Below are 72,089 nucleotides of genomic sequence, written 5' to 3'. Positions count from 1 at the left end.
TTAAAATAGTCCGGGACCAGGCCCGATACTGTAGAAGAGACTCATTCACAATGCTAAGAAGCCAAGGGGCAATGACTCCAAAAACTTCTTTGAACAACTTAGAAGGAATAATATCAAATTTACAGGTAGTGAGATCAGTATTGGACTCAATGTTGACCAAATCCCTAAGGATAATGGGGGTAAACTCATCTAACAGCGTGGTGGATGGTTTGGGCTCGGGTGACGGTATTGGGTAGGTGTAGGTATGCTAGTTCTGCCCTGAGCACCTGGTCAACGGGGGCACCAAATGGCTGAGTTCATGACTGAGATTGTTTTGGACTGTGACATGGAACAAATAAAATACTAGAATAATAATATTGGGTCACTGCTGTTATTTGGCTTTTCCTATTTTTATTTTTTTTAGCGAATGTTGGTGCCTCCCTCTTTAATTAAATTGATAACACTTTGGTAGTTCTTTAGATTTCTTATAACACCAGTATCCTTGTGAGTTGCAATTTGATCCACCCCAGCTAGATGGCTAGGGGATATTATTTAATTTGTGTCTTTCCCAATCAAAAGCCCTGGGTTTATACAGATGTTCGTCTGAACATCAGGAAACGGTGTGCAGCTTTTAAGTCAGGGGACACTGTGGAGTATAAAATTGCCCGATATGAGCTACAAAAATCCATAAAAGCTGCAAAGAGGGCGTACTCCCAAAAACTTGAGAGCTGTTACCTGGATAACAACACACATGTGGCAGGGAATCCAATCCGCCACTAACTACAGGAGAAGCACGGAGAGGACAGAAGATCCGGGACACCACCCTTCCAGACAACCTCAACAGCTTCTACACTAGATTTGACAGACTGAATGGATACACCCCCTCAAAAGTCCCCCATCACCCTGATGAGACTGCATTACAGGTGACACACACACACAGTTTCTGAGGGTTCTGAAGCATTTGAATCCACGCAAGGCAGCTAAACCTGATGGAGTGTCAACGAGAGTCTTGAGGGCAAGTGCTGATCAGTTGGCAGGGGTGTACATAGACATCTTCAACACCTCTCTCACACAGGAAACAGTCCCAAGGTGTTTTAAGTCATCTGTCATCATACCGGTCCCAAAGAAACCAGATACACATACACTGAACGACTTCAGGCCAGTGGCACTCACCTCAGTGGCCATGAAGTGCCTGGAAAAGCTGGTTCTTCAATCAATTAAGGCAGTGATTCCTGAAGATTCCTGGACCCCCTACAGTTTGCTTACCGCTCAAACAGGTCAGTGGATGACGCAGTGGCACTGGCACTTCACTCCACACTCAAACACTTGGACAGTAACAGGACATACGCACGCATACTTTTCTTGGATTACAGCTCCGCCTTCAATACGATCCGGCCGATGAAGCTGACTGTGAAGTTAGCAAACCTCGGGTCTCAACAGCAACCTGCAACTGGATTTTGGACTTTCTGATTGACAGACCACAGGTGATGAGGATGGGAGATAAGATCTCTGCTGAGCTCACAGTCAGCACGGGAACCCCTCAGGGCTGCTGCCTCAGCCCAAAACTGTTTGCACTATACACCCATGACAATGTTTCCACTGAGAAGAACAACATTATTAAGTATGCAGACGACACAACCATCCTCGGCCTCATCCAAGGTGGGGACGAGTCCGCATACAGGGAACAGGTCAAAAAAAATCATCAGCTATGGAGAGGACAACGACCTTGTTCTCAACATAGAAAAAACAAAAGAACTCATCGTGGACACACCGATCCTGGGACAGCAAAGGATAGGGCGTCCTCCTTCTGCACTTTTATCATTATAATGATTAAAACTATTGGAGTTCTCAAAAATCAGGTTCAAAAAATTGGTCGAGAAAAGTCAACAGATGTTGATGCAAAGGTGTTTATTTCTGTCACCGAAAACAAACATGAGTTGTCAGTTTCAACGGAGGACTGGCTTACATGACAAACCACCCCTCTTTATATATCGTGAACTTCTTCACAATATCTTTCATGTTTTTTCACCTTCTGTGGGCACATTGCCCACATGTCATTATTTTCCTGCAAACTCAGCGATTCCAACTTATTTTGGTCCTACTTCTGACAGATTTACGATTCTGACCTTTTTACACCGAATCTGGGGCTAACCCTCCCATACATACAGTCTCGTTACATGCTCTAAGCCTCGTCTGTAAAGCCTCAACAGTCTGGTCACCGAACCGCTCCCCCCTCACACTTGTCGACAAGCCTGGAGGTAACGCTGCAGCTGATGTTGCTGGCTCGCTGGAGTTCGCTGAATTGGTATTGTTATCACTTTGTGAGTCTGTGTGGGAGTCATCGTGGCAAACATGTTCCTGGAGACACCTACTGTAGCGGGAACTACCACAGAAGCGGTTTTGAGCACTTTGTCAGGTGTTTATATTTCTGTCTGTCAGTGGGCTAGTGATGCACTGGTCAGTGTTTTTCATTACCCATACCCACCCAACCTGCTTTGAGAGCCAATCCGCACCACCTGACCCGCAAAAATATGCATTTAATCAACCACCCGAACCCGACCCACAAATTGCCAACTTTTTCGCATTATAGTAGCACAATTGATGTCGGGACTAAGGTTTGAGACAAGGACAGAGACAAGTGGACCCGAGCTCCGTGGCTCGTGGTGTGTGACCTTTTGACAATGCGTGCATTACGTGGTGGTGGCACGAAATGTGTTAAAAATTAACTGCCGTCACTACCGTTGGTGTGTGTGTTTGAGAGAATGACAGAGACAGACAGAGGGGAAGAGAAGGTGGACTATTGCATACAGTTTTTCTGTAAGTTATTAATAATCTACTCGGAATGCTGCTTTGTCACTCTTTGACCCGCCCGCCTGAACCTGTGATATTCAGAAAAATATAAGTGCCGGTACTCCCCTCATTTGCATGTTGCCGTGTGTATCGGCCGGTATCAGCAATCTCTTGCCATTTATTCATTATTTCTTTAGGCAAGTTATACTGTGTCAGTCATAATCAGCTGTGATTTTATTGCTATATTATTATACTCGGGCTATACATCTTCTATAGTAGGCCTATAATACTCCAATAATATTCACACTTGAACATTATAGGGTTAAGGAGCTGGTGTGTGTTTGCATAGTGTTAATAGTTAAAGCACTTCCCCGTGTTATTTGTGGTATCACATAATTATAGGATGCCAATATGCCTAGAATCAACAGCAGTCAGCCAGACAGACAGGTATGCAGGCAGAGCTGAGGTGTGTCAACTCTTCATTCAGGTTTTAGGAGCAGTGATCCAGTCAGGAGGCTCCTACATATTATACAGAGACACATTCTGAATTTCTACAGTGAATAAATGGTATTAGGAGATATTGGGTTTGGGGGTCCTCCCTCAAGGACATTTTACTTTAAACTATGCAATTTTACGTCACTTCGGATCATCATTATTACTAGTTAAATGATTATTTTTATTATTTATCACAGCCTTCATCTGAACATTTAATTCTTCTGGAAATATTTGCCCAGAAAGAGCAGATTCAGAAAACTTTTAAATAATGGTTCATTAATTATATTTGTTCACAAATAAAACAGGTTATGAGGAACAGTTCACTAGACTAATTATTTTACAAAAAGGACAAGAACATTGAATTGATAAATTACAGCACCTTCGTTCTCACCCCCGCTCCCCCGCTCCCCCGCACCCTGCGTTGGCTTGTCCAGGTGCTCCCCACATAGTTTTTTTTATGTTCATACGGTTTAGCGAATCTGGCAAGAAAACACACAGACAAAACCTGCGGCCACTCCATACAGCACAACCTCCTATCGATATGATATTAATACATTCTCAAGTGTGAAAGAGTTTGATGTTAGTCTACTAAAAAAATTTTTTAGTAATTTAATAAATAGAGGTAGTTTCAGAAATCAATATTATTAGATGATAGAGGTGAGACTAATAGAGAAATTCATCAATTAGTTTGAGACCTAAATTAGATTACATCTAAATTTAGAATGAATATGAAACTGCTTCACAAACTTCCATGGTGCTTCAAACAACTAATTTAATTGATAGATATCAATCACTGAATTGACCTGGTCACATTTGGTTTGTTTCTATTCAGAAATGTTCATTGTTGTATTCAGTCTATTCCTTCATTCATCCTTTATTCATTCTATTCCTTTTTTTCTTTTGTTTTATTATTTATTCCATTATTTTCTGTTAGTAGTTTAGTTATGTAGTTAGTTAAAAAAACATTTAATGTATACAAACTTGCTTATTTGATTTGCATGTATATAAAACAACATGAATCACTGTACACTATGCGCAAGAACTCTGTAGCATCTCTGAGAATATGAGGCTCAATTTATTAATATCAAATATGGAAGTTTTCACTGGTTTTACAAAATTAGGTGGCACCTAGTTGAATTCTGATATTAAAACTAATTTTGTATGATAGCTAAAGCCGAATGCCATCAATCTCCTTCACGTTTTACGATAATTCGTGGGTTTATGATTCATAATTTTGAGTTATTGATTATATATACATGTTTTGATATTAATTAATGATTGATTATTAATTATGCTACAAGAAGTAATGTTTTAAAAAAAAAAAAATCGCTCCTCAATAGAAAGGTTAAAATATGAATCGCTGTACTTACAGTGTTAGAGTAGATTTTGTTCCCATGTGGCTATGATGTCTGGTGACGTTTTCCCAGGGGCTGTGAAAGTCAAATGTCAAATGTGTGAAACCCAAAGTGTTTCCATACTTTACTGTGTGTGTTGTGTTAACCACTTTGGATTTAACATTTGAGGCGCAGGTCGTATCCACGTGGAACCTACCCCGTTTTTCACATTTTTGTTTTGGCTCACGGCGGCCAGCTGGTTTGTTTTGAGTGACGGATACGGAACGGATATGACGGATACGGAATGGATATGACAGATACGGAACGGATATGACGGATACGGAATGGATATGACAGATACGGAACGGATATGACGTCACGTTACTCAGACTACAACAATGAAAGTGGTAACTTCCTTCTATCTCCGCATAGACTCAAATGGAGCAAATATATCAATTCTGGCATTAAAAATTGATTTCAAAATCGTAACAAAAAAATTGCGATACATAGGTGAATCGATATTTTTCCCACCCCTAATAGAAAGAGTTGCAATAGTTTAGACAAGATGAAATAAAACCGGGAGAGGGCAATGAAAAACGGGTATCTCCGGGGAAAATCGGGAGGGTTGGCAATTATGAAAACAATTCATGTTGGCTTGTTTTTTTTAACAATGGCTGAAGAAAGTCTGAGTTTCGCTCAATATGTACAGTCACTCTTTCTCCGGGACTGCGAATGTTAGTTGAGAAAGTTAACATTAACCAATGGGACAAGATTAGCTGACCCCCCACGTGGCTGGCTAGCTAGCTAGCAAGCCCGTCTACGGTAACGGCCGCAACAAAACCACAACCAAGGAAAAACGCCATGGTTGGGTTTAATATAACTACGTAAACTAAGTAAAATATGTACGTGAACAATGTAACATAACTACAAAAAAACTCAACAACACTTTGTGACACAAACACCGGTCTCAAATACCGGTCTCGTGGTTGAAAGTCCTGTGTTGGACCCATCCAACTCCCTTCCTGCCCAACATAAGAAGTCTCTCTTAATTTTTATTCTATGTCACTAACTCTCTGTACACTGTACACTCTGTCTCTGGCGTACACATGACACAGCAACAAAGGTTGTTATTGCACGCAAAATGACCTACAAATTACAGTGTCATTCATAGGTCATTTGGTGAGACTGGGCAGAGTTTGGAATGAGAATGAGGTTATCTAGAAGGTGGTAGCTAGGTGTGTCTAACCCAATTAGGTGTGCTATTAACATTGCTTTTGATGATACTGCTGGTCTTTAAGCTATAATTGGTGGTCAATAATTACCTTCTTTGTCATTGAAGCTAACCATTGGTGTGGGTGTGTTCTTGTCTGTACATTTTAAACACTTTGTAATTAGATGGGCCTTTACTGTACATGACACTACTATGGAGTCAGATCAGTCTCAATTTCAGTACTATCAATAACAACAGTTATTTTTCAGACACAATCAGTTAAAAGGCTAATTTCACCTTTAGTTCCCGGCCAGTTGCTAATAGACTCCCTGAAATCAACAAATATGTTTAAAACAACGTCATGATATGACGTAATGTTTGTCAGATTATGGTATTTGTTAAAGACACAGTGACAATACATGCACAGAACAAGTTTGTAGAAATGATTGACATGACAGTATGAATGACAGTATTGTATGGAGTCAGATCAGTATCAATATTAACCCTAAGAGACCCGCAGGACTTTACTGTCTTTCAGAGGCTCTAGTAGGTTCAGTTTTAGGGCTAGAGTGAAGCTACAGACATCATATGAAACTAGAAAACCATTGCTACCAACCATGTCATGCTGCCATGGAGGGAAGGAGGCTAAATAAAACTACTGGGGTCCCTAAACAATCCGTGCATTACATAAATTGGGTATCAATGTAAAGCTGAGACTCTTGTGGATCGAATGCGCCCAATGGCAATCATGTGTGATGATGTTAGTCCCCATAGTAGCCATTTCCTTGTAGTGAGACCATTTTTTGAAACTTGATCTCACTTTATAAAATGACCTGTGGTGAACTCTAGGATAATCACAGCCTCATTAAACTTTACAGCCACAAACTAAAGACCTAAGGCATTCATAGGAGGGATGGCTTTTCTATTGACAATAAAGGGGTTTCTGAGCAGTTTTCAGAACAGAAGTGTATATACAAGAAGTATATATACAACTATATGTATTTAAAAGTATTTTCAAGTTTCATCAAAAACATATTTGGGTGTCTCCCTCCTTTTCAGCCAATCACATGAGCGAGCCCCCACGAGGGTATGATTTACGTTAGCGTTAGCCAACGTTAGCTAGCATTAACCAGCCATCCAATAGCAACACGCCGGGTGCCGGAGGTCTCCCTCATGGATGAAACCTTCAATCCAGTTGCTGTATCCCTTTGTTTAGATTCTTTTGTGGATCTTTATAGACATATCTGCCCAAGTTTGATTGTTTCAACACTTAGATGGGTGCACAAGTTGAACACACTCTCATATGATTGGCTGAGAAGGAGGGAGACATCTGATTGGCTACAGATAATTACCCTGTTGAAAAAAATGCATTTGTGGATCGAGCAACGTCATGGGAGTCTCAAAAAACCCACACACAAATGCAGTGAAGTTCACAAATGACAAGCAGTTATTAAAGGTTCAACAGTTTGTATTTAAATGTAACAATATGCAAATGTATTTTTGATGAAAATTGCAAATGCTTTTAAATACATATATTTAAGGCTTTCTATTACATTTATTTAAAAGAAGAAATATTTGTGTGTGCATCAGAATTACATCTGTGGACCTTATTTTTTTATATGTTGATTTTTTTTCATTTATATACAACGGTAACTATTTTTGTGTGCATTGAAAAATATTTTTGTGGAGAGAGTCATTTATATACAAATCACAAAATACATTTGCGGATCCTTCTGTGTGCATTCATTAATATTGAGACTGATTTGACCCTATCGATACTGCTGTTAATCATTTCTACAAACTTGTTCTGAGCATGTATTGTCACAGAGTTTTTAACAAATACCGTAATCTGACAAACATTACGTCATATCATGACGTTGTTTTAAAAATATTTGTTGATTTCAGGGAGTCTATTAGCAACTGGCTGGGAACTAAAGGTGAAATTATCCTTTTAACTGATTGTGCCTGAAAAATAACTGTTGTTATTGATAGTATTAATGCAGGGGCATGGCCGTACCGAGTGCGTGCTCATATGGAGCACGTGCTCGTTTGGACCGGGCCAATTGGTTGGCTTCCGGTACTGCTGCTTGTTGCGTTGTCGGGGGGCTTGCCCTGTTACGAGCGCATGGCCGTTCATAATGCGTACCCATTCAGAGCGGGCCAACTCAATGCTTGCATTGCTCATTGCTTGTTGACTTCAGGGAAGTGAAGAAGAGTTTGGTTTTAATGTTATATCCATCCTTCAGCAGTATACTGCAGACAATAAGCCACGACCTGTAAAGGTGTAACCAATCACACGGTCACAAACACACTCTGATTGGCTGTCACCTGGAATCTCTTTCAATGGCGCTGGTTTTGGTGTGTCTTTGAAAACTCTCCATCACAGTAACATGGCTACGGCCATCCACAGTATTGCACAGCCGCGGTCAGTCGCGCTATCTCAATGTCTGCTTTGTATGGTGAAGCCTGTGGGCACCATCAGACTGGTGTAAACTCTGAAAGCTGGAATGGCCTCAAAGTTTGTTTAAAACATGAAAGTTTCTTCTTTTTCCCATTGTTGAAATACATACATTTGTCATTATGTTCTTGTTCTTGTCAATCCAGCACTTTTAATGATTATATCCTAAAATCAAAATAATATTACGTATTAATATTAACTAGTTTAACAAGCTATTAACAAGCATACTCATTTTACGTTACAGACAAACCTGGTTTAACCTAAACCACAATCTTTTCCTAAGTCTAACCAAGTACTTTTGTTGCCTAAACCTAACCAAGTTTAATTCAGTAAGTAAATCTAAAAAGTAAGTAAATCTATGTTAAAAGTTTATTTTGAAAAGAGACTGTAGGCCTAGAATTGAAATGAGCGGACCCTGGACATTTCCTTTAAGTTTATTTGGAAAAAACACTTAATCGCCGTCCCTGACACATCCCAAACTGTCGCTATAGGTGCCTAGAGAGTCACAGTTTGAAGCGTATTGCCACTGACCAAGCGTCGGTATTTGATTAGTTGGGAGTGAGAATGTGTTGGTACTGGTCCATATAGGAAAGCGGCAACTGCATTTAATTACAGCCAATGCTTTTTGATAAACAGTATTGTTCACTGCTGTTTGTCAATACAGAGTATTAACAACAAGGTGGTAGCTAGGTGTTTCTAACCCAACTAATGTGCTAAAGTACAGTACAGTACATTTGGTTGTTTACAAAATAGTTTCAGGACATGCCTTATTTGATTACACTGCTGATCATTATGTCAATAATTGCGTTCTTTGTCATTGAAACAAACCGTTAGTGTGGGTGTGTTCTTGTTGGTACATTTTTTAACACTGTGTAATTAGGTGTGCCTTTACATGACAATACTGCTGTTGCTCATGTACTGTTACTTTGTCTTTAACAATTACTGTAATTGGACATACCCTACGTCATATCATGTCCTTGTTTTAAATGTATTTGTTGATTTAAGGAAATCTATTAGCAACTGACAAGAAACTAGCAATAAAAAATTATATTATGATTAAAAACAAAGTTGGACTGCTATGTTATTTGCAGCTGATCTCTTGTTGTTCTATAACTGCTTTGCTTAATCTAGTAAAATTAACACTTTTTGAGTAGTCTGAATCAGTGAAAGAACCTCCTTAACAGACAGAAATTTGAACATGGTGGTATCGTACTATTTCAGTAAATATCATTTGAATTCAAAGTCAAATTGTTCCTGACATGGGTTGACTTGGTTCTGAATCATAATAAGGTTTATTGTCAAGTAGCTTATTCACATACAAGGAATTTGCCATGATGTTCCAGTTTCCATCAGTCAATTGCTTTTGCAAATTGCATTAATTAATTATCCCCACCCTAGCTAAATGCAGCGGTCCATCCTATTTAAAGCATCACAGCCAGACATTCGTCAGTCATTCAAAGAAGAGAGACAGTACACGCTTCTTTGGCCATTATTTTGTAAGTATCCTTTTTACTCTGATTTTATTAAACCACATTTTCATTAAGTTCTTAGTTGTTGCTATGTATATCGCTAATTTGCTAGGTAAACTTCTTCTGTGTCTTCCATACTTTTATACTTTTGACATTTGATAGCTGCATTGCATTTTTAAATGACATCAGTGTATTTAAAGTTTCGATAATGAAGAGTGACTTTAAACTGCTAAAATACTCAGGTTACCATTCTGAAGTGACACTGATACTGTTTGCTTTTGCCACTATTTGTTGAAAGTTAGTAAATGTAAACTTTGCCTGTAAAATGTGAATTTTACCATCACAGAACTACCAAAAACCTGTTTTTAAACACTGATGTTTGTTCCTGATGTACCCTGCTGTTCATTTTGTCAATTATCTGCAGATACAAGTTATATTATTAGGAAATGTGACTTATAGAATGGTGCAGTAATGACGTATTTTTGTAGGCCAACCCGGAAGTTAGAATTCTCTCAACAAAAAGCCAATGGGATTTTTCCATTAGGTTTTGGATTATTGCAGAAAATAAGCTCTGTGGCAAACAAACGTTATTGATACTAACACGTTTTGTTCCGTAAAATAAATTCCGCAAATGAACACCTTTTTTATTATTTTTGAAGTGTGAATGCAATCGCTAGAGGTAAAAAGCTAATGTTAGGCTATAAACAAACTACTACACAGTCGTATGAGCGCGTGTTTACACAACGAAGCTGTAAAGGCGGACGTGTTGGCATGATGATATTTTGTGGTCTCATTTAGCCACTTGTTAGCAACCCCCCTTTTTTAAGACATATAAAAGCTTCGAAATTCCCGAGTGGGATATTTACAGAAGTAATTTATACTGTAGAATAAAACGTCAAAATCTTTTGAATTTGTGTTAACCACATACCTTTTTTCACGTATCTAACTAAAAACCCATTCAAAAAACCCTTTGACTTCCAGACGAGGGACACGGAAGTGCTAAAATGTTAACTCATTTCCGGGTTTTAGGACTCATTCCTGCACCACTCTATTCCAGAGATTAATTCAAAGCTTGCTTGAGAAACAATATGAAATAAAGAATTAATGATATGTCCGTTACAGTCCGTCTAATTTTAATCCAAATAATTTTTGGAGTGACATGTCTAACTCCAGTGGTGGAAGAAGTACTCAGATCATTTACTTAAGTAAAAATAATAATACCAAAGTGTAAAAATATTTACAAGTAAAAGTCCTGCATTCAAAATGTTACTTAAGTAAAAGTACAAAATCAAAATGTACTTGAGTACCAAAAGTAAAAGTATGCATTATGCAGAATGGCTCATTTCATTATTTTGTACATTATATTAATGGATTATTGGTTAGTGATGTAATGGGTAAGGGGTCACTTGCAGCTAGTAAAGGTGGGGTTGATTTCAATTGATTACTGGGTTGCTTAATCTATAATAACCATCATAATTTAGTAGTTGATTATATTTTGTATTCATATTCTGAGTCTGCAAAGTAACTTAAGTCATCAAATAAATCTAATGGAGTAAGAAATACAATATTTGCCTCTGACAGGTAGTGCAATTACAATATAAAGTTGCAGAACATGGAAATATTCAAGTAAAGTACAAGTACTTGAATAAATGTACTTGCTTAAATTTCACCACTGTCTAACTCTGACTGCTAGTACAACAATTAATTGATGGGTACTGAACTAAAATGAATTAAAGATGTGCAGTTTTCTGACTTAAAATATATTTTTGTGTAACAAATAATAACTGAGTGAGGATTTGTTTGAAAAATTGTGTTGTTTATTTTCAGCTGCTATTGAACAACTTTTTCTCTTTCTTCTATTTCTGCTTATCCACATAGTGACAACATGTGCAAGCTCACTATAACTGCAGGTAAGGCACGCTGATCAAATATATGTTTCCTTAAAGGGTTAGTTCACCCACATCACAGGCACACATTTTCTCCCTTACATCCAATGGTATCTATGCAGATTTTTTTTTAATGTAAAACAAAATCCCATTCACCTCCAATGCATTGGGGTGGCTGCAAAAATCTCAGAGAGGAACATCTCATTAACCCGGACAAATAAAATTAAACTTATCTGCTACAGACCAGTAGAAGAGAGTGAGAAAACCTGTGGGTTTGTTATGTTGTAATTTGGGTGAACTGACCTGTTAAGCTTTGTTTTTAACCCAATACTAACCAGTGTGTCACTTTTAAGGTCTCTGTTTGATCATCACCAGCTTGGGTAAGTTTATACGTACATTAATCATAATCAACAGTCTTACTAACAGATAAATAAGGTCCCTAACTCAACAATTGTTGGTAAAGAAGGACCTTCATATAATTGATGTCTTCAAAAACTAATTAAAACCATCGTGATTTTCCTCCAAGTCTCAGCCTCAGTCTCTTCCTCCAAGCTGGTGTGTTACTACAACAGTGATGCTGAAGATAGAGTGGAACAAGGGAAGTTCACAGTTTCAGATATCAATCCGAACCTGTGTACCCATCTGATCTATGCCTTTGCTGACATTAACTACAGACACAGGCTGGTCCCCAGCTGTGCAACTGACATAAAACGCTATCAGTCCTTTAATGGACTCAAAACCAGGTCAGTGCTTAAATCTACAAAATGTGAACGAAGTGAAAGAGTCTGAATACTTTGAGTTTTGATAAACAATCATTACTGAACTTTTATGCTCCCACAGAAATCCTCGGCTCAAAACCCTGCTGGCGGTTGGTGGCTTGAAGTTTGACAAACAAAAGTAGGTTACTTACAAGAACATTTAGACCTTTTTTTCAACAAGCTGTCTGGGCAGTTTAATGGTGCACTTAACTTCTTTTGAGAAATGGATGACTTTTAACTTTGTGCAGCTAAACTCAGACAAGACAGATGTAATCATCTTTGGCCCTGATCACCTAGCAAGCAAAATACAACTGTTTATTAGTCCACTGGCAACCAATATAAAACCTAAAGCCAGAAATATTGGTATCACATTTGATTCTCAACTGAACTTTGAACCACATATCAAAAATCCCATAAAATCCTACTATTTACACTTAAACATTACAAAAAATAAATCTGCTTTGTCTTTTCCTAACTTAGAAGGGCTTATTTGTGCCTTTGTATTTTCATGCCTAAGCTACTGAAATGCACTCTTTATAAGTCAATCTTCAGTGGCTCGGCTTTATCTAGTGCAGAATGCTGTTGCTCAAATTTTAACTAAGACCACACGTAGGTCCATAAATCACCCCCAATTCAATTTACTGGTTGCCAGTTAAATTCAGGATTGGTTTTAAGATTATTTTAATGACTTTTAGGGTTCAACATGGTCTGGCCCCCATTTATATCACTGAGCTTTTGACTCCCTATGCTCCAAATCGTAAGCCATCAAGGCTCTTTGGCTATGGAAATCTCTGTCTGAGGAGAATAGGCTTGCCAGCACATTATCTGTTTTTAAGTCAGTGCTTAATACATTTTTAAAGGAAATCCTTTTTCGATGCCCAATTAATACATTTTGTGTTGCTTTTTTTCTTTTGTTCTGTTTTTGCCTTTGGTATATTTTATTTAGGTACTTTTTTTTGTTTTATTGTCATGTATTTTGTGAAGCACTTTGTAACCTTGTTCAGATAAGTGCGATACAAAGTTACTATTATTATTGTTATTATTATTATGATTAATGATAAATGCAAAATAAATGCATAAATGTGGATTGTCTAATTGAGAGCTCTGTTTTGTTCAAATGTTTACCAGATTCAGTAAAATGGTGTCAACACAACAAAAAAGAGCAAAGTTCATTCTATCAGCTATCACACTACTGAGAACGAATGGGTTTGATGGGCTAAACCTTGACTGGAGGTACCCCGGAGGAGCTGGAAGCCAATCACAGGACAAGCAGAGATTCACACTGCTGTGCAAGGTCAGATCCTGAATTTCTTTTCTGGGACAGAGACTGTGAGAAATATGCCATACTGTATAACACATGTGAAAATATTAGATTTTAAATTCAGTAGAGACTGAACCATGTTTCTGTGTTGTATAGGAGCTCAAAGAGGCCTTTGTGGCTGAGGGAATCAAAACTGGCCGTGACAGATTAATCGTCACTGCTAGTGTCTCTGCTGAGAAAGCAACCATCGATGCCAGTTATGAAGTCGCACAGATTGCCATGTAAAACTAATTTTATGTAATTCTTCACATTATAGCTTACCCATGATTAGCTGTTTTAGTAAACGTGATCTCCTCTGCATTTTATCAGGCACCTGGATTTCATTAATGTGTTGACATATGACTTTCACGGCCCCTGGGAAAATGTCACAGGACATCACAGCCCCTTATTCAACGGATCCCAAGACACTGGAGACAAAATCTACTTGAACACTGTAAGTACAGGGATTCATATATTCACTGGTTAAACTCCTTTCTATTTAGAAATGTCTTCTCATCGTTATTGTGTTTTTATCTTCTTTCCACATTTTAGAACTATGCCATGCTGTACTGGCACAACCAGGGAGCACCTACAAAAAAGCTAATCTTGGGGTTAGCGTCATATGGGCGGTCTTTTAACCTCTCCTCTGCATCCAGTGATGTTGGAGCACCAGCCAATGGTCCTGGTGAAGAACGCCGCTTCACTGGTGAAGAAGGATTCTGGGCCTATTATGAGGTAAAACTAAGCTGTGAATACAATTAATGTACATCATTAGACCCATTTAAAGCCAGCGTCATGATTACGTCATGGTGTCAGGAGGTAAAACAAAGGAAAGACTAGAGGCAAACATGAAACACCTCAGAGAAGTGGGCTAAAGTTACACATCTAAAAAGTCATCTTGTTGTGTTGTTGGGTGCCAGAATCAATATTGCATACATTTGAGATGACAAACTGTGATTCGATTAGCTTTTCTCTCCATCTCTGAAACACATCACCTATATTATATGACTCTCTTTTTGACTGACTTTACTGCAGGATAGTTGACTATAGGCATCCAAAGATTTATACACCATCAATTTGTCTTTACAGCGCTGCCGCTGACCACTAGCCCGCTGGTCTAACGGCTGGCTAATTAGCTAGCTTCTTGATTCAGTTAGTTACAGAAAATGAGCCCAACAGCGGGCTGGTGGTCAGCAGCAGCGTTGCGTTTGATGGTCCCTCTGCCTCACTCCTAACCGCTAGGAGACTACCTCGCAAAGAGAGCATAGAAAGCGATCGATAGCTTGTCCGGAGACTGACTCCAGACAAGCTAGCGAGCTAGCTAAATAGCCAGCCATCCTCTCCTCCTGAAGTAATCTGTCAGTGCCGCACGGGGTCGGCTAATCTGGTCCAGTTGGTTAATGTTAACTTTCTCAACTAACTTTCTCGCGGTCCCAGAAAGTGAGTGACTGAACATCCTGAGAGAAACTTGCATTTTCTTCAGCCATTGTTAAAAAAACAAGCCAACAAAAGTTGCTAGCCAGCATTAAGTAACATGTTCAGGGAATTATTCTGCCTCCACTTAACCCCACAAAATACGTAATCATTTTTACTAACAGAAAAGGGGTCTATAGCCTTAGCGCTTTTACTGTAGGTGTATTTGGTGCAACACATTTCTGTTTATGTTAACACACGAAATCTAAATGTGACATTTTATCCTTTTTTCAGACTTGCCTTTATCTGGAAAGAGTGACAGTCCAGTTGATTAATGATCAGAAAGTTCCATATGCCACCACAGAAAATCAGTGGGTTGGATTTGACAACGAATACAGCCTTGATATTAAGGTAGTCATCTGTTTAATTCAAACTATTGTTCAGTAATTCCTTTGCAAAGGACTGTTTGTATACAAATCTGATTAAGTACATTTTGTCAACATGACTTCAGTTTTGAAGTGTTTTGTTCTTCATCCTCTCAGGTCAGTTACCTAAAAACTAACAACTTTGGAGGAGCCTTTGTCTGGTCTCTGGACCTGGATGACTTTAGTGGACAGTTCTGTAAACAAGGCAACTACCCCTTCATCAGCCACCTGCATACGCTCCTAGTTCCAGGTAGCCAAAATACAAAACACTTATATTCCATCCTGTTGTGGGGTGTTGGTTGTAATTGTGGTTTTGATTGAACGCCATCAGCATCACATTTTTATGATTGGATTACATTTTATTTTATAAATTATCTCACCATCTGATCTAATTCTTTCAGGTTATCCTGACCTTACCGATGCAACTACAACTCCCACAACCATTCCGACACGTACTGGAAACCCCTGTAAAGGAAGGAGCAATGGGCTCTACCCCAAACTTGATGACCCAAATTCTTTTTACAACTGTGCTGGTGAAATAGCCTACGTTCAACACTGCCAAAAAGGTTTGGTCTTTAACCAAGACTGCAAATGCTGTGACTATCCAACAACAATTTCCACTACGAAAACATCTCCCACAGCCACACATTATCCTACTACAACCGAAACTCCCCTGACACATACTGTAAACCCCTGTAAAGGAAAGGAGGATGGGCTCTACCCCAACCCTCATAAACCAAATTCTTTCTACAACTGTGCAGGTGAAATACCCTATATCCAATATTGCCAAAAAGATTTGGTCTATAATCAAAACTGCAAATGCTGTGACTATCCAACAACAATTTCCACTACGAAAACATCTCCCACAGCCACACATTATCCTACTACAACCGAAACTCCCCTGACACATACTGTAAACCCCTGTAAAGGAAAGGAGGATGGGCTCTACCCCAACCCTCATAACCCAAATTCTTTCTACAACTGTGCTGGTGAAATACCCTATATCCAATATTGCCAGAAAGATTTGGTCTATAATCAAAACTGCAAATGCTGTGACTATCCAACAACAACGTCGACTACCAAAACCTCTTCCACAAGCAAAACAGCTTATCCTACTACAACCACAACTCCACCTAACATATCCACTCCGACATATACTGTAAACCCCTGTAGAGGAAAGAAGGATGGGCTATACCCCAACCCTCATAACCCAAATTCTTTCTACAACTGTGCTGGTGAAATACCCTATATCCAATATTGCCAAAAAGATTTGGTCTATAATCAAAACTGCAAATGCTGTGACTATCCAACAACAATTTCCACTACGAAAACATCTCCCACAGCCACACATTATCCTACTACAACCGAAACTCCCCTGACACATACTGTAAACCCCTGTAAAGGAAAGGAGGATGGGCTTTACCCCAACCCTCATAAACCAAATTCTTTCTACAACTGTGCAGGTGAAATGCCCTATATCCAATATTGCCAAAAAGATTTGGTCTATAATCAAAACTGCAAATGCTGTGACTATCCAACAACAATTTCCACTACGAAAACATCTCCCACAGCCACACATTATCCTACTACAATCGAAACTCCCCTGACACATACTGTAAACCCCTGTAAAGGAAAGGAGGATGGGCTCTACCCCAACCCTCATAACCCAAATTCTTTCTACAACTGTGCTGGTGAAATACCCTATATCCAATATTGCCAGAAAGATTTGGTCTATAATCAAAACTGCAAATGCTGTGACTATCCAACAACAACGTCGACTACCAAAACCTCTTCCACAAGCAAAACAGCTTATCCTACTACAACCACAACTCCACCTAACATATCCACTCCGACATATACTGTAAACCCCTGTAGAGGAAAGAAGGATGGGCTATACCCCAACCCTCATAACCCAAATTCTTTCTACAACTGTGCTGGTGAAATACCCTATATCCAATATTGCCAAAAAGATTTGGTCTATAATCAAAACTGCAAATGCTGTGACTATCCAACAACAATTTCCACTACGAAAACATCTCCCACAGCCACACATTATCCTACTACAACCGAAACTCCCCTGACACATACTGTAAACCCCTGTAAAGGAAAGGAGGATGGGCTCTACCCCAACCCTCATAAACCAAATTCTTTCTACAACTGTGCAGGTGAAATACCCTATATCCAATATTGCCAAAAAGATTTGGTGTATAATCAGAACTGTAAATGCTGTGACTATCCAACAACAACTTCCACTACCAAAACCTCTTCCACAAGCAAAACAACCTATCCTACTACAACCACAACTCCCCTTAGCACAACCACTCCACCACATATTTTAAACCCCTGTAAAGGAAAGAAGGATGGGCTATACCCCAACCCTCATAACCCAAATTCTTTCTACAACTGTGCTGGTGAAATACCCTATATCCAATATTGCCAAAAAGATTTGGTCTATAATCAAAACTGCAAATGCTGTGACTATCCAACAACAATTTCCACTACGAAAACATCTCCCACAGCCACACATTATCCTACTACAACCGAAACTCCCCTGACACATACTGTAAACCCCTGTAAAGGAAAGGAGGATGGGCTCTACCCCAACCCTCATAACCCAAATTCTTTCTACAACTGTGCTGGTGAAATACCCTATATCCAATATTGCCAGAAAGATTTGGTCTATAATCAAAACTGCAAATGCTGTGACTATCCAACAACAACGTCGACTACCAAAACCTCTTCCACAAGCAAAACAGCTTATCCTACTACAACCACAACTCCACCTAACATATCCACTCCGACATATACTGTAAACCCCTGTAAAGGAAAGAAGGATGGGCTATACCCCAACCCTCATAACCCAAATTCTTTCTACAACTGTGCTGGTGAAATACCCTATATCCAATATTGCCAAAAAGATTTGGTCTATAATCAAAACTGCAAATGCTGTGACTATCCAACAACAATTTCCACTACGAAAACATCTCCCACAGCCACACATTATCCTACTACAACCGAAACTCCCCTGACACATACTGTAAACCCCTGTAAAGGAAAGGAGGATGGGCTCTACCCCAACCCTCATAAACCAAATTCTTTCTACAACTGTGCAGGTGAAATACCCTATATCCAATATTGCCAAAAAGATTTGGTGTATAATCAGAACTGTAAATGCTGTGACTATCCAACAACAACTTCCACTACCAAAACCTCTTCCACAAGCAAAACAACCTATCCTACTACAACCACAACTCCCCTTAGCACAACCACTCCACCACATATTTTAAACCCCTGTAAAGGAAAGAAGGATGGGCTATACCCCAACCCTCATAACCCAAATTCTTTCTACAACTGTGCTGGTGAAATACCCTATATCCAATATTGCCAAAAAGATTTGGTCTATAATCAAAACTGCAAATGCTGTGACTATCCAACAACAATTTCCACTACGAAAACATCTCCCACAGCCACACATTATCCTACTACAACCGAAACTCCCCTGACACATACTGTAAACCCCTGTAAAGGAAAGGAGGATGGGCTCTACCCCAACCCTCATAACCCAAATTCTTTCTACAACTGTGCTGGTGAAATACCCTATATCCAATATTGCCAGAAAGATTTGGTCTATAATCAAAACTGCAAATGCTGTGACTATCCAACAACAACGTCGACTACCAAAACCTCTTCCACAAGCAAAACAGCTTATCCTACTACAACCACAACTCCACCTAACATATCCACTCCGACATATACTGTAAACCCCTGTAAAGGAAAGAAGGATGGGCTATACCCCAACCCTCATAACCCAAATTCTTTCTACAACTGTGCTGGTGAAATACCCTATATCCAATATTGCCAAAAAGATTTGGTCTATAATCAAAACTGCAAATGCTGTGACTATCCAACAACAATTTCCACTACGAAAACATCTCCCACAGCCACACATTATCCTACTACAACCGAAACTCCCCTGACACATACTGTAAACCCCTGTAAAGGAAAGGAGGATGGGCTCTACCCCAACCCTCATAACCCAAATTCTTTCTACAACTGTGCTGGTGAAATACCCTATATCCAATATTGCCAGAAAGATTTGGTCTATAATCAAAACTGCAAATGCTGTGACTATCCAACAACAACGTCGACTACCAAAACCTCTTCCACAAGCAAAACAGCTTATCCTACTACAACCACAACTCCACCTAACATATCCACTCCGACATATACTGTAAACCCCTGTAAAGGAAAGAAGGATGGGCTATACCCCAACCCTCATAACCCAAATTCTTTCTACAACTGTGCTGGTGAAATACCCTATATCCAATATTGCCAAAAAGATTTGGTCTATAATCAAAACTGCAAATGCTGTGACTATCCAACAACAATTTCCACTACGAAAACATCTCCCACAGCCACACATTATCCTACTACAACCGAAACTCCCCTGACACATACTGTAAACCCCTGTAAAGGAAAGGAGGATGGGCTCTACCCCAACCCTCATAAACCAAATTCTTTCTACAACTGTGCAGGTGAAATACCCTATATCCAATATTGCCAAAAAGATTTGGTGTATAATCAGAACTGTAAATGCTGTGACTATCCAACAACAACTTCCACTACCAAAACCTCTTCCACAAGCAAAACAACCTATCCTACTACAACCACAACTCCCCTTAGCACAACCACTCCACCACATATTTTAAACCCCTGTAAAGGAAAGAAGGATGGGCTCTACCCCAACCCTCATAACCCAAGGTCTTTCTACAACTGTGCAGGTGAAATACCCTATATCCAATATTGCCAAAAAGATTTGGTCTATAATCAAAACTGCAAATGCTGTGACTATCCAACAACAACGTCGACTACCAAAACCTCTTCCACAAGCAAAACAGCTTATCCTATTACAACCACAACTCCACCTAACATATCCACTCCGACATATACTGTAAACCCCTGTAAAGGAAAGAAGGATGGGCTATACCCCAACCCTCATAACCCAAATTCTTTCTACAACTGTGCTGGTGAAATACCCTATATCCAATATTGCCAGAAAGATTTGGTCTATAATCAGAACTGCAAATGCTGTGACTATCCAACAACACCTTCCACTACCAAAACCTCTCCCACTACCACAACAATATATCCTACTACAACCACAACAATTCCTACACATACTTTAAACCCATGTAAAGGAAAGAAGGATGGGCTCCATACCAACCCTTATAACCCAAATTCGTTTTACTTCTGTGCTGGTGAAATACCCTACATCCAATATTGCCAAAAAGATTTGGTGTATGACCAAAACTGCAAATGCTGTAACTATCCAACAACAACTTCCACTACCAAAACATCTCCAGAAACCACACAGTCTCCTACTACAACAACTTCTCCTACTACCACCATAACTCACTCTACCACAACAACTTCTCCAACTACAACCACAACTCCCCTCACCACAACAACTCTGACACATACTTTAACCCCATGTAAGGGAAAGAATGATGGGCTCCATCCCAACCCTTATAACCCAAATTCGTTTTACTTCTGTGCTGGTGAAATACCCTATATCCAATTTTGCCAGAAAGATTTGGTCTATAATCAGAACTGCAAATGCTGTGACTATCCAACAACAACTTCCACTATGAAAACCTCTCCCACCACCACAACAATATATCCTACTACAACCACAACAACTCCTACACATACTTTAAACCCATGTAAAGGAAAGAAGGATGGGCTCCATACCAACCCTTATAACCCAAATTCATTTTACTTCTGTGCTGGTGAAATACCCTACATCCAATATTGCCAAAAAGATTTGGTGTATGACCAAAACTGCAAATGCTGTAACTATCCAACAACCTCTCCAACAACCACACAATCTACTACTACAACCACAACTCCCTCTAGCCCAACCACAGCAACTTCTCCTACTACCACCATAACTCACTCTTCCACAACAACTTCTCCTACTACAACCACAACTCCCCTCACCACAACAACTCTGACACATACTTTAAACCCATGTAAAGGAAAGAAGGATGGGATCCATCCCAACCCTTATAACCTGAATTCGTTTTACTTCTGTGCTGGTGAAATACCCTACATCCAATATTGCCAAAAAGATTTGGTGTATGACCAAAACTGCAAATGCTGTAACTATCCAACAACAACTTCCACTACCAAAACATCTCCAGAAACCACACAGTCTCCTACTACAACAACTTCTCCTACTACCACCATAACTCACTCTACCACAACAACTTCTCCAACTACAACCACAACTCCCCTCACCACAACAACTCTGACACATACTTTAACCCCATGTAAGGGAAAGACTGATGGGCTCCATCCCAACCCTTATAACCCAAATTCGTTTTACTTCTGTGCTGGTGAAATACCCTATATCCAATATTGCCAGAAAGATTTGGTCTATAATCAGAACTGCAAATGCTGTGACTATCCAACACCAACTTCCACTACCAAAACCTCTCCCACTACCACAACAATATATCCTACTACAACCACAACAACTCCTACACATACTTTAAACCCATGTAAAGGAAAGAAGGATGGGCTCCATACCAACCCTTATAACCCAAATTCGTTTTATTTCTGTGCTGGTGAAATACCCTACATCCAATATTGCCAAAAAGATTTGGTGTATGACCAAAACTGCAAATGCTGTAACTATCCAACAACCTCTCCAACAACCACACAATCTACTACTACAACCACAACTCCCTCTAGCCCAACCACAGCAACTTCTCCTACTACCACCATAACTCACTCTTCCACAACAACTTCTCCTACTACAACCACAACTCCCCTCACCACAACAACTCCGACACATACTTTAAACCCATGTAAAGGAAAGAAGGATGGGCTCCATCCCAACCCATATAACCAAAATTCGTTTTACTTCTGTGCTGGTGAAATACCCTACATCCAATATTGCCAAAAATATTTGGTGTATGACCAAAACTGCAAATGCTGTAACTATCCAACAACAACTTCCAGTACCAAAAAATCTCCAGAAACCACACAGTCTCCTACTACAACAACTTCTCCTACTACCACCATAACTCACTCTACCACAACAACTTCTCCAACTACAACCACAACTCCCCTCACCACAACAACTCTGACACATACTTTAAACCCATGTAAAGGAAAGAAGGATGGTCTCCATCCCAACCCTTATAACCTGAATTCGTTTTACTTCTGTGCTGGTGAAATACCCTACATCCAATATTGCCAAAAAGATTTGGTGTATGACCAAAAGTGCAAATGCTGTAACTATCCAACAACAACTTCCACTTCCAAAACATCTCCAGCTACCACAACAACTTATCCTACTACAACCACAACTCCCCCTAAAAGAACCACTCCGACATACACTGTAAACCCATGTAAAGGAAAGAAAGATGGGCTTCACGCCAACCCTCATAACCCAAATTCCTTTTACCATTGTGTTGGTGAAATACCCTTCATCCAATATTGCCAAAAAGATTTGGTCTATAACCAAAACTGCGAATGCTGTAACTATCCAACAACAACTTCCACTACCAAAACCCCTCCGACAACCACAACAACTTCTCCTACCACAACCACAACTCCCCCTACCACAACTACAACTCCCACAACCACTCCGACACATGCTGGAAACCCCTGTAAAGGAAAGTTAGATGGACTCTACCCCGGTTATTACCCATATTCTTATTACAACTGTGTTGGCCAATTACTCATCCAAAAGTGCCCATCAAAGTTTGTCTTCAATGAAAAATCCAAGTGCTGTGAACGCATCTGGTAAGGATGAGGCAAGCACAAGCTAAAAAACATCTGAGTCACTGATTTGAGTGATCCTGGGTTGTGGCCAGATAAAATGACTGATTCTTAGTTAGCCTACATTTGGTATAAATAGTGTGAGAGGACATCTCTTTGGCCATGCAAAAGAGATGTCTAAAAGAACATGCATTGTGGAGATCATCTTGTCGTGGGCACGAGATACAGTGGGCCTGGTTGTTAATACATGTTGACATGAATCCTTTCACTATACATAAGGTTTATTCTTGTCAACAAATGGGGGGCAATTGTCAAAAGTTATTATGTATACAGTTACTTCTGTTTTTTTCACTGTTGAGATATTTATTGAAAAAATGTACAATACATTATATTACAATCTGCACAGCATATGTCACCCACTGTCCTTTTCAACCATTGCTTCGAATAAGAAAAAAAAACTGCCCAAACAAACCCCTTTTAACGGGAAAATGTTATTCCTTTTTTCACTGCCATCATTTAATCTGACAGCCTTGGTTATACAGTATGTAATTGTTGGTGTATTTATGGGTGTGTTCTTGTTTGTTTATATTTAGCCATTGTGTGTTTGGATTTGTCTTACATTATGACACAGATGTTACACATATTTATAAGCGTGTCTAAATGTAAATAAATACTACAAATTTAAGTTGATAACAATAAATCATTCCCGATCATTCCGCACGTTTTGATGTATTTTTGTACATGTGTTGACAACACTGTGTGAGGAGTAGTGGGAAGAAGAATATTAAGAACTAGAAAATGCATTTCCTGCTGAAAATGCGTTAGAATGCTGACAACTGAAATTAATTGCAAAGCATTGCTGGAAATATGGAACTGAATTGTAATACAGGCAGAGTTGAAAGCTGAACTGCATGACCCCAAAAAAGGGCTTAAATACATTGCTAGAAAAGCAGGAAGCTAAACTGTAAAACTGTCAAAGGTGAAAGTTTATATTAATTAACACGTTAGACAGAAAGTAGTTTTTGCTTGGAATGAAATTTTAAAACTGTAAGTTGTTAGACAGAAAATTGTAGTTAGCTGGAATAAACTTTTAGGATTATAAGTTCTTGGACAGAAAGTAGTATTTGGGTGGAACAAACAAAAGTAGTATTTTGGCTGAATGAACCTTTAAAAACCATAAGTCATTAGACAAAAAGTGGTATTTGGGTGGAAAGTAGCAGTAGTAGTAGTAGTAGTTGTAGAGTCAGAAGGAACAGCATCGGGAGTAGTAGTAGTAGTAGTAGTAGTAGTAGTAGTAGTAGTAGTAGTAGCAGCAGTAGTACTAGTAGTAGTAACTAGAACCTTTAAAACTGTAAGTCGCTAGACAGAATATAGTAGACAGAGTTACTCTATAGAGATTTTATTTTGAAAAAAAAGAAGAAGAAAAAAACGGTGCCCCAGTGCCCTGTTAAAGGAAAGTGGGAGTAGGGGGCTTTTATTTTGAAAAAACAAGCCCCATCCTGAGCTTTCTGTTGAGAAACAGTTACTCTCTGGGTTTTTTATTTTAAAGGGGTGTATGATAGGAAAAGGCCCTTTGGCCTGCTGACTTCCTTGTTAACTCTGGGGACAGACAGGAGCCCTGTATTCTGAGAGCAGAGTTTCCTGATTGGAGCACAAGGTTTAAGGAGATCAGGTAGGAAGGATGGGTTGCCCATTTACAATGTAAAATCTGATCTGACATGACAGGTAGCCAATGAAAGGAAGCTAAAACTGGTGTAATATGCCTTTTGCCTGAAAATGTCTGATTCCTGAGTGTATGTGTGTGTCTCTGCGTGTGTGTGTGTGTGTGTGTCTCTGCGTGTCTGCTAGCAATCTGCTAACAATAAAAAAAGTAGAGGGAGATTCCAAAAAGAGCTAAAGAGCAATGCAACAATCAGAAACAGGTAGACTTCACACCCTGAAGAAGGCTGTTTGTGCCGCTATGCGTGGGATGTTACCCAATCTGGACATGTACCAGCATTGTTTTTACATTCCATCATGAAATAGCCAATTGAATAAAGGCTTTTTATTTTTTGCGAGAAGAGTGCCTTGGACTCCCCCTTTTTCAGAGACAGGCAGAGACTGATGGAGCTCTAATCAGCCAATCAGAATTACCTGTGTGTTTGTGTCTGAAGTGGTGAGTCATGGTTGGGCATGACTGGTGAAAACACAGAGAAGGTACTACCTGAAAAAGACACCCACAGTTAAAAACTGTAAGTTGTATACCTGAAATATCTCCAGTTTGAGTGAACATGAACATGATAATTCCAGAGGGAGAAACTCCCACTAAATATTCCAGTGTTGTTAGCATAGCAGTGACTGTATGATTCACTTCTAGAGTCCAGGTTTTTGGCTTTCTGCAAGACAGTCTCTGTGCAATCAATCACACAGGTTGTGTATGAAAAGTGTTCCTTAAAGGTTTGTGGCAACGTAGCTTTGATTGTTTCACAAGGCAACCACACAATAAGATCCTTGGTGTGTTCAGACATTATGTCGATCCTCATTGCAACTATCTTGCTGACCTGACCTTGTGACCAACAACAGGCATTGATGTTGAAGTAGGGGCAAAAGGTTGTAGGCAAAACTGTGAAACTCGATTAGTGGAATCCCTGTATACAAGAGAGAGTCTGTATCACTCTCCAAAATATTATCTGCAACAGGGTGTGGCAATTCTGGGGATGGTGTAGTCATTTTACATGTGATTGTAGGCCCTTTAGAGTAGGTGTGGTCCTCCATCCCTGGGTCTGACCACTGTGTTTGGACATCACAGGAGGGCTCTGATGTTGAGCACGGCTCCTCATCCCGATCCATCTCGTCAAGCTCATCTGAGCGTAACAATACAGTTCACAATTATTAGGGCATTAGACATTATCACATCTATAACTTTAAATTGTTGGATTGTGCTGCTAACAGTATTTAGTTTTCATCAGTGGTGGAAGAAGTATTACGATCTTTTACTGCAGTAAAAGTTCTAATATCACACTGTAAAAATACTGTTACAAGTAAAAGTCCTGAATTGAAAATGTTAAGGGAAAGTATGTAAGTATAATCAGGAAATGTACTAAATTAAAAGTACTCATAATACAGAGAAATCCTGACATTTGAGAAGTTTGAAACATTGTTTTACATGAAATATTACTGAAATGATTATGTCATGTCCATCAACTAATTGATTAATCGGCCAATCATTTCAGCTGTACTTGTAGGCCTATATTGTTGGGTAGTTTAATTTATAACAAACCATATTTTATAAACTCTTCATCTGTTTTGTGTGTAAAAATCTTAATTTGTAAGGTAACTACTAACTAAAGCTGTCACATAACTGTAGTGGAGTACAATGTACAATATTTCTTCCCTTTGAAATGTAGTGGAGTAGTAGAAAGAGTAGCATGAAAAGAAAAGACTCAAGTAAAGTACAAGTACCACATATCTGTACTTAAGTAAATACATTTAATTACATTCCACCACTGGTTTTGATGACTTGTATTTTATATTTAGTTTCTGAGAATATTTGTGAACGATCTGTGTATTTTTCTGCACACAGATAACTGTACATAAACTATTTTAGTCTAATGCTGACCTGCACTCCGTGCCATGAACTGCCTTACATTTTAAACTGTACAGAAAATAGTACAAGTAACTGGCTGTCACTAACGCTACAATGCTGTGTCCTCCCTACATGAAATCATCCCTGATGTTCTCCTGACACTGCTGTCAGTCCTTTTAAGGACCCGACGTCTCTTCTCCACTGGTCTTTCGTAGCCCAACCACAAAGTAGGATACGGGTTTTCCTCCGTTTGACTTTTTGTCGACAAAATGAAATGAGCACACATACAAGTATTTGAGTGGTCTCTTCAAGTTTAGGTTTCTCTGCCACATTCTTCTGGATTTTTCGTCTGTAGGTAGGCGATGGAAATGGTACCGTTGGTCACAAGAACAATACCTTTTTGTTTTGGGTGCATGTTCAAAACACTGTTGTTGAAGCCACACATTTACCTTTGACTGGTTGTTAATACAGCTGCAAATAGCGCAACAAGTACAACAGCACATTTTACATGCCAATTTAATGTCAGTTAAATATGTGTTAAAAAAATAAAGCAGGATTTGCTAAATTTAATGCGAATTGCTTTTCAAAAGAAACGACGTTGGCGGTTAGCCACTATGGTTAGCCTCTGGGACTCACTAGCTTACTGCTACCTCTGCTACCTCACCAGAAGTTACAGACATAGTCATTTCTACAGTAACGCCCCTAAGAATAGGGTGGATATCGATTATTTTTTGTCATATGGATTGTCTATGTTGTATTTTCATTATGATGTTACCATACTGGAAAGGGAATCCCCCCCTCTGCTCTTCCTGAGGTTTCTTCTGCTTTTTCTTTTTTCCCTGTTAAAAGTTTTTTTTGGGAGGAGTTTTTCCTTATCCGATAAGAGGGTCGTACTGTAAAAGACAGCGGTTGTTCTATGCTGGACAGACTGTAAAGCCACGAGGCAAATTTGTGATTTGTGATTTTGGGCTATACAAATAAATTTGACTTGACTTGACTTGACTTGACTTAACTTGACTTAACTTGACTTGACGAGAGATGTATTTCACTGAGCGGTTTAACACAAAAGTAAATGATACTACGACAAACTTATGAGAAACTGTGCCTTTCTTGACCTGCAAAATTATTATTATTATTTTTTTTTTTCAGCTCTGACTAGTTTGACAGTTGAATGGAGTTGCCATTAGGAGCACTAAAAGAAGGCAGAGGAGCCTAATATTTTCACAGATCTTTCTCATGTACTACTGTGAGGATATAGTGAAGTTTCCACACGTTCTCATTCCAACTCGTCACATACTGACGCTTTGTCAGACCCCTCGATTCCAGGAAAGAAAACTGAATAATTCGCCCCTCTGGTGTGAACTTGGCGCGTGAATCTCTGGCATAAACTAATATTCATCAGTTTTTATTTATTTTTGCTCCTGCTTGAGTAGTTCTGTCTCTTAATACTCTCCATTTCTCTCTCCTTCTTTCACTCACTGAGGGTCCTTTCAGGCACAATGCGACAACGGCACCACTGCGCTCAGAAACCCATTATTTCCATTGCCACAACGGTTTTTCGCTGCATCAAGCGAAGCCCAACGCTGTGGCGAGCGCAGCTTCAACATGAGCTCAAACTGTGCTGTGTCGCGAGCATAGACTGCTTTCTTACGCCGGGAAACAACAGTTGATGTAGATTTATTGTCGTCCAGGTGGAAACAGTAGAGATTAAACACACTATTCAGTTCTAGAAACAGGCTAAGATAAAGAAAAGGAAAAAAAGTGGGAAATTTTGCCATAAATCGGGAGAAATACAGAAGAATTGTGACCCTTGGAGGAAACAGGGAGAGGGCAATGAAAAACGGGAGTCTCCCAGGAAAATTAGGAGGGTTAGCAATTATGAGAACAATTCATGTATGCTTGTTTTTTTAAACAATGGCTGAAGAAAATCGGAGTTTCGCTCAATACGTACAGTATTATATATTCTCCGGGAATGCGAATGTTAGTTGAGAAGATAACATTAACCAAGGGGACAAGATTAGCTGACCCCTATGCGGCTGGCTAGTTAGCTAGCTAGCACGTCTACGGTAACGGCCACAACAAAACCACTTAGGTTTAGGAAAAACTCCATGGTTGGTTTTAAAATAACTACGTAAACTAAATAAAATATGTACGTGAACAATGTAACATAACTACAAAAAAACTCAACAACACTTTGTGACACAAACACCGGTCTCAAATGCCGGTCTCGTGGTTGAAAGTCCTGTGTTGGACCCATCTAACTCCCTTCCTGCCCACCATAAGAAGTCTCTCTTAATTTTTATTCTGTCACTTACTCTCTGTACACTGTACACTCTGTCTCTGGCGTACACATGACACAGCAACAAAGGTTGTTATTGCACGCAAAATGACCTACAAATTACAGTGTCATTCATAGGTCATTTGGTGAGACTGGGCAGAGTTTGGAATGAGAATGAGGTTATCTAGAAGGTGGTAGCTAGGTGTGTCTAACCCAATTAGGTGTGCTATAAACATTGCTTTTGATGATACTGCTGGTCTTTAAGCTATAATTGGTGGTCAATAATTACCTTCTTTGTCATTGAAGCTAACCATTGGTGTGGGTGTGTTCTTGTCTGTACATTTTAAACACTTTGTAATGAGATGGGCCTTTACTGTACATGACACTACTATGGAGTCAGATCAGTCTCAATTTCAGTACTATCAATAACAACAGTTATTTTTCAGACACAATCAGTTAAAAGGCTAATTTCACCTTTAGTTCCCAGCCAGTTGCTAATAGACTCCCTGAAATCAACAAATATGTTTAAAACAACGTCATGACATGACGTAATGTTTGTCAGATTATGGTATTTGTTAAAGACACAGTGACAATACATGCACAGAACAAGTTTGTAGAAATGATTGACATGACAGTATGAATGACAGTATTGTATGGAGTCAGATCAGTATCAATATTAACCCTAAGAGACCCGCAGGACTTTACTGTCTTTCAGAGGCTCTAGTAGGTTCAGTTTTAGGGCTAGAGTGAAGCTACAGACATCATATGAAACTAGAAAACCATTGCTACCAACCATGTCATGCTGCCATGGAGGGAAGGAGGCTAAATAAAACTCCTAAGTTAGGATAATTTTTAGAGAGGAAAAACTGGCATGGCCATTTTCAAAGTGGTCTCTTGACCTCTGACCTCAAGATATGTGGATGAAAATGGATTTTATGGGTACCCACCAGTCTCCCCTTTACAGACATGCCCAATTCATGATAATCACATGCAATTTAGAGCAAAAGCCATGCAGTTCTTTTTTCATGCAGTATAAATTGTTATTTTCTCCTATTCTAAAATGGTGTGTTTGAATATTTCTGCATACTGGGGTCCCTAAACAATCCGTGCATTACATAAATTGGGTATCAATGTAAAGCTGAGACTCTTGTGGATCGAATGCGCCCAATGGCAATCATGTGTGATGATGTTAGTCCCCATAGTAGCCATTTCCTTGTAGTGAGACCATTTTTTGAAACTTGATCTCACTGTATAAAATGACCTGTGGTGAACTCTAGGATAATCACAGCCTCATTAAACTTTACAGCCACAAACTAAAGACCTAAGGCATTCATAGGAGGGATGGCTTTTCTATTGACAATAAAGGGGTTTCTGAGCAGTTTTCAGAACAGAAGTGTATATACAAGAAGTATATATACAACTATATGTATTTAAAAGTATTTTCAAGTTTCATCAAAAACATATTTGGGTGTCTCCCTCATGGATAAAACCTTCAATCCAGTTGCTGTATCCCTTTGTTTAGATTCTTTTGGGGATCTTTATAGACATATCTGCCCAAGTTTGATTGTTTCAACACTTAGATGGGTGCACAAGTTGAACACACTCTCATATGATTGGCTGAGAAGGAGGGAGACATCTGATTGGCTACAGATAATTACCCTGTTGAAAAAAATGCATTTGTGGATCGAGCAACGTCATGGGAGTCTCAAAAAACCCACACACAAATGCAGTGAAGTTCACAAATGACAAGCAGTTATTAAAGGTTCAACAGTTTGTATTTAAATGTAACAATATGCAAATGTATTTTTGATGAAAATTGCAAATGCTTTTAAATACATATATTTAAGGATTTCTATTACATTTATTTAAAAGAAGAAATATTTGTGTGTGCATCAGAATTATATCTGTGGACCTTATTTTTTTATATGTTGATTTTTTTTCATTTATATACAACGGTAACTATTTTTGTGTGCATTGAAAAATATTTTTGTGGAGAGAGTCATTTATATACAAATCACAAAATACATTTGCGGATCCTTCTGTGTGCATTCATTAATATTGAGACTGATTTGACCCTATCGATACTGCTGTTAATCATTTCTACAAACTTGTTCTGAGCACGTATTGTCACAGAGTTTTTAACAAATACCGTAATCTGACAAACATTACGTCATATCATGACGTTGTTTTAAAAATATTTGTTGATTTCAGGGAGTCTATTAGCAACTGGCTGGGAACTAAAGGTGAAATTAGCCTTTTAACTGATTGTGCCTGAAAAATAACTGTTGTTATTGATAGTATTAATGCAGGGGCATGGCCGTACCGAGTGCGTGCTCATATGGAGCACGTGCTCGTTTGGACCGGGCCAATTGGTTGGCTTCCGGTACTGCTGCTTGTTGCGTTGTCGGGGGGCTTGCCCTGTTACGAGCGCATGGCCGTTCATAATGCGTGCCCATTCAGAGCGGGCCAACTCAATGCTTGCATTGCTCATTGCTTGTTGACTTCAGGGAAGTGAAGAAGAGTTTGGTTTTAATGTTATATCCATCCTTCAGCAGTATACTGCAGACAATAAGCCGCGACCTGTAAAGGTGTAACCAATCACACGGTCACAAACACACTCTGATTGGCTGTCACCTGGAATCTTTTTCAATGGCGCTGGTTTTGGTGTGTCTTTGAAAACTCTCCATCACAGTAACATGGCTACGGCCATCCACAGTACTGCACAGCCGCGGTCAGTCGCGCTATCTCAATGTCTGCTTTGTATGGTGAAGCCTGTGAGCACCATCAGACTGGTGTAAACTCTGAAAACTGGAATGGCCTCAAAGTTTGTTTAAAACATGAAAGTTTCTTCTTTTTCCCATTGTTGAAATACATACATTTGTCATTATGTTCTTGTTTTTGTCAATCCAGCACTTTTAATGATTATATCCTAAAATCAAAATAATATTACGTATTAATATTAACTAGTTTAACAAGCTATTAACAAGCATACTCATTTTACGTTACAGACAAACCTGGTTTAACCTAAACCACAATCGTTTCCTAAGTCTAACCAAGTACTTTTGTTGCCTAAACCTAACCAAGTTTAATTGAGTAAGTAAATCTAAAAAGTAAGTAAATCTATGTTAAAAGTTTATTTTGAAAAGAGACTGTAGGCCTAGAATTGAAATGAGCGGACCCTGGACATTTCCTTTAAGTTTATTTGGAAAAAACACTTAATCGCCGTCCCTGACACATCCAAAACTGTCGCTATAGGTGCCTAGAGAGTCACAGTTTGAAGCGTATTGCCACTGACCAAGTGTCGGTATTTGATTAGTTGGGAGTGAGAATGTGTTGGTACTGGTCCATATAGGAAAGCGGCAAATGCATTTAATTACAGCCAATGCTTTTTGATAAACAGTATTGTTCACTGCTGTTTGTCAATACAGAGTTTTAACAACAAGGTGGTAGCTAGGTGTTTCTAACCCAACTGATGTGCTAAAGTACAGTACAGTACATTTGGTTGTTTACAAAATAGTTTCAGGACATGCCTTATTTGATTACACTGCTGATCATTATGTCAATAATTGCGTTCTTTGTCATTGAAACAAACCGTTAGTGTGGGTGTGTTCTTGTTGGTACATTTTTTAACACTGTGTAATTAGGTGTGCCTTTACATGACAATACTGCTGTTGCTCATGTACTGTTACTTTGTCTTTAACAATTACTGTAATTGGACATACCCTACGTCATATCATGTCCTTGTTTTAAATGTATTTGTTGATTTCAGGAAATCTATTAGCAACTGACAAGAAACTAGCAATAAAAAATTATATTATGATTAAAAACAAAGTTGGACTGCTATATTATTTGCAGCTGATCTCTTGTTGTTCTATAACTGCTTTGCTTAATCTAGTAAAATTAACACTTTTTGAGTAGTCTGAATCAGTGAAAGAACCTCCTTAACAGACAGAAATTTGAACATGGTGGTATCGTGCTATTTCAGTAAATATCATTTGAATTCAAAGTCAAATTGTTCCTGACATGGGTTGACTTGGTTCTGAATCATAATAAGGTTTATTGTCAAGTAGCTTATTCACATACAAGGAATTTGCCATGATGTTCCAGTTTCCATCAGTCAATTGCTTTTGCAAATTGCATTAATTAATTATCCCCACCCTAGCTAAATGCAGCGGTCCATCCTATTTAAAGCATCACAGCCAGACATTCGTCAGTCATTCAAAGAAGAGAGACAGTACACGCTTCTTTTGCCATTATTTTGTAAGTATCCTTTTTACTCTGATTTTATTAAACCACATTTTCATTAAGTTCTTAGTTGTTGCTATGTATATTGCTAATTTGCTAGGTAAACTTCTTCTGTGTCTTCCATACTTTTATACTTTTGACATTTGATAGCTCTATTACATTTTCAAATGACATCAGTGTATTTAAAGTTTTGATATGAACAGTGACTTTAAACTGCTAAAATACTCAGGTTACTATTATGAAGTGACACTGATACTGTTTGCTTTTGCCACTATTTGTTGAAAGTTAGTAAATGTAAACTGTGCCTGTAAAATGTGAATTTTACCATCACAGAACTACCAAAAACCTGTTTTTAAACACTGATGTTTGTTCCTGATGTACCCTGCTGTTCATTTTGTCAATTATCTGCAGATACAAGTTATATTATTAGGAAATGTGACTTATAGAATGGTGCAGTAATGACGTATTTTTGTAGGCCAACCCGGAAGTTAGAATTCTCTCAACAAAAAGCCAATGGGATTTTTCCATTAGGTTTTGGATTATTGCAGAAAATAAGCTCTGTGGCAAACAAACGTTTTTGATACTAACACGTTTTGTTCCGTAAAATAAATTCCGCAAATGAACACCTTTTTTATTATTTTTGAAGTGTGAATGCAATCGCTAGAGGTAAAAAGCTAATGTTAGGCTATAAACGAACTACTACACAGTCGTATGAGCGCGAGTATACACAACGAAGCTGTAAAGGCGGACGTGTTGGCATGATGATATTTTGTGGTCTCATTTAGCCACTTGTTAGCAACCCCCTTTTTTTAAGACATATAAAAGCTTCGAAATTCCCGAGTGGGATATTTACAGAAGTAATTTATACTGTAGAATAAAACGTCAAAATCTTTTGTATTTGTGTTAACCACATACCTTTTTTCACGTATCTAACTAAAAACCCATTCAAAAAACCCTTTGACTTCCAGACGAGGGACCCGGAAGTGCTAAAATGTTAACTCATTTCCGGGTTTTAGGACTCATTCCTGCACCACTCTATTCCAGAGATTAATTCAAAGCTTGCTTGAGAAACAATTTGAAATAAAGAATTAATGATATGTCCGTTACAGTCCGTCTAATTTTAATCCAAATAATTTTTGGAGTGACATGTCTAACTCCAGTGGTGGAAGAAGTACTCAGATCATTTACTTAAGTAAAAATAATAATACCAAAGTGTAAAAATATTTACAAGTAAAAGTCCTGCATTCAAAATGTTACTTAAGTAAAAGTACAAAATCAAAATGTACTTGAGTACCAAAAGTAAAAGTATGCATTATGCAGAATGGCTCATTTCATTATTTTGTACATTATATTATTGGATTATTGGTTAGTGATGTAATGGGTAAGGGGTCACTTGCAGCTAGTAAAGGTGGGGTTGATTTCAATTGATTACTGGGTTGCTTAATCTATAATAACCATCATAATTTGGTAGTTGATTATATTTTGTATTCATATTCTGAATCTGCAAAGTAACTTAAGTCATCAAATAAATCTAATGGAGTAAGAAATACAATATTTGACTCTGACAGGTAGTGCAATTACAATATAAAGTTGCAGAACATGGAAATATTCAAGTAAAGTACAAGTACTTGAATAAATGTACTTGCTTAAATTTCACCACTGTCTAACTCTGACTGCTAGTACAACAATTAATTGATGGGTACTGAACTAAAATTAATTAAAGATGTGCAGTTTTCTGACTTAAAATATATTTTTGTGTAACAAATAATAACTGAGTGAGGATTTGTTTGAAAAATTGTGTTGTTTATTTTCAGCTGCTATTGAACAACTTTTTCTCTTTCTTCTATTTCTGCTTATCCACATAGTGACAACATGTGCAAGCTCACTATAACTGCAGGTAAGGCACGCTGATCAAATATATGTTTCCTTAAAGGGTTAGTTCACATCACAGGCACACATTTTCTCCCTTACATCCGATGGTATCTATGCAGATTTTTTTTTAATGTAAAACGAAATCCCATTCACCTCCAATGCATTGGGGTGGCTGCAAAAATCTCAGAGAGGAACATCTCATTAACCCGGACAAATACAATTAAACTTATCTGCTACAGACCAGTAGAAGAGAGTGAGAAAACCTGTGGGTTTGTTATGTTGTAATTTGGGTGAACTGACCTGTTAAGCTTTGTTTTTAACCCAATACTAACCAGTGTGTCACTTTGAAGGTCTCTGTTTGATCATCACCAGCTTGGGTAAGTTTATACGTACATTAATCATAATCAACAGTCTTACTAACAGATAAATAAGGTCCCTAACTCAACAATTGTTGGTAAAGAAGGACCTTCATATAATTGATGTCTTCAAAAACTAATGAAAACCATCGTGATTTTCCTCCAAGTCTCAGCCTCAGTCTCTTCCACCAAGCTGGTGTGTTACTACAACAGTGATGCTGAAGATAGAGTGGAACAAGGGAAGTTCACAGTTTCAGATATCAATCCGAATCTGTGTACCCATCTGATCTATGCCTTTGCTGACATTAACTACAGACACAGGCTGGTCCCCAGCTGTGCAACTGACATAAAACGCTATCAGTCCTTTAATGGACTCAAAACCAGGTCAGTGCTTAAATCTACAAAATGTGAACGAAGTGAAAGAGTCTGAATACTTTGAGTTTTGATAAACAATCATTACTGAACTTTTATGCTCCCACAGAAATCCTCGGCTCAAAACCCTGCTGGCGGTTGGTGGCTTGAACTTTGACAAACAAAAGTAGGTTACTTACAAGAACATTTAGACCTTTTTTTCAACAAGATGACTGGGCAGTTTAATGGAGCACTTAACTGCTATTGAGAAATGGATGACTTTTAACTTTGTGCAGCTAAACTCTGACAAGACAGATGTAATCATCTTTGGCCCTGATCACCTAGCAAGCAAAATACAACTGTTTATTAGTCCACTGGCAACCAATATAAAACCTAAAGCCAGAAATATTGGTATCACATTTGATTCTCAACTGAACTTTGAACCACATATTAAAAATCTCATAAAATCCTGCTATTTACACTTAAGAAATATTACAAAAATTAAATCTGCTTTGTCTTTTCCTAACTTAGAAGGGCTTATTCGTGCCTTTGTATTTTCATGCCTAAGCTACTGAAATGCAGTCTTTATATGTCTTAGTCAATCTTCAGTGGCTCGGCTTTATCTAGTGCAGAATGCTGTTGCGCAAATTTTAACTAAGACCACACGTAGGTCCCATATCACCCCCAATTCAATTTACTGGTTGCCAGTTAAATTCAGGATTGGTTTTAAGATTATTTTAATGACTTTTAGGGTTCAACATGGACTGGCCCCCATTTATATCACTGAGCTTTTGACTCCCTATGCTCCAAATCGTAAGCCATCAAGGCTCTTTGGCTATGGAAATCTCTGTCTGAGGAGAATAGGCTTGCCAGCACATTATCTGTTTTTAAGTCAGTGCTTAATACATTTTTAAAGGAAATCCTTTTTCGATGCCCAATTAATACATTTTGTGTTGCTTTTTTTCTTTTGTTCTGTTTTTGCCTTTGGTATATTTTATTTAGGTACTTTTTTTTGTTTTATTGTCATGTATTTTGTGAAGCACTTTGTAACCTTGTTCAGATAAGTGCGATACAAAGTTACTATTATTATTGTTATTATTATTATGATTAATGATAAATGCAAAATAAATGCATAAATGTGGATTGTCTAATTGAGAGCTCTGTTTTGTTCAAATGTTTACCAGATTCAGTAAAATGGTGTCAACACAACAAAAAAGAGCAAAGTTCATTCTATCAGCTATCACACTACTGAGAACAAATGGGTTTGATGGGCTAAACCTTGACTGGAGGTACCCCGGAGGAGCTGGAAGCCAATCACAGGACAAGCAGAGATTCACACTGCTGTGCAAGGTCAGATCCTGAATTTCTTTTCTGGGACAGAGACTGTGAGAAATATGCCATACTGTATAACACATGTGAAAATATTAGATTTTAAATTCAGTAGAGACTGAACCATGTTTCTGTGTTGTATAGGAGCTCAAAGAGGCCTTTGTGGCTGAGGGAATCAAAACTGGCCGTGACAGATTAATCGTCACTGCTAGTGTCTCTGCTGAGAAAGCAACCATCGATGCCAGTTATGAAGTCGCACAGATTGCCATGTAAAACTAATTTTATGTAATTCTTCACATTATAGCTTACCCATGATTAGCTGTTTTAGTAAACGTGATCTCCTCTGCATTTTATCAGGCACCTGGATTTCATTAATGTGTTGACATATGACTTTCACGGCCCCTGGGAAAATGTCACAGGACATCACAGCCCCTTATTCAACGGATCCCAAGACACTGGAGACAAAATCTACTTGAACACTGTAAGTACAGGGATTCATATATTCACTGGTTAAACTCCTTTCTATTTAGAAATGTCTTCTCATCGTTATTGTGTTTTTATCTTCTTTCCACATTTTAGAACTATGCCATGCTGTACTGGCACAACCAGGGAGCACCTACAAAAAAGCTAATCTTGGGGTTAGCGTCATATGGGCGGTCTTTTAACCTCTCCTCTGCATCCAGTGATGTTGGAGCACCAGCCAATGGTCCTGGTGAAGAACGCCGCTTCACTGGTGAAGAAGGATTCTGGGCCTATTATGAGGTAAAACTAAGCTGTGAATACAATTAATGTACATCATTAGACCCATTTAAAGCCAGCGTCATGATTACGTCATGGTGTCAGGAGGTAAAACAAAGGAAAGACTAGAGGCAAACATGAAACACCTCAGAGAAGTGGGCTAAAGTTACACATCTAAAAAGTCATCTTGTTGTGTTGTTGGGTGCCAGAATCAATATTGCATACATTTGAGATGACAAACTGTGATTCGATTAGCTTTTCTCTCCATCTCTGAAACACATCACCTATATTATATGACTCTCTTTTTGACTGACTTTACTGCAGGATAGTTGACTATAGGCATCCAAAGATTTATACACCATCAATTTGTCTTTACAGCGCTGCCGCTGACCACTAGCCCGCTGGTCTAACGGCTGGCTAATTAGCTAGCTTCTTGATTCAGTTAGTTACAGAAAATGAGCCCAACAGCGGGCTGGTGGTCAGCAGCAGCGTTGCGTTTGATGGTCCCTCTGCCTCACTCCTAACCGCTAGGAGACTACCTCGCAAAGAGAGCATAGAAAGCGATCGATAGCTTGTCCGGAGACTGACTCCAGACAAGCTAGCGAGCTAGCTAAATAGCCAGCCATCCTCTCCTCCTGAAGTAATCTGTCAGTGCCGCACGGGGTCGGCTAATCTGGTCCAGTTGGTTAATGTTAACTTTCTCAACTAACTTTCTCGCGGTCCCAGAAAGTGAGTGACTGAACATCCTGAGAGAAACTTGCATTTTCTTCAGCCATTGTTAAAAAAACAAGCCAACAAAAGTTGCTAGCCAGCATTAAGTAACATGTTCAGGGAATTATTCTGCCTCCACTTAACCCCACAAAATACGTAATCATTTTTACTAACAGAAAAGGGGTCTATAGCCTTAGCGCTTTTACTGTAGGTGTATTTGGTGCAACACATTTCTGTTTATGTTAACACACGAAATCTAAATGTGACATTTTATCCTTTTTTCAGACTTGCCTTTATCTGGAAAGAGTGACAGTCCAGTTGATTAATGATCAGAAAGTTCCATATGCCACCACAGAAAATCAGTGGGTTGGATTTGACAACGAATACAGCCTTGATATTAAGGTAGTCATCTGTTTAATTCAAACTATTGTTCAGTAATTCCTTTGCAAAGGACTGTTTGTATACAAATCTGATTAAGTACATTTTGTCAACATGACTTCAGTTTTGAAGTGTTTTGTTCTTCATCCTCTCAGGTCAGTTACCTAAAAACTAACAACTTTGGAGGAGCCTTTGTCTGGTCTCTGGACCTGGATGACTTTAGTGGACAGTTCTGTAAACAAGGCAACTACACCTTCATCAGCCACCTGCATACGCTCCTAGTTCCAGGTAGCCAAAATACAAAACACTTATATTCCATCCTGTTGTGGGGTGTTGGTTGTAATTGTGGTTTTGATTGAACGCCATCAGCATCACATTTTTATGATTGGATTACATTTTATTTTATAAATTATCTCACCATCTGATCGAATTCTTTCAGGTTATCCTGACCTTACCGATGCAACTACAACTCCCACAACCATTCCGACACGTACTGGAAACCCCTGTAAAGGAAGGAGCAATGGGCTCTACCCCAAACTTGATGACCCAAATTCTTTTTACAACTGTGCTGGTGAAATAGCCTACGTTCAACACTGCCAAAAAGGTTTGGTCTTTAACCAAGACTGCAAATGCTGTGACTATCCAACAACAATTTCCACTACGAAAACATCTCCCACAGCCACACATTATCCTACTACAACCGAAACTCCCCTGACACATACTGTAAACCCCTGTAAAGGAAAGGAGGATGGGCTCTACCCCAACCCTCATAAACCAAATTCTTTCTACAACTGTGCAGGTGAAATACCCTATATCCAATATTGCCAAAAAGATTTGGTCTATAATCAAAACTGCAAATGCTGTGACTATCCAACAACAATTTCCACTACGAAAACATCTCCCACAGCCACACATTATCCTACTACAACCGAAACTCCCCTGACACATACTGTAAACCCCTGTAAAGGAAAGGAGGATGGGCTCTACCCCAACCCTCATAACCCAAATTCTTTCTACAACTGTGCTGGTGAAATACCCTATATCCAATATTGCCAGAAAGATTTGGTCTATAATCAAAACTGCAAATGCTGTGACTATCCAACAACAACGTCGACTACCAAAACCTCTTCCACAAGCAAAACAGCTTATCCTACTACAACCACAACTCCACCTAACATATCCACTCCGACATATACTGTAAACCCCTGTAGAGGAAAGAAGGATGGGCTATACCCCAACCCTCATAACCCAAATTCTTTCTACAACTGTGCTGGTGAAATACCCTATATCCAATATTGCCAAAAAGATTTGGTCTATAATCAAAACTGCAAATGCTGTGACTATCCAACAACAATTTCCACTACGAAAACATCTCCCACAGCCACACATTATCCTACTACAACCGAAACTCCCCTGACACATACTGTAAACCCCTGTAAAGGAAAGGAGGATGGGCTTTACCCCAACCCTCATAAACCAAATTCTTTCTACAACTGTGCAGGTGAAATGCCCTATATCCAATATTGCCAAAAAGATTTGGTCTATAATCAAAACTGCAAATGCTGTGACTATCCAACAACAATTTCCACTACGAAAACATCTCCCACAGCCACACATTATCCTACTACAATCGAAACTCCCCTGACACATACTGTAAACCCCTGTAAAGGAAAGGAGGATGGGCTCTACCCCAACCCTCATAACCCAAATTCTTTCTACAACTGTGCTGGTGAAATACCCTATATCCAATATTGCCAGAAAGATTTGGTCTATAATCAAAACTGCAAATGCTGTGACTATCCAACAACAACGTCGACTACCAAAACCTCTTCCACAAGCAAAACAGCTTATCCTACTACAACCACAACTCCACCTAACATATCCACTCCGACATATACTGTAAACCCCTGTAGAGGAAAGAAGGATGGGCTATACCCCAACCCTCATAACCCAAATTCTTTCTACAACTGTGCTGGTGAAATACCCTATATCCAATATTGCCAAAAAGATTTGGTCTATAATCAAAACTGCAAATGCTGTGACTATCCAACAACAATTTCCACTACGAAAACATCTCCCACAGCCACACATTATCCTACTACAACCGAAACTCCCCTGACACATACTGTAAACCCCTGTAAAGGAAAGGAGGATGGGCTCTACCCCAACCCTCATAAACCAAATTCTTTCTACAACTGTGCAGGTGAAATACCCTATATCCAATATTGCCAAAAAGATTTGGTGTATAATCAGAACTGTAAATGCTGTGACTATCCAACAACAACTTCCACTACCAAAACCTCTTCCACAAGCAAAACAACCTATCCTACTACAACCACAACTCCCCTTAGCACAACCACTCCACCACATATTTTAAACCCCTGTAAAGGAAAGAAGGATGGGCTATACCCCAACCCTCATAACCCAAATTCTTTCTACAACTGTGCTGGTGAAATACCCTATATCCAATATTGCCAAAAAGATTTGGTCTATAATCAAAACTGCAAATGCTGTGACTATCCAACAACAATTTCCACTACGAAAACATCTCCCACAGCCACACATTATCCTACTACAACCGAAACTCCCCTGACACATACTGTAAACCCCTGTAAAGGAAAGGAGGATGGGCTCTACCCCAACCCTCATAACCCAAATTCTTTCTACAACTGTGCTGGTGAAATACCCTATATCCAATATTGCCAGAAAGATTTGGTCTATAATCAAAACTGCAAATGCTGTGACTATCCAACAACAACGTCGACTACCAAAACCTCTTCCACAAGCAAAACAGCTTATCCTACTACAACCACAACTCCACCTAACATATCCACTCCGACATATACTGTAAACCCCTGTAAAGGAAAGAAGGATGGGCTATACCCCAACCCTCATAACCCAAATTCTTTCTACAACTGTGCTGGTGAAATACCCTATATCCAATATTGCCAAAAAGATTTGGTCTATAATCAAAACTGCAAATGCTGTGACTATCCAACAACAATTTCCACTACGAAAACATCTCCCACAGCCACACATTATCCTACTACAACCGAAACTCCCCTGACACATACTGTAAACCCCTGTAAAGGAAAGGAGGATGGGCTCTACCCCAACCCTCATAAACCAAATTCTTTCTACAACTGTGCAGGTGAAATACCCTATATCCAATATTGCCAAAAAGATTTGGTGTATAATCAGAACTGTAAATGCTGTGACTATCCAACAACAACTTCCACTACCAAAACCTCTTCCACAAGCAAAACAACCTATCCTACTACAACCACAACTCCCCTTAGCACAACCACTCCACCACATATTTTAAACCCCTGTAAAGGAAAGAAGGATGGGCTATACCCCAACCCTCATAACCCAAATTCTTTCTACAACTGTGCTGGTGAAATACCCTATATCCAATATTGCCAAAAAGATTTGGTCTATAATCAAAACTGCAAATGCTGTGACTATCCAACAACAATTTCCACTACGAAAACATCTCCCACAGCCACACATTATCCTACTACAACCGAAACTCCCCTGACACATACTGTAAACCCCTGTAAAGGAAAGGAGGATGGGCTCTACCCCAACCCTCATAACCCAAATTCTTTCTACAACTGTGCTGGTGAAATACCCTATATCCAATATTGCCAGAAAGATTTGGTCTATAATCAAAACTGCAAATGCTGTGACTATCCAACAACAACGTCGACTACCAAAACCTCTTCCACAAGCAAAACAGCTTATCCTACTACAACCACAACTCCACCTAACATATCCACTCCGACATATACTGTAAACCCCTGTAAAGGAAAGAAGGATGGGCTATACCCCAACCCTCATAACCCAAATTCTTTCTACAACTGTGCTGGTGAAATACCCTATATCCAATATTGCCAAAAAGATTTGGTCTATAATCAAAACTGCAAATGCTGTGACTATCCAACAACAATTTCCACTACGAAAACATCTCCCACAGCCACACATTATCCTACTACAACCGAAACTCCCCTGACACATACTGTAAACCCCTGTAAAGGAAAGGAGGATGGGCTCTACCCCAACCCTCATAACCCAAATTCTTTCTACAACTGTGCTGGTGAAATACCCTATATCCAATATTGCCAGAAAGATTTGGTCTATAATCAAAACTGCAAATGCTGTGACTATCCAACAACAACGTCGACTACCAAAACCTCTTCCACAAGCAAAACAGCTTATCCTACTACAACCACAACTCCACCTAACATATCCACTCCGACATATACTGTAAACCCCTGTAAAGGAAAGAAGGATGGGCTCTACCCCAACCCTCATAACCCAAGGTCTTTCTACAACTGTGCAGGTGAAATACCCTATATCCAATATTGCCAAAAAGATTTGGTCTATAATCAAAACTGCAAATGCTGTGACTATCCAACAACAACGTCGACTACCAAAACCTCTTCCACAAGCAAAACAGCTTATCCTATTACAACCACAACTCCACCTAACATATCCACTCCGACATATACTGTAAACCCCTGTAAAGGAAAGAAGGATGGGCTATACCCCAACCCTCATAACCCAAATTCTTTCTACAACTGTGCTGGTGAAATACCCTATATCCAATATTGCCAGAAAGATTTGGTCTATAATCAGAACTGCAAATGCTGTGACTATCCAACAACACCTTCCACTACCAAAACCTCTCCCACTACCACAACAATATATCCTACTACAACCACAACAATTCCTACACATACTTTAAACCCATGTAAAGGAAAGAAGGATGGGCTCCATACCAACCCTTATAACCCAAATTCGTTTTACTTCTGTGCTGGTGAAATACCCTACATCCAATATTGCCAAAAAGATTTGGTGTATGACCAAAACTGCAAATGCTGTAACTATCCAACAACAACTTCCACTACCAAAACATCTCCAGAAACCACACAGTCTCCTACTACAACAACTTCTCCTACTACCACCATAACTCACTCTACCACAACAACTTCTCCAACTACAACCACAACTCCCCTCACCACAACAACTCTGACACATACTTTAACCCCATGTAAGGGAAAGAATGATGGGCTCCATCCCAACCCTTATAACCCGAATTCGTTTTACTTCTGTGCTGGTGAAATACCCTATATCCAATTTTGCCAGAAAGATTTGGTCTATAATCAGAACTGCAAATGCTGTGACTATCCAACAACAACTTCCACTATGAAAACCTCTCCCACCACCACAACAATAAATCCTACTACAACCACAACAACTCCTACACATACTTTAAACCCATGTAAAGGAAAGAAGGATGGGCTCCATACCAACCCTTATAACCCAAATTCATTTTACTTCTGTGCTGGTGAAATACCCTACATCCAATATTGCCAAAAAGATTTGGTGTATGACCAAAACTGCAAATGCTGTAACTATCCAACAACCTCTCCAACAACCACACAATCTACTACTACAACCACAACTCCCTCTAACCCAACCACAGCAACTTCTCCTACTACCACCATAACTCACTCTTCCACAACAACTTCTCCTACTACAACCACAACTCCCCTCACCACAACAACTCTGACACATACTTTAAACCCATGTAAAGGAAAGAAGGATGGGATCCATCCCAACCCTTATAACCTGAATTCGTTTTACTTCTGTGCTGGTGAAATACCCTACATCCAATATTGCCAAAAAGATTTGGTGTATGACCAAAACTGCAAATGCTGTAACTATCCAACAACAACTTCCACTACCAAAACATCTCCAGAAACCACACAGTCTCCTACTACAACAACTTCTCCTACTACCACCATAACTCACTCTACCACAACAACTTCTCCAACTACAACCACAACTCCCCTCACCACAACAACTCTGACACATACTTTAACCCCATGTAAGGGAAAGACTGATGGGCTCCATCCCAACCCTTATAACCCAAATTCGTTTTACTTCTGTGCTGGTGAAATACCCTATATCCAATATTGCCAGAAAGATTTGGTCTATAATCAGAACTGCAAATGCTGTGACTATCCAACACCAACTTCCACTACCAAAACCTCTCCCACTACCACAACAATATATCCTACTACAACCACAACAACTCCTACACATACTTTAAACCCATGTAAAGGAAAGAAGGATGGGCTCCATACCAACCCTTATAACCCAAATTCGTTTTATTTCTGTGCTGGTGAAATACCCTACATCCAATATTGCCAAAAAGATTTGGTGTATGACCAAAACTGCAAATGCTGTAACTATCCAACAACCTCTCCAACAACCACACAATCTACTACTACAACCACAACTCCCTCTAGCCCAACCACAGCAACTTCTCCTACTACCACCATAACTCACTCTTCCACAACAACTTCTCCTACTACAACCACAACTCCCCTCACCACAACAACTCCGACACATACTTTAAACCCATGTAAAGGAAAGAAGGATGGGCTCCATACCAACCCTTATAACCCAAATTCGTTTTACTTCTGTGCTGGTGAAATACCCTACATCCAATATTGCCAAAAATATTTGGTGTATGACCAAAACTGCAAATGCTGTAACTATCCAACAACAACTTCCAGTACCAAAAAATCTCCAGAAACCACACAGTCTCCTACTACAACAACTTCTCCTACTACCACCATAACTCACTCTACCACAACAACTTCTCCAACTACAACCACAACTCCCCTCACCACAACAACTCTGACACATACTTTAAACCCATGTAAAGGAAAGAAGGATGGTCTCCATCCCAACCCTTATAACCTGAATTCGTTTTACTTCTGTGCTGGTGAAATACCCTACATCCAATATTGCCAAAAAGATTTGGTGTATGACCAAAACTGCAAATGCTGTAACTATCCAACAACAACTTCCACTTCCAAAACATCTCCAGCTACCACAACAACTTATCCTACTACAACCACAACTCCCCCTAAAAGAACCACTCCGACATACACTGTAAACCCATGTAAAGGAAAGAAAGATGGGCTTCACGCCAACCCTCATAACCCAAATTCCTTTTACCATTGTGTTGGTGAAATACCCTTCATCCAATATTGCCAAAAAGATTTGGTCTATAACCAAAACTGCGAATGCTGTAACTATCCAACAACAACTTCCACTACCAAAACCCCTCCGACAACCACAACAACTTCTCCTACCACAACCACAACTCCCCCTACCACAACTACAACTCCCACAACCACTCCGACACATGCTGGAAACCCCTGTAAAGGAAAGTTAGATGGACTCTACCCCGGTTATTACCCACATTCTTATTACAACTGTGTTGGCCAAGTACTCATCCAAAAGTGCCCATCAAAGTTTGTCTTCAATGAAAAATCCAAGTGCTGTGAACGCATCTGGTAAGGATGAGGCAAGCACAAGCTAAAAAACATCTGAGTCACTGATTTGAGTGATCCTGGGTTGTGGCCAGATAAAATGACTGATTCTTAGTTAGCCTACATTTGGTATAAATAGTGTGAGAGGACATCTCTTTGGCCATGCAAAAGAGATGTCTAAAAGAACATGCATTGTGGAGATCATCTTGTCGTGGGCACGAGATACAGTGGGCCTGGTTGTTAATACATGTTGACATGAATCCTTTCACTATACATAAGGTTTATTCTTGTCAACAAATGGGGGGCAATTGTCAAAAGTTATTATGTATACAGTTACTTCTGTTTTTTTCACTGTTGAGATATTTATTGAAAAAATGTACAATACATTATATTACAATCTGCACAGCATATGTCACCCACTGTCCTTTTCAACCATTGCTTCGAATAAGAAAAAAAAACTGCCCAAACAAACCCCTTTTAACGGGAAAATGTTATTCCTTTTTTCACTGCCATCATTTAATCTGACAGCCTTGGTTATACAGTATGTAATTGTTGGTGTATTTATGGGTGTGTTCTTGTTTGTTTATATTTAGCCATTGTGTGTTTGGATTTGTCTTACATTATGACACAGATGTTACACATATTTATAAGCGTGTCTAAATGTAAATAAATACTACAAATTGAAGTTGATAACAATAAATCATTCCCGATCATTCCGCACGTTTTGATGTATTTTTGTACATGTGTTGACAACACTGTGTGAGGAGTAGTGGGAAGAAGAATATTAAGAACTAGAAAATGCATTTCCTGCTGAAAATGCGTTAGAATGCTGACAACTGAAATTAATTGCAAAGCATTGCTGGAAATATGGAACTGAATTGTAATACAGGCAGAGTTGAAAGCTGAACTGCATGACCCCAAAAAAGGGCTTAAATACATTGCTAGAAAAGCAGGAAGCTAAACTGTAAAACTGTCAAAGGTGAAAGTTTATATTAATTAACACGTTAGACAGAAAGTAGTTTTTGCTTGGAATGAAATTTTAAAACTGTAAGTTGTTAGACAGAAAATTGTAGTTAGCTGGAATAAACTTTTAGGATTATAAGTTCTTGGACAGAAAGTAGTATTTGGGTGGAACAAACAAAAGTAGTATTTTGGCCGAATGAACCTTTAAAAACCATAAGTCATTAGACAAAAAGTGGTATTTGGGTGGAAAGTAGCAGTAGTAGTAGTAGTAGTTGTAGAGTCAGAAGGAACAGCATCGGGAGTAGTAGTAGTAGTAGTAGTAGTAGTAGTAGTAGTAGTAGTAGTAGCAGCAGTAGTACTAGTAGTAGTAACTAGAACCTTTAAAACTGTAAGTCGCTAGACAGAATATAGTAGACAGAGTTACTCTATAGAGATTTTATTTTGAAAAAAAAGAAGAAGAAAAAAACGGTGCCCCAGTGCCCTGTTAAAGGAAAGTGGGAGTAGGGGGCTTTTATTTTGAAAAAACAAGCCCCATCCTGAGCTTTCTGTTGAGAAACAGTTACTCTCTGGGTTTTTTATTTTAAAGGGGTGTATGATAGGAAAAGGCCCTTTGGCCTGCTGACTTCCTTGTTAACTCTGGGGACAGACAGGAGCCCTGTATTCTGAGAGCAGAGTTTCCTGATTGGAGCACAAGGTTTAAGGAGATCAGGTAGGAAGGATGGGTTGCCCATTTACAATGTAAAATCTGATCTGACATGACAGGTAGCCAATGAAAGGAAGCTAAAACTGGTGTAATATGCCTTTTGCCTGAAAATGTCTGATTCCTGAGTGTATGTGTGTGTCTCTGCGTGTGTGTGTGTGTGTGTGTCTCTGCGTGTCTGCTAGCAATCTGCTAACAATAAAAAAAGTAGAGGGAGATTCCAAAAAGAGCTAAAGAGCAATGCAACAATCAGAAACAGGTAGACTTCACACCCTGAAGAAGGCTGTTTGTGCCGCTATGCGTGGGATGTTACCCAATCTGGACATGTACCAGCATTGTTTTTACATTCCATCATGAAATAGCCAATTGAATAAAGGCTTTTTATTTTTTGCGAGAAGAGTGCCTTGGACTCCCCCCTTTTCAGAGACAGGCAGAGACTGATGGAGCTCTAATCAGCCAATCAGAATTACCTGTGTGTTTGTGTCTGAAGTGGTGAGTCATGGTTGGGCATGACTGGTGAAAACACAGAGAAGGTACTACCTGAAAAAGACACCCACAGTTAAAAACTGTAAGTTGTATACCTGAAATATCTCCAGTTTGAGTGAACATGAACATGATAATTCCAGAGGGAGAAACTCCCACTAAATATTCCAGTGTTGTTAGCATAGCAGTGACTGTATGATTCACTTCTAGAGTCCAGGTTTTTGGCTTTCTGCAAGACAGTCTCTGTGCAATCAATCACACAGGTTGTGTATGAAAAGTGTTCCTTAAAGGTTTGTGGCAACGTAGCTTTGATTGTTTCACAAGGCAACCACACAATAAGATCCTTGGTGTGTTCAGACATTATGTCGATCCTCATTGCAACTATCTTGCTGACCTGACCTTGTGACCAACAACAGGCATTGATGTTGAAGTAGGGGCAAAAGGTTGTAGGCAAAACTGTGAAACTCGATTAGTGGAATCCCTGTATACAAGAGAGAGTCTGTATCACTCTCCAAAATATTATCTGCAACAGGGTGTGGCAATTCTGGGGATGGTGTAGTCATTTTACATGTGATTGTAGGCCCTTTAGAGTAGGTGTGGTCCTCCATCCCTGGGTCTGACCACTGTGTTTGGACATCACAGGAGGGCTCTGATGTTGAGCACGGCTCCTCATCCCGATCCATCTCGTCAAGCTCATCTGAGCGTAACAATACAGCTCACAATTATTAGGGCATTAGACATTATCACATCTATAACTTTAAATTGTTGGATTGTGCTGCTAACAGTATTTAGTTTTCATCAGTGGTGGAAGAAGTATTACGATCTTTTACTGCAGTAAAAGTTCTAATATCACACTGTAAAAATACTGTTACAAGTAAAAGTCCTGAATTGAAAATGTTAAGGGAAAGTATGTAAGTATAATCAGGAAATGTACTAAATTAAAAGTACTCATAATACAGAGAAATCCTGACATTTGAGAAGTTTGAAACATTGTTTTACATGAAATATTACTGAAATGATTATGTCATGTCCATCAACTAATTGATTAATCGGCCAATCATTTCAGCTGTACTTGTAGGCCTATATTGTTGGGTAGTTTAATTTATAACAAACCATATTTTATAAACTCTTCATCTGTTTTGTGTGTAAAAATCTTAATTTGTAAGGTAACTACTAACTAAAGCTGTCACATAACTGTAGTGGAGTACAATGTACAATATTTCTTCCCTTTGAAATGTAGTGGAGTAGTAGAAAGAGTAGCATGAAAAGAAAAGACTCAAGTAAAGTACAAGTACCACATATCTGTACTTAAGTAAATACATTTAATTACATTCCACCACTGGTTTTGATGACTTGTATTTTATATTTAGTTTCTGAGAATATTTGTGAACGATCTGTGTATTTTTCTGCACACAGATAACTGTACATAAACTATTTTAGTCTAATGCTGACCTGCACTCCGTGCCATGAACTGCCTTACATTTTAAACTGTACAGAAAATAGTACAAGTAACTGGCTGTCACTAACGCTACAATGCTGTGTCCTCCCTACATGAAATCATCCCTGATGTTCTCCTGACACTGCTGTCAGTCCTTTTAAGGACCCGACGTCTCTTCTCCACTGGTCTTTCGTAGCCCAACCACAAAGTAGGATACGGGTTTTCCTCCGTTTGACTTTTTGTCGACAAAATGAAATGAGCACACATACAAGTATTTGAGTGGTCTCTTCAAGTTTAGGTTTCTCTGCCACATTCTTCTGGATTTTTCGTCTGTAGGTAGGCGATGGAAATGGTACCGTTGGTCACAAGAACAATACCTTTTTGTTTTGGGTGCATGTTCAAAACACTGTTGTTGAAGCCACACATTTACCTTTGACTGGTTGTTAGTACAGCTGCGAACAGCGCAACAAGTACAACAGCACATTTTACATGCCAATTTAATGTCAGTTAAATATGTGTTAAAAAAATAAAGCAGGATTTGCTAAATTTAATGTGAATTGCTTTTCAAAAGAAACGACGTTGGCGGTTAGCCACTATGGTTAGCCTCTGGGACTCACTAGCTTACTGCTACCTCCGCTACCTCACCAGAAGTTACAGACATAGTCATTTCTACAGTAACGCCCCTAAGAATAGGGTGGATATGGATTATTTTTTGTCATATGGATTGTCTATGTTGTATTTTCATTATGATGTTACCATACTGGAAGGGGAATCCCCCCTCTGCTCTTCCTGAGGTTTCTTCTGCTTTTTCTTTTTTCCCTGTTAAAAGTTTTTTTTGGGAGGAGTTTTTCCTTATCCGATAAGAGGGTCGTACTGTAAAAGCCAGCGGTTGTTCTATGCTGGACAGACTGTAAAGCCACGAGGCAAATTTGTGATTTGTGATTTTGGGCTATACAAATAAATTTGACTTGACTTGACTTGACCTGACTTGACTTGACTAGACTTGACTTGACTTGACTTGACTTGACTTAACTTGACTTGACGAGAGATGTATTTCACTGAGTGGTTTAACACAAAAGTAAATGATACTACGACAAACTTATGAGAAACTGTGCCTTTCTTGACCTGCAAAATTATTTTATTTATTTTTTTTTTTCAGCTCTGACTAGTTTAACAGTTGAATGGAGTTGCCATTAGGAGCACTAAAAGAAGGCAGAGGAGCCTAATATTTTCACAGATCTTTCTCATGTACTACTGTGAGGATATAGTGAAGTTTCCACACGTTCTCATTCCAACTCGTCACATACTGACGCTTTGTCAGACCCCTCGATTCCAGGAAAGAAAACTGAATAATTCGCCCCTCTGGTGTGAACTTGGCGCGTGAATCTCTGGCATAAACTAATATTCATCAGTTTTTATTTATTTTTGGTCCTGCTTGAGTATTTCTGTCTCTTAATACTCTCCATTTCTCTCTCCTTCTTTCACTCACTGAGGGTCCTTCCAGGCACAATGCGACAACGGCATCACTGCGCTCAGAAACCCATTATTTCCATTGCCAAGACGGTTTTTTCGCTGCATCAAGCAAAGCCCAACTTCGGGCACTGCACACTGTGGCGAGCGCAGCTTAAACATGAGCTCAAATTGTGCTGTGTCGCGAGCATAGACTGCTTTCTTACGCCGGGAAACAACAGTTGATGTAGATTTATTGTCGTCCAGGTGGAAACAGTAGAGATTAAACACACTGTTCAGTTCTAGAAACAGGTTAAGATAAAGAAAAGGAAAAAAAGTGGGAAATTTTGCCATAAATCGGGAGAAATACAGAAGAATTGTGACCCTTGGAGGAAACAGGGAGAGGGCAATGAAAAACGGGAATCTCCCAGGAAAATTAGGAGGGTTAGCAATTATGAGAACAATTCATGTATGCTTGTTTTTTTAAACAATGGCTGAAGAAAATCTGAGTTTCGCTCAATACGTACAGTATTATATATTCTCCGGGAATGCGAATGTTAGTTGAGAAGATAACATTAACCAAGGGGACAAGATTAGCTGACCCCTATGCGGCTGGCTAATTAGCTAGCTAGCACGTCTACGGTAACGGCCACAACAAAACCACTTAGGTTTAGGAAAAACTCCATGGTTGGTTTTAAAATAACTACGTAAACTAAATAAAATATGTACGTGAACAATGTAACATAACTACAAAAAAACTCAACAACACTTTGTGACACAAACACCGGTCTCAAATGCCGTTCTCGTGGTTGAAAGTCCTGTGTTGGACCCATCTAACTCCCTTCCTGCCCACCATAAGAAGTCTCTCTTAATTTTTATTCTGTCACTTACTCTCTGTACACTGTACACTCTGTCTCTGGCGTACACATGACACAGCAACAAAGGTTGTTATTGCACGCAAAATGACCTACAAATTACAGTGTCATTCATAGGTCATTTGGTGAGACTGGGCAGAGTTTGGAATGAGAATGAGGTTATCTAGAAGGTGGTAGCTAGGTGTGTCTAACCCAATTAGGTGTGCTATTAACATTGCTTTTGATGATACTGCTGGTCTTTAAGCTATAATTGGTGGTCAATAATTACCTTCTTTGTCATTGAAGCTAACCATTGGTGTGGGTGTGTTCTTGTCTGTACATTTTAAACACTTTGTAATTAGATGGGCCTTTACTGTACATGACACTACTATGGAGTCAGATCAGTCTCAATTTCAGTACTATCAATAACAACAGTTATTTTTCAGACACAATCAGTTAAAAGGCTAATTTCACCTTTAGTTCCCGGCCAGTTGCTAATAGACTCCCTGAAATCAACAAATATGTTTAAAACAACGTCATGATATGACGTAATGTTTGTCAGATTATGGTATTTGTTAAAGACACAGTGACAATACATGCACAGAACAAGTTTGTAGAAATGATTGACATGACAGTATGAATGACAGTATTGTATGGAGTCAGATCAGTATCAATATTAACCCTAAGAGACCCGCAGGACTTTACTGTCTTTCAGAGGCTCTAGTAGGTTCAGTTTTAGGGCTAGAGTGAAGCTACAGACATCATATGAAACTAGAAAACCATTGCTACCAACCATGTCATGCTGCCATGGAGGGAAGGAGGCTAAATAAAACTCCTAAGTTAGGATAAATTTTAGCGAGGAAAAACTGGCATGGCCATTTTCAAAGTGGTCTCTTGACCTCTGACCTCAAGATATGTGGATGAAAATGGATTTTATGGGTACCCACCAGTCTCCCCTTTACAGACATGCCCAATTCATGATAATCACATGCAATTTAGAGCAAAAGCCATGCAGTTCTTTTTTCATGCAGTATAAATTGTTATTTTCTCCTATTCTAAAATGGTGTGTTTGAATATTTCTGCATACTGGGGTCCCTAAACAATCCGTGCATTACATAAATTGGGTATCAATGTAAAGCTGAGACTCTTGTGGATCGAATGCGCCCAATGGCAATCATGTGTGATGATGTTAGTCCCCGTAGTAGCCATTTCCTTGTAGTGAGACCATTTTTTGAAACTTGATCTCACTGTATAAAATGACCTGTGGTGAACTCTAGGATAATCACAGCCTCATTAAACTTTACAGCCACAAACTAAAGACCTAAGGCATTCATAGGAGGGATGGCTTTTCTATTGACAATAAAGGGGTTTCTGAGCAGTTTTCAGAACAGAAGTGTATATACAAGAAGTATATATACAACTATATGTATTTAAAAGTATTTTCAAGTTTCATCAAAAACATATTTGGGTGTCTCCCTCCTTTTCAGCCAATCACATGAGCGAGCCCCCACGAGGGTGTGATTTACGTTAGCGTTAGCCAACGTTAGCTAGCATTAGCCAGCCATCCAATAGCAACACGCCGGGTGCCGGAGGTCTCCCTCATGGATAAAACCTTCAATCCAGTTGCTGTATCCCTTTGTTTAGATTCTTTTGGGGATCTTTATAGACATATCTGCCCAAGTTTGATTGTTTCAACACTTAGATGGGTGCACAAGTTGAACACACTCTCATATGATTGGCTGAGAAGGAGGGAGACATCTGATTGGCTACAGAAAATTACCCTGTTGAAAAAAATGCATTTGTGGATCGAGCAACGTCATGGGAGTCTCAAAAAACCCACACACAAATGCAGTGAAGTTCACAAATGACAAGCAGTTATTAAAGGTTCAACAGTTTGTATTTAAATGTAACAATATGCAAATGTATTTTTGATGAAAATTGCAAATGCTTTTAAATACATATATTTAAGGATTTCTATTACATTTATTTAAAACAAGAAATATTTGTGTGTGCATCAGAATTATATCTGTGGACCTTATTTTTTTATATGTGGATTTTTTTTTCATTTATATACAATGATAACTATTTTTGTGTGCATTGAAAAATATTTTTGTGGAGAGACTCAGTTATATACAAATCACAAAATACATTTGCGGATCCTTCTGTGTGCATTCATTAATATTGAGACTGATTTGACCCTATCGATACTGCTGTTAATCATTTCTACAAACTTGTTCTGAGCACGTATTGTCACGGAGTTTTTAACAAATACCGTAATCTGACAAACATTACGTCATATCATGACGTTGTTTTAAAAATATTTGTTGATTTCAGGGAGTCTATTAGCAACTGGCTGGGAACTAAAGGTGAAATTAGCCTTTTAACTGATTGTGCCTGAAAAATAACTGTTGTTATTGATAGTATTAATGCAGGGGCATGGCCGTACCGAGTGCGTGCTCATATGGAGCACGTGCTCGTTTGGACCGGGCCAATTGGTTGGCTTCCGGTACTGCTGCTTGTTGCGTTGTCGGGGGGCTTGCCCTGTTACGAGCGCATGGCCGTTCGTAATGCGTGCCCATTCAGAGCGGGCCAACTCAATGCTTGCATTGCTCATTGCTTGTTGACTTCAGGGAAGTGAAGAAGAGTTTGGTTTTAATGTTATATTCATCCTTCAACAGTGTACTGCAGACAATGAGCCGCGACCTGTAAAGGTGTAACCAATCACACGGTCACAAACACACTCTGATTGGCTGTCACCTGGAATCTCTTTCAATGGCGTTGGTTTTGGTGTGTCTTTGAAAACTCTCCATCACAGTAACATGGCTACGGCCATCCACAGTATTGCACAGCCGCGGTCAGTCGCGCTATCTCAATGTCTGCTTTGTATGGTGAAGCCTGTGGGCACCTTCAGACTGGTGTAAACTCTGAAAACTGGAATGGCCTCAAAGTTTGTTTAAAACATGAAAGTTTCTTCTTTTTCCCATTGTTGAAATACATACATTTGTCATTATGTTCTTGTTTTTGTCAATCCAGCACTTTTAATGATTATATCCTAAAATCAAAACAATATTACGTATTAATATTAACTAGTTTAACAAGCTATTAACAAGCATACTCATTTTACGTTACAGACAAACCTGGTTTAACCTAAACCACAATCTTTTCCTAAGTCTAACCAAGTACTTTTGTTGCCTAAACCTAACCAAGTTTAATTGAGTAAGTAAATCTAAAAAGTAAATAAATCTATGTTAAAAGTTTATTTTGAAAAGAGACTGTAGGCCTAGAATTGAAATGAGCGGACCCTGGACATTTCCTTTAAGTTTATTTGGAAAAAACACTTAATCGCCGTCCCTGACACATCCAAAACTGTCGCTATAGGTGCCTAGAGAGTCACAGTTTGAAGTGTATTGCCACTGACCAAGTGTCGGTATTTGATTAGTTGGGAGTGAGAATGTGTTGGTACTGGTCCATATAGGAAAGCGGCAAATGCATTTAATTACAGCCAATGCTTTTTGATAAACAGTATTGTTCACTGCTGTTTGTCAATACAGAGTTTTAACAACAAGGTGGTAGCTAGGTGTTTCTAACCCAACTGATGTGCTAAAGTACAGTACAGTACATTTGGTTGTTTACAAAATAGTTTCAGGACATGCCTTATTTGATTACACTGCTGATCATTATGTCAATAATTGCGTTCTTTGTCATTGAAACAAAATGTTAGTGTGGGTGTGTTCTTGTTGGTACATTTTTTAACACTGTGTAATTAGGTGTGCCTTTACATGACAATACTGCTGTTGCTCATGTACTGTTACTTTGTCTTTAACAATTACTGTAATTGGACATACCCTACGTCATATCATGTCCTTGTTTTAAATGTATTTGTTGATTTCAGGAAATCTATTAGCAACTGACAAGAAACTAGCAATAAAAAATTATATTATGATTAAAAACAAAGTTGGACTGCTATGTTATTTGCAGCTGATCTCTTGTTGTTCTATAACTGCTTTGCTTAATCTAGTAAAATTAACACTTTTTGAGTAGTCTGAATCATTGAAAGAACCTCCTTAACAGACAGAAATTTGAACATGGTGGTATCGTGCTATTTCAGTAAATATCATTTGAATTCAAAGTCAAATTGTTCCTGACATGGGTTGACTTGGTTCTGAATCATAATAAGGTTTATTGTCAAGTAGCTTATTCACATACAAGGAATTTGCCATGATGTTCCAGTTTCCATCAGTCAATTGCTTTTGCAAATTGCATTAATTAATTATCCCCACCCTAGCTAAATGCAGCGGTCCATCCTATTTAAAGCATCACAGCCAGACATTCGTCAGTCATTCAAAGAAGAGAGACAGTACACGCTTCTTTTGCCATTATTTTGTAAGTATCCTTTTTACTCTGATTTTATTAAACCACATTTTCATTAAGTTCTTAGTTGTTGCTATGTATATTGCTAATTTGCTAGGTAAACTTCTTCTGTGTCTTCCATACTTTTATACTTTTGACATTTGATAGCTCTATTACATTTTCAAATGACATCAGTGTATTTAAAGTTTTGATATGAACAGTGACTTTAAACTGCTAAAATACTCAGGTTACTATTATGAAGTGACACTGATACTGTTTGCTTTTGCCACTATTTGTTGAAAGTTAGTAAATGTAAACTGTGCCTGTAAAATGTGAATTTTACCATCACAGAACTACCAAAAACCTGTTTTTAAACACTGATGTTTGTTCCTGATGTACCCTGCTGTTCATTTTGTCAATTATCTGCAGATACAAGTTATATTATTAGGAAATGTGACTTATAGAATGGTGCAGTAATGACGTATTTTTGTAGGCCAACCCGGAAGTTAGAATTCTCTCAACAAAAAGCCAATGGGATTTTTCCATTAGGTTTTGGATTATTGCAGAAAATAAGCTCTGTGGCAAACAAACGTTTTTGATACTAACACGTTTTGTTCCGTAAAATAAATTCCGCAAATGAACACCTTTTTTATTATTTTTGAAGTGTGAATGCAATCGCTAGAGGTAAAAAGCTAATGTTAGGCTATAAACGAACTACTACACAGTCGTATGAGCGCGAGTATACACAACGAAGCTGTAAAGGCGGACGTGTTGGCATGATGATATTTTGTGGTCTCATTTAGCCACTTGTTAGCAACCCCCTTTTTTTAAGACATATAAAAGCTTCGAAATTCCCGAGTGGGATATTTACAGAAGTAATTTATACTGTAGAATAAAACGTCAATTAAAAAACCCATTCAAAAAACCCTTTGACTTCCAGACGAGGGACACGGAAGTGCTAAAATGTTAACTCATTTCCGGGTTTTAGGACTCATTCCTGCACCACTCTATTCCAGAGATTAATTCAAAGCTTGCTTGAGAAACAATTTGAAATAAAGAATTAATGATATGTCTGTTACAGTCCGTCTAATTTTAATCCAAATAATTTTTGGAGTGACATGTCTAACTCCAGTGGTGGAAGAAGTACTCAGATCATTTACTTAAGTAAAAATAATAATACCAAAGTGTAAAAATATTTACAAGTAAAAGTCCTGCATTCAAAATGTTACTTAAGTAAAAGTACAAAATCAAAATGTACTTGAGTACCAAAAGTAAAAGTATACATTATGCAGAATGGCTCATTTCATTATTTTGTACATTATATTATTGGATTATTGGTTAGTGATGTAATGGGTAAGGGGTCACTTGCAGCTAGTAAAGGTGGGGTTGATTTCAATTGATTACTGGGTTGCTTAATCTATAATAACCATCATAATTTAGTAGTTGATTATATTTTGTATTCATATTCTGAATCTGCAAAGTAACTTAAGTCATCAAATAAATCTAATGGAGTAAGAAATACAATATTTGCCTCTGACAGGTAGTGCAATTACAATATAAAGTTGCAGAACATGGAAATATTCAAGTAAAGTACAAGTACTTGAATAAATGTACTTGCTTAAATTTCACCACTGTCTAACTCTGACTGCTAGTACAACAATTAATTGATGGGTACTGAACTAAAATGAATTAAAGATGTGCAGTTTTCTGACTTAAAATATATTTTTGTGTAACAAAATAATAACTGAGTGAGGATTTGTTTGAAAAATTGTGTTGTTTATTTTCAGCTGCTATTGAACAACTTTTTCTCTTTCTTCTATTTCTGCTTATCCACATAGTGACAACATGTGCAAACTCACTATAACTGCAGGTAAGGCACGCTGATCAAATATATGTTTCCTTAAAGGGTTAGTTCACCCACATCACAGGCACACATTTTCTCCCTTACATCCGATGGTATCTATGCAGATTTTTTTTTAATGTAAAACGAAATCCCATTCACCTCCAATGCATTGGGGTGGCTGCAAAAATCTCAGAGAGGAACATCTCATTAACCCGGACAAATAAAATTAAACTTATCTGCTACAGACCAGTAGAAGAGAGTGAGAAAACCTGTGGGTTTGTTATGTTGTAATTTGGGTGAACTGACCTGTTAAGCTTTGTTTTTAACCCAATACTAACCAGTGTGTCACTTTTAAGGTCTCTGTTTGATCATCACCAGCTTGGGTAAGTTTATACGTACATTAATCATAATCAACAGTCTTACTAACAGATAAATAAGGTCCCTAACTCAACAATTGTTGGTAAAGAAGGACCTTCATATAATTGATGTCTTCAAAAACTAATGAAAACCATCGTGATTTTCCTCCAAGTCTCAGCCTCAGTCTCTTCCACCAAGCTGGTGTGTTACTACAACAGTGATGCTGAAGATAGAGTGGAACAAGGGAAGTTCACAGTTTCAGATATCAATCCGAACCTGTGTACCCATCTGATCTATGCCTTTGCTGACATTAACTACAGACACAGGCTGGTCCCCAGCTGTGCAACTGACATAAAACGCTATCAGTCCTTTAATGGACTCAAAACCAGGTCAGTGCTTAAATCTACAAAATGTGAACAAAGTGAAATAGTCTGAATACTTTGAGTTTTGATAAACAATCATTACTGAACTTTTATGCTCCCACAGAAATCCTCGGCTCAAAACCCTGCTGGCGGTTGGTGGCTTGAAGTTTGACAAACAAAAGTAGGTTACTTACAAGAACATTTAGACCTTTTTTTCAACAAGCTGTCTGGGCAGTTTAATGGTGCACTTAACTTCTTTTGAGAAATGGATGACTTTTAACTTTGTGCAGCTAAACTCAGACAAGACAGATGTAATCATCTTTGGCCCTGATCACCTAGCAAGCAAAATACAACTGTTTATTAGTCCACTGGCAACCAATATAAAACCTAAAGCCAGAAATATTGGTATCACATTTGATTCTCAACTGAACTTTGAACCACATATTAAAAATCTCATAAAATCCTGCTATTTACACTTAAGAAATATTACAAAAATTAAATCTGCTTTGTCTTTTCCTAACTTAGAAGGGCTTATTCGTGCCTTTGTATTTTCATGCCTAAGCTACTGAAATGCAGTCTTTATATGTCTTAGTCAGTCTTCAGTGGCTCGGCTTTATCTAGTGCAGAATGCTGTTGCGCAAATTTTAACTAAGACCACACGTAGGTCCCATATCACCCCCGATTCAATTTATTGGTTGCCAGTTAAATTCAGGATTGGTTTTAAGATTATTTTAATGACTTTTAGGGTTCAACATGGTCTGGCCCCCATTTATATCACTGAGCTTTTGACTCCCTATGCTCCAAATCGTAAGCCATCAAGGCCCTTTGGCTATGGAAATCTCTGTCTGAGGAGAATAGGCTTGCCAGCACATTATCTGTTTTTAAGTCAGTGCTTAATACATTTTTAAAGGAAATCCTTTTTCGATGCCCAATTAATACATTTTGTGTTGCTTTTTTTCTTTTGTTCTGTTTTTGCCTTTGGTATATTTTATTTAGGTACTTTTTTTTGTTTTATTGTCATGTATGTTGTGAAGCACTTTGTAACCTTGTTCAGATAAGTGCGATACAAAGTTACTATTATTATTGTTATTATTATTATGATTAATGATAAATGCAAAATAAATGCATAAATGTGGATTGTCTAATTGAGAGCTCTGTTTTGTTCAAATGTTTACCAGATTCAGTAAAATGGTGTCAACACAACAAAAAAGAGCAAAGTTCATTCTATCAGCTATCACACTACTGAGAACGAATGGGTTTGATGGGCTAAACCTTGACTGGAGGTACCCCGGAGGAGCTGGAAGCCAATCACAGGACAAGCAGAGATTCACACTGCTGTGCAAGGTCAGATCCTGAATTTCTTTTCTGGGACAGAGACTGTGAGAAATATGCCATACTGTATAACACATGTGAAAATATTTGATTTTAAATTCAGTAGAGACTGAACCATGTTTCTGTGTTGTATAGGAGCTCAAAGAGGCCTTTGTGGCTGAGGGAATCAAAACTGGCCATGACAGATTAATCGTCACTGCTAGTGTCTCTGCTGAGAAATCAACCATCGATGCCAGTTATGAAGTCGCACAGATTGCCATGTAAAACTAATTTTATGTAATTCTTCACATTATAGCGTACCCATGATTAGCTGTTTTAGTGAACGTTATCTCCTCTGCATTTTATCAGGTACCTGGATTTCATTAATGTGTTGACATATGACTTTCACGGCCCCTGGGAAAATGTCACAGGACATCACAGCCCCTTATTCAACGGATCCCAAGACACTGGAGACAAAATCTACTTGAACACTGTAAGTACAGGGATTCATATATTCACTGGTTAAACTCCTTTCTATTTAGAAATGTCTTCTCATCGTTATTGTGTTTTTATCTTCTTTCCACATTTTAGAACTATGCCATGCTGTACTGGCACAACCAGGGAGCACCTACAAAAAAGCTAATCTTGGGGTTAGCGTCATATGGGCGGTCTTTTAACCTCTCCTCTGCATCCAGTGATGTTGGAGCACCAGCCAATGGTCCTGGTGAAGAACGCCGCTTCACTGGTGAAGAAGGATTCTGGGCCTATTATGAGGTAAAACTAAGCTGTGAATACAATTAATGTACATCATTAGACCCATTTAAAGCCAGCGTCATGATTACGTCATGGTGTAAGGAGGCAAAACAAAGGAAAGACTAGAGGCAAACACGAAACACTTCAGAGAAGTGGGCTAAAGTTACACATCTAAAAAGTCATCTTGTTGTGTTGTTGGGTGCCAGAATCAATATTGCATACATTTGAGATGACAAACTGTGATTCGATTAGCTTTTCTCTCCATCTCTGAAACACATCACCTATATTATATGACTCTCTTTTTGACTGACTTTACTGCAGGATAGTTGACTATAGGCATCCAAAGATTTATACACCATCAATTTGTCTTTACAGCGCTGCCGCTGACCACTAGCCCGCTGGTCTAACGGTTGGCTACTTAGCTAGCTTCTTGATTCAGTTAGTTACAGAAAATGAGCCCAACAGCGGGCTGGTGGTCAGCAGCAGCGTTGCGTTTGATGGTCCCTCTGCCTCACTCCTAACCGCTAGGAGACTACCTCGCAAAGAGAGCATAGAAAGCGCTCGATAGCTTGTCCGGAGACTGACTCCAGACAAGCTAGCGAGCTAGCTAAATAGCCAGCCATCCTCTCCTCCTGAAGTAATCTGTCAGTGCCGCACGGGGTCGGCTAATCTGGTCCAGTTGGTTAATGTTAACTTTCTCAACTAACTTTCTCGCGGTCCCAGAAAGTGAGTGACTGAACATCCTGAGAGAAACTTGCATTTTCTTCAGCCATTGTTAAAAAAACAAGCCAACAAAAGTTGCTAGCCAGCATTAAGTAACATGTTCAGGGAATTATTCTGCCTCCACTTAACCCCACAAAATACGTAATCATTTTTACTAACAGAAAAGGGGTCTATAGCCTTAGCGCTTTTACTGTAGGTGTATTTGGTGCAACACATTTCTGTTTATGTTAACACACGAAATCTAAATGTGACATTTTATCCTTTTTTCAGACTTGCCTTTATCTGGAAAGAGTGACAGTCCAGTTGATTAATGATCAGAAAGTTCCATATGCCACCACAGAAAATCAGTGGGTTGGATTTGACAACGAATACAGCCTTGATATTAAGGTAGTCATCTGTTTAATTCAAACTATTGTTCAGTAATTCCTTTGCAAAGGACTGTTTGTATACAAATCTGATTAAGTACATTTTGTCAACATGACTTCAGTTTTGAAGTGTTTTGTTCTTCATCCTCTCAGGTCAGTTACCTAAAAACTAACAACTTTGGAGGAGCCTTTGTCTGGTCTCTGGACCTGGATGACTTTAGTGGACAGTTCTGTAAACAAGGCAACTACCCCTTCATCAGCCACCTGCATACGCTCCTAGTTCCAGGTAGCCAAAATACAAAACACTTATATTCCATCCTGTCGTGGGGTGTTGGTTGTAATTGTGGTTTTGATTGAATGCCATCAGCATCACATTTTTATGATTGGATTACATTTTATTTTATAAATTATCTCACCATCTGATATAATTCTTTCAGGTTATCCTGACCTTACCGATGCAACTACAACTCCCACAACCATTCCGACACGTACTGGAAACCCCTGTAAAGGAAGGAGCAATGGGCTCTACCCCAAACTTGATGACCCAAATTCTTTTTACAACTGTGCTGGTGAAATAGCCTACGTTCAACACTGCCAAAAAGGTTTGGTCTTTAACCAAGCCTGCAAATGCTGTGACTATCCAACAACAATTTCCACTACGAAAACATCTCCCACAGCCACACATTATCCTACTACAACCGAAACTCCCCTGACACATACTGTAAACCCCTGTAAAGGAAAGGAGGATGGGCTCTACCCCAACCCTCATAACCCAAATTCTTTCTACAACTGTGCTGGTGAAATACCCTATATCCAATATTGCCAGAAAGATTTGGTCTATAATCAAAACTGCAAATGCTGTGACTATCCAACAACAACGTCGACTACCAAAACCTCTTCCACAAGCAAAACAACTTATCCTACTACAACCACAACTCCACCTAACATATCCACTCCGACATATACTGTAAACCCCTGTAAAGGAAAGAAGGATGGGCTATACCCCAACCCTCATAACCCAAATTCTTTCTACAACTGTGCTGGTGAAATACCCTATATCCAATATTGCCAAATAGATTTGGTCTATAATCAAAACTGCAAATGCTGTGACTATCCAACAACAATTTCCACTACGAAAACATCTCCCACAGCCACACATTATCCTACTACAACCGAAACTCCCCTGACACATACTGTAAACCCCTGTAAAGGAAAGGAGGATGGGCTCTACCCCAACCCTCATAAACCAAATTCTTTCTACAACTGTGCAGGTGAAATACCCTATATCCAATATTGCCAAAAAGATTTGGTCTATAATCAAAACTGCAAATGCTGTGACTATCCAACAACAATTTCCACTACGAAAACATCTCCCACAGCCACACATTATCCTACTACAACCGAAACTCCCCTGACACATACTGTAAACCCCTGTAAAGGAAAGGAGGATGGGCTCTACCCCAACCCTCATAACCCAAATTCTTTCTACAACTGTGCTGGTGAAATACCCTATATCCAATATTGCCAGAAAGATTTGGTCTATAATCAAAACTGCAAATGCTGTGACTATCCAACAACAACGTCGACTACCAAAACCTCTTCCACAAGCAAAACAGCTTATCCTACTACAACCACAACTCCACCTAACATATCCACTCCGACATATACTGTAAACCCCTGTAGAGGAAAGAAGGATGGGCTATACCCCAACCCTCATAACCCAAATTCTTTCTACAACTGTGCTGGTGAAATACCCTATATCCAATATTGCCAAAAAGATTTGGTCTATAATCAAAACTGCAAATGCTGTGACTATCCAACAACAATTTCCACTACGAAAACATCTCCCACAGCCACACATTATCCTACTACAACCGAAACTCCCCTGACACATACTGTAAACCCCTGTAAAGGAAAGGAGGATGGGCTCTACCCCAACCCTCATAAACCAAATTCTTTCTACAACTGTGCAGGTGAAATACCCTATATCCAATATTGCCAAAAAGATTTGGTGTATAATCAGAACTGTAAATGCTGTGACTATCCAACAACAACTTCCACTACCAAAACCTCTTCCACAAGCAAAACAACCTATCCTACTACAACCACAACTCCCCTTAGCACAACCACTCCACCACATATTTTAAACCCCTGTAAAGGAAAGAAGGATGGGCTCTACCCCAACCCTCATAACCCAAGTTCTTTCTACAACTGTGCAGGTGAAATACCCTATATCCAATATTGCCAAAAAGATTTGGTCTATAATCAAAACTGCAAATGCTGTGACTATCCAACAACAACGTCGACTACCAAAACCTCTTCCACAAGCAAAACAGCTTATCCTATTACAACCACAACTCCACCTAACATATCCACTCCGACATATACTGTAAACCCCTGTAAAGGAAAGAAGGATGGGCTATACCCCAACCCTCATAACCCAAATTCTTTCTACAACTGTGCTGGTGAAATACCCTATATCCAATATTGCCAAAAAGATTTGGTCTATAATCAAAACTGCAAATGCTGTGACTATCCAACAACAATTTCCACTACGAAAACATCTCCCACAGCCACACATTATCCTACTACAACCGAAACTCCCCTGACACATACTGTAAACCCCTGTAAAGGAAAGGAGGATGGGCTCTACCCCAACCCTCATAACCCAAATTCTTTCTACAACTGTGCTGGTGAAATACCCTATATCCAATATTGCCAGAAAGATTTGGTCTATAATCAAAACTGCAAATGCTGTGACTATCCAACAACAACGTCGACTACCAAAACCTCTTCCACAAGCAAAACAGCCTATCCTACTACAACCACAACTCCACCTAACATATCCACTCCGACATATACTGTAAACCCCTGTAAAGGAAAGAAGGATGGGCTATACCCCAACCCTCACAACCCAAATTCTTTCTACAACTGTGCTGGTGAAATACCCTATATCCAATATTGCCAAATAGATTTGGTCTATAATCAAAACTGCAAATGCTGTGACTATCCAACAACAATTTCCACTACGAAAACATCTCCCACAGCCACACATTATCCTACTACAACCGAAACTCCCCTGACACATACTGTAAACCCCTGTAAAGGAAAGGAGGATGGGCTCTACCCCAACCCTCATAAACCAAATTCTTTCTACAACTGTGCAGGTGAAATACCCTATATCCAATATTGCCAAAAAGATTTGGTGTATAATCAGAACTGTAAATGCTGTGACTATCCAACAACAACTTCCACTACCAAAACCTCTTCCACAAGCAAAACAACCTATCCTACTACAACCACAACTCCCCTTAGCACAACCACTCCACCACATACTTTAAACCCCTGTAAAGGAAAGAAGGATGGGCTCTACCCCAACCCTCATAACCCAAGGTCTTTCTACAACTGTGCAGGTGAAATACCCTATATCCAATATTGCCAAAAAGATTTGGTCTATAATCAAAACTGCAAATGCTGTGACTATCCAACAACAACGTCGACTACCAAAACCTCTTCCACGAGCAAAACAGCTTATCCTACTACAACCACAACTCCACCTAACATATCCACTCCGACATATACTGTAAACCCCTGTAAAGGAAAGAAGGATGGGCTATACCCCAACCCTCATAACCCAAATTCTTTCTACAACTGTGCTGGTGAAATACCCTATATCCAATATTGCCAAAAAGATTTGGTCTATAATCAAAACTGCAAATGCTGTGACTATCCAACAACAATTTCCACTACGAAAACATCTCCCACAGCCACACATTATCCTACTACAACCGAAACTCCCCTGACACATACTGTAAACCCCTGTAAAGGAAAGGAGGATGGGCTCTACCCCAACCCTCATAACCCAAATTCTTTCTACAACTGTGCTGGTGAAATACCCTATATCCAATATTGCCAGAAAGATTTGGTCTATAATCAAAACTGCAAATGCTGTGACTATCCAACAACAACGTCGACTACCAAAACCTCTTCCACAAGCAAAACAGCTTATCCTACTACAACCACAACTCCACCTAACATATCCACTCCGACATATACTGTAAACCCCTGTAAAGGAAAGAAGGATGGGCTATACCCCAACCCTCATAACCCAAATTCTTTCTACAACTGTGCTGGTGAAATACCCTATATCCAATATTGCCAAAAAGATTTGGTCTATAATCAAAACTGCAAATGCTGTGACTATCCAACAACAATTTCCACTACGAAAACATCTCCCACAGCCACACATTATCCTACTACAACCGAAACTCCCCTGACACATACTGTAAACCCCTGTAAAGGAAAGGAGGATGGGCTCTACCCCAACCCTCATAAACCAAATTCTTTCTACAACTGTGCAGGTGAAATACCCTATATCCAATATTGCCAAAAAGATTTGGTGTATAATCAGAACTGTAAATGCTGTGACTATCCAACAACAACTTCCACTACCAAAACCTCTTCCACAAGCAAAACAACCTATCCTACTACAACCACAACTCCCCTTAGCACAACCACTCCACCACATATTTTAAACCCCTGTAAAGGAAAGAAGGATGGGCTCTACCCCAACCCTCATAACCCAAGGTCTTTCTACAACTGTGCAGGTGAAATACCCTATATCCAATATTGCCAAAAAGATTTGGTCTATAATCAAAACTGCAAATGCTGTGACTATCCAACAACAACGTCGACTACCAAAACCTCTTCCACAAGCAAAACAGCTTATCCTATTACAACCACAACTCCACCTAACATATCCACTCCGACATATACTGTAAACCCCTGTAAAGGAAAGAAGGATGGGCTATACCCCAACCCTCATAACCCAAATTCTTTCTACAACTGTGCTGGTGAAATACCCTATATCCAATATTGCCAGAAAGATTTGGTCTATAATCAGAACTGCAAATGCTGTGACTATCCAACAACACCTTCCACTACCAAAACCTCTCCCACTACCACAACAATATATCCTACTACAACCACAACAATTCCTACACATACTTTAAACCCATGTAAAGGAAAGAAGGATGGGCTCCATACCAACCCTTATAACCCAAATTCGTTTTACTTCTGTGCTGGTGAAATACCCTACATCCAATATTGCCAAAAAGATTTGGTGTATGACCAAAACTGCAAATGCTGTAACTATCCAACAACAACTTCCACTACCAAAACATCTCCAGAAACCACACAGTCTCCTACTACAACAACTTCTCCTACTACCACCATAACTCACTCTACCACAACAACTTCTCCAACTACAACCACAACTCCCCTCACCACAACAACTCTGACACATACTTTAACCCCATGTAAGGGAAAGAATGATGGGCTCCATCCCAACCCTTATAACCCGAATTCGTTTTACTTCTGTGCTGGTGAAATACCCTATATCCAATTTTGCCAGAAAGATTTGGTCTATAATCAGAACTGCAAATGCTGTGACTATCCAACAACAACTTCCACTATGAAAACCTCTCCCACCACCACAACAATAAATCCTACTACAACCACAACAACTCCTACACATACTTTAAACCCATGTAAAGGAAAGAAGGATGGGCTCCATACCAACCCTTATAACCCAAATTCATTTTACTTCTGTGCTGGTGAAATACCCTACATCCAATATTGCCAAAAAGATTTGGTGTATGACCAAAACTGCAAATGCTGTAACTATCCAACAACCTCTCCAACAACCACACAATCTACTACTACAACCACAACTCCCTCTAGCCCAACCACAGCAACTTCTCCTACTACCACCATAACTCACTCTTCCACAACAACTTCTCCTACTACAACCACAACTCCCCTCACCACAACAACTCCGACACATACTTTAAACCCATGTAAAGGAAAGAAGGATGGGCTCCATCCCAACCCATATAACCCAAATTCGTTTTACTTCTGTGCTGGTGAAATACCCTACATCCAATATTGCCAAAAATATTTGGTGTATGACCAAAACTGCAAATGCTGTAACTATCCAACAACAACTTCCAGTACCAAAAAATCTCCAGAAACCACACAGTCTCCTACTACAACAACTTCTCCTACTACCACCATAACTCACTCTACCACAACAACTTCTCCAACTACAACCACAACTCCCCTCACCACAACAACTCTGACACATACTTTAAACCCATGTAAAGGAAAGAAGGATGGTCTCCATCCCAACCCTTATAACCTGAATTCGTTTTACTTCTGTGCTGGTGAAATACCCTACATCCAATATTGCCAAAAAGATTTGGTGTATGACCAAAACTGCAAATGCTGTAACTATCCAACAACAACTTCCACTTCCAAAACATCTCCAGCTACCACAACAACTTATCCTACTACAACCACAACTCCCCCTAAAAGAACCACTCCGACATACACTGTAAACCCATGTAAGGGAAAGAAAGATGGGCTTCACGCCAACCCTCATAACCCAAATTCCTTTTACCATTGTGTTGGTGAAATACCCTTCATCCAATATTGCCAAAAAGATTTGGTCTATAACCAAAACTGCGAATGCTGTAACTATCCAACAACAACTTCCACTACCAAAACCCCTCCGACAACCACAACAACTTCTCCTACCACAACCACAACTCCCCCTACCACAACTACAACTCCCACAACCACTCCGACACATGCTGGAAACCCCTGTAAAGGAAAGTTAGATGGACTCTACCCCGGTTATTACCCACATTCTTATTACAACTGTGTTGGCCATGTACTCATCCAAAAGTGCCCATCAAAGTTTGTCTTCAATGAAAAATCCAAGTGCTGTGAACGCATCTGGTAAGGATGAGGCAAGCACAAGCTAAAAATCATCTGAGTCACTGATTTGAGTGATCCTGGGTTGTGGCCAGATAAAATGACTGATTCTTAGTTAGCCTATATTTGGTATAAATAGTGTGAGAGGACATCTCTTTGGCCATGCAAAGAGATGTCTAAAAGAACATGCATTGTGGAGATCATCTTGTCGTGGGCACGAGATACAGTGGGCCTGGTTGTTAATACATGTTGACATGAATCCTTTCACTATACATAAGGTTTATTCTTGTCAACAAATGGGGGGCAATTGTCAAAAGTTATTATGTATACAGTTACTTCTGTTTTTTTCACTGTTGAGATATTTATTGAAAAAATGTACAATACATTATATTACAATCTGCACAGCATATGTCACCCACTGTCCTTTTCAACCATTGCTTCGAATAAGAAAAAAAAAACTGCCCAAACAAACCCCTTTTAACAGGAAAATGTTATTCCTTTTTTCACTGCCATCATTTAATCTGACAGCCTTGGTTATACAGTATGTAATTGTTGGTGTATTTATGGGTGTGTTCTTGTTTGTTTATATTTAGCCATTGTGTGTTTGGATTTGTCTTACATTATGACACGGATGTTACATATATTTATAAGCATGTCTAAATGTAAATAAATACTACAAATTTAAGTTGATAACAATAAATCATTCCCGATCATTCCGCATGTTTTGATGTATTTTTGTACATGTGTTGACAACACTGTGTGAGGAGTAGTCGGAAGAAGAATATTAAGAACTAGAAAATGCATTTCCTGCTGAAAATGCGTTGGAATGCTGACAGCTGAAATTAATTGCAAAGCATTGCTGGAAATATGGAACTGAATTGTAATACAGGCAGAGTTGAAAGCTGAACTGCATGACCCAAAAAAAGGGCTGAAATACATTGCTAGAAAAGCAGGAGGCTAAACTGTAAAACTGTCAAAGGTGAAAGTTTATATTAAATGAAGCTTATGCGTAAATTCAGTCAGGAAGACTAGGGGTACAAGCTCATTCATTCTCATTCTCATTCTGGTTCTCTCTCTCTCATGGGCTATTAATATGTCAGCTGATTATGGGCGTCTCTCTTTTCAGTGACCAATCAGAGCTTGCAATATCTCCCTCAACCAATCACATGCTGCTGTCAAAAGTTTAAAAACCATTCTCCTCTATGCTGTTTTCAGTGTCAGCATTCAGCACTAATGGACGCGAGCAGCTCGATGCAAACGGCAAATAGTTCACGTACCTTCATCCAGTCTCAGTGGTATAACCAGCGACGTCTGATCCTCAGCAGAGGAGTTTCTCCTCCCTCTGGTTTACTGCTCAGGCAGCCTCATCTGCTCCTCCAGGCTACAAACATCGCACTCACAGTCTCTGGCTAAATCCAGCAAATATTATGCCTCCAGCTCATATGCTCAGGCTCATAATGCTCAGGCTCACGCCTCATCAGCGTCTTCATCAGCGTCTGGCTTCTTCATCACAACCGCCTCGTCACTACATTCATTCCACCTCAAGCTGCTCTTCATCTAAAGGTAAAGGCTTCACAGAATTCACCAGCCTCATCTTACCTGGCAAGAGGCCACATAATATCACCATCGAGGAAACGTTGTCATACGTTTGGAGAGCTGCGATATCAATGCGTCATATCAATGAGTCATTCATTCCGCTCCGTATTCAGTCAGAGTTAAAACATTTCCGGGTTCCTCACAGAAGAACCAGCGTGATTCAAAGTCATCTGCTCAATAACTCCATAAGTTCAGCGGGTAAATCAAACCGGTGGTCTCACGGGATCCAGTCCTTGTAGATAACCAGCTGTCATTTAACTAGTTTTCGAGGTGTTTGTTCAAACTGTAACACTTTTCATTCTCTCGGCACATCACGGCTAACAGGGAACTATTACCGTAAATGCTGTAATAGCGGTGGGCTCTAATTCTACAGCGTACAGGCTTACAGACTTTGGACTGAAGCAGCCTTCTGTTCTTAAAATCTGTGACATATAGCAAACTCTCGGTTTGCTTGGGTATTCTTGACAACATTATGCGTCTTAAACCCTACAAATATCACTCTGCATAATTCATAAAGCATCGCAAATTACGTGGAACCTTAAATATGTGTATTACGGTAATAAGCACTGCAAATCTCATGGTACGTGTCCACAGGCTCTGTGCTTTCCACGCTCCCCATTCATTGTCTATGCAAGCAGCCGCGCAATGCATTCCGGTAGCGTGGCGTCGCGATTCGAGAGACTAGGCGTGCAGGAAGCCCGCTCCTCATTTGCATAAAGTTGAAGTCCTGGCTACTTTATGCAAATCACGGGCGTCCGATGCGACTCGCCGCCTCTCGAAACTCCCGAAGATCTTTTAAACTAAACGTTGTCGAGCCAAAATAAAGACAGATTCAGCAACTGCATGGGTTATTTCTCGCCTCAAATGTTTTCAGAAACACATTTCAGTGAACTATTTACGTGACATAAGAGAAGAAAGTTTCCAAACGAGCCTCCATACTGGTTCCGGTTTGAAAGCTGCCAAAGGCGGGAAAGCGTTCGTCCAATCAGGAGCCGAGAGCCTTGTTTCTAGGGACAGCCCACCAAGCTCCAATGTTGGGAAGCGTTGCGTCCCCTCGCGATAAAAAACGCCCCTGTGGACACGTACCATCATACGCTGTCTTCATGCTGTCTCCATCTAATGGCGCTTGTACGTTCCTACAAGTCCTGTGTAATTGGACCTAAATGCAAGTTAATACCTTATAGTCATTATATCAGTTAAAGCTTCAGTAGTCAGTATTTGACTGCATTGGGAACAATTCCATAATAACCTCTCAGCATATCGTAATTCAAGTGTTCTG

The 72,089-nt window shown here is 39.1% G+C and overlaps 4 protein-coding genes across 4 annotated transcripts; all 4 read left to right on the top strand.

Moving 5' to 3' along the window:
- The first annotated feature begins 11,620 nt into the window (after positions 1–11,620).
- Positions 11,621–23,336, top strand: LOC119490641 (probable endochitinase). Its single transcript, XM_037774150.1, has 12 exons — positions 11,621–11,645; positions 11,975–12,001; positions 12,160–12,364; positions 12,462–12,518; positions 13,508–13,673; positions 13,797–13,921; positions 14,010–14,133; positions 14,232–14,414; positions 15,387–15,503; positions 15,635–15,767; positions 15,919–16,083; positions 21,721–23,336. The coding sequence occupies exons 1-12, from the start codon at positions 11,621–11,623 to the stop codon at positions 23,334–23,336; spliced, it is 2,943 nt and encodes a 980-aa protein (XP_037630078.1).
- Positions 23,337–35,268: 11,932 nt separating this feature from the next.
- Positions 35,269–45,871, top strand: LOC119490637 (chitinase-3-like protein 1). Its single transcript, XM_037774147.1, has 15 exons — positions 35,269–35,293; positions 35,619–35,645; positions 35,804–36,008; positions 36,106–36,162; positions 37,160–37,325; positions 37,449–37,573; positions 37,662–37,785; positions 37,884–38,066; positions 39,039–39,155; positions 39,287–39,419; positions 39,571–39,702; positions 44,070–44,187; positions 44,623–44,727; positions 44,899–45,027; positions 45,739–45,871. The coding sequence occupies exons 1-15, from the start codon at positions 35,269–35,271 to the stop codon at positions 45,869–45,871; spliced, it is 1,779 nt and encodes a 592-aa protein (XP_037630075.1).
- A 12,697-nt stretch (positions 45,872–58,568) lies between these two features.
- Positions 58,569–67,759, top strand: LOC119490634 (acidic mammalian chitinase-like). Its single transcript, XM_037774143.1, has 12 exons — positions 58,569–58,593; positions 58,923–58,949; positions 59,108–59,312; positions 59,410–59,466; positions 60,464–60,629; positions 60,753–60,877; positions 60,966–61,089; positions 61,188–61,370; positions 62,343–62,459; positions 62,591–62,723; positions 62,875–64,182; positions 67,638–67,759. Exons 1-12 carry the CDS (start codon positions 58,569–58,571, stop codon positions 67,757–67,759), a joined length of 2,592 nt encoding a protein of 863 aa, XP_037630071.1.
- Positions 67,760–67,910: 151 nt separating this feature from the next.
- On the top strand, positions 67,911–69,242 carry LOC119490633 (integumentary mucin C.1-like). Its single transcript, XM_037774142.1, has one exon. It carries the CDS (start codon positions 67,911–67,913, stop codon positions 69,240–69,242), a length of 1,332 nt encoding a protein of 443 aa, XP_037630070.1.
- Positions 69,243–72,089: the final 2,847 nt, after the last annotated feature.

This window comes from Sebastes umbrosus, chromosome 6 (genome assembly GCF_015220745.1).
Source record: "Sebastes umbrosus isolate fSebUmb1 chromosome 6, fSebUmb1.pri, whole genome shotgun sequence".
In the NCBI taxonomy this organism is placed as follows: Eukaryota; Metazoa; Chordata; class Actinopteri; order Perciformes; family Sebastidae; genus Sebastes; species Sebastes umbrosus.
This window is presented reverse-complemented; position numbering and strand designations above follow the sequence as displayed.

Bases quoted from the DNA above. Each gene is read 5' to 3' on its own strand.
- LOC119490641 (XM_037774150.1), top strand. From the start codon at position 11,621: ATGTGCAAGCTCACTATAACTGCAG. The intron at 14,134-14,231 runs GTAAGTACAGGG...TCCACATTTTAG, and splicing joins ACAAAATCTACTTGAACACT to AACTATGCCATGCTGTACTG. The intron at 16,084-21,720 runs GTTTGGTCTTTA...AAACATCTCCAG, and splicing joins CGTTCAACACTGCCAAAAAG to AAACCACACAGTCTCCTACT.
- LOC119490637 (XM_037774147.1), top strand. From the start codon at position 35,269: ATGTGCAAGCTCACTATAACTGCAG. The intron at 39,703-44,069 runs GTGAAATAGCCT...GAAACCACACAG, and splicing joins TTCTTTTTACAACTGTGCTG to TCTCCTACTACAACAACTTC. The intron at 44,188-44,622 runs GTAAGGGAAAGA...ACCCAACCACAG, and splicing joins GACACATACTTTAACCCCAT to CAACTTCTCCTACTACCACC.
- LOC119490634 (XM_037774143.1), top strand. From the start codon at position 58,569: ATGTGCAAACTCACTATAACTGCAG. The intron at 60,630-60,752 runs GTCAGATCCTGA...TGTGTTGTATAG, and splicing joins GATTCACACTGCTGTGCAAG to GAGCTCAAAGAGGCCTTTGT. The intron at 60,878-60,965 runs GTAAAACTAATT...GCATTTTATCAG, and splicing joins GAAGTCGCACAGATTGCCAT to GTACCTGGATTTCATTAATG.
- LOC119490633 (XM_037774142.1), top strand. From the start codon at position 67,911: ATGAAAACCTCTCCCACCACCACAACAATAAATCCTACTACAACCACA.